Source organism: Dermochelys coriacea, chromosome 1, assembly GCF_009764565.3.
Source record: "Dermochelys coriacea isolate rDerCor1 chromosome 1, rDerCor1.pri.v4, whole genome shotgun sequence".
Classification (NCBI taxonomy): Eukaryota; Metazoa; Chordata; order Testudines; family Dermochelyidae; genus Dermochelys; species Dermochelys coriacea.
The window spans coordinates 205318258-205390346 of NC_050068.2; the positions used below are offsets into that span (position 1 = coordinate 205318258).

Genomic DNA, 72089 nt, shown 5'->3' on the forward strand with positions numbered 1-72089 from the left:
AACAGAAATGTAGCTATCTGTCAGCATTGAATGTCTTTTCAGAGCTAACCCAGGTTGAGTCTGGGGATATCTGCTTTTGTTTCTTAGCTCCAGCCCTTCCATGAGTCCAAACAGCAAAGAGCTCAGATGAAAAATTTTCATCTGTCTTTATTTCCCTTTTCCAGCATTCAAACAGATGGGAGGAGGCCTTTTGCATGTTTTACTCCCTGGGTGAATGGGCAATCAACACAGCTTTTTTCTTACAACTGCCCACTTAATTTTGATAGCCCCCCTGGATGGGTGGGGAGAGCAAGTTCAGAGCAGGCATTTTTACAATTATAAAACAAACATATTTTACCTTGTAGCATGGAATACAGATGCTACACGCAAGATTAATGCACTCAGCAACTTACAAGCATTTTATAGTTTAAACACTAAACACATCCTTATAAGTCTAACACCTATCTTAAACAATATTAACATATAGGCAAGCTGGTCTTGTTTCCAGCAATGAATTTCCTACAGATTTGGCAAGAGCTGGCACCAGGTTTACCAGCATCAGAGTGACATCAGTGGATCCTGAAATCACTTTCTGGGCTCAGAAAAAGTAATCACAAGGGGACAACTTGATGTTTTGACCCGAGAGATGGGAACCCATGTGTGGTAACAGAAGGTAGCTAGCTAGCACAGCACCATGGTAGACTGGAAAGATGGCAGTCCTCATCCCCTGTGGCCAGACCACCATGACTGCAGGGGGACCCAGGCATGCTGGCACAGCCTCATCTACCTTTCACTAGCCTTTTTTCCCCTTCTGTTCCATTGCATGTGAAGAAACCTCATTTTTCCTGTTCTGCATTAGCAAGTGTATTGTTCAGGGAGGACTGTGGCAGAAAATGAAGTGTGTGTACTTAGCTGCAGTTTAAATTTATTACTGTGACCAGACAGTGCTCAGATCTCCGCTGAATCAGGATCCTTCTGGTTTTATGTGGTGAAGGCAAGAAAGCCAAGTTCCCTACTGCCAATCTACTCAAGGGGTGAGTTAATCAGCACACACTGCTATCAGATCTCTGTAAAAAAAGGAATGCCTTGAAGGGAAATAGAAGAGTAATAAATGTAATATCAAAGGTAATCTAACCAACCACCACATCCTTGGTGTACCTACTACATGGACGAAGGGAAGGATGTGTGGTATGTGTTTTACCCAGGCTGCAATTAGTCAAATTGCCTCCCAGGTTCTTGTCAGGAGGCACCCCAGTGCAGTCACTCACATTCCATTGATCCTTTGCCAATTCTTAGGGGGCTCCCACCTGAAGGGGAGCCAGCCATCATATTAGAAAGGTCTCTGGGCCCCTCCATCACCCACAAGCATCCCTTCCCCCTTCTGGGGGTTGAGGTGAGAGGGGATCTTGACCCCCAGCCAGCACCACCATCAAGCGCAGTGGTGGACCAGTCCCCCTGGGTGGTTCCCCGGGGCCCAAGTTCTCATGTGTCCCCAGTGGGTTAGACATTATGCCTGCAGTTCGTAAGGAGATGCCCTCAGGATGCCCACTCTGTTATCTTTTTGGATCTGGAGCATAAATCAGCGAGTTCCTGCCCTAGGCACCTGCCACAGGAAGGCGCCAGCATCAGCTTGGCTGCCTCCACCCCACCCCACCCTACATGGGCTACCTAGAAGTTCGGCCAACCCACTCCCAAGATCATCCAGGAACAAATCAGTACCTATATCAGAGTGGTGCCTCCACCCGCTCTCTATAAAACTCAGCTGCACTGTGGGTTATGCAGCCATGTCTGATAACTCCCATTTAGCCTTCAAAATCAGTTTGAGGCTGGAGCACATTCTAAAGTCATCCTCCTCTAGATGAATAACAATGATGCCCAGTGTGATCTCTTGGGGCACCAGCCCATGCAAGAGGGGAATGAGATGGTCCCAGCATATGCCCTGTCTGCCCTGCCAAGACAAAGTCATGTCCCTCTCAAGGCCCAGCTACAAGCCGCTCACCAAATCACATGGTCTCTTGTAAGCCCAGTGCACAATGCAAGTCCATATCCTCAGCCCTGGACATGCTGCAACACATTCTGTGTGATCAGCAAGGGGAAGGAAACAGACATGGTTAGAACTTGTGGTGCTTACAGCCCATCCCTTGCACTGGCTTCCCCTCAGGCAGCTGCATATAGGACTTATAAGCCCTGGATCACCAACGTCCTATAGCCGAGATCTCTGATGCACTCACAACCAACTGGGCATCCATTGTTGCAGCCCCTATATGGAATGAGTGGGAGCCATACTTTCCTGGTGGCAAGTCCAAGAATGACAACCCACAAACTGATCTCATTTACAAATGGTGTGAGTCCAGAGTCATTCAAGCAAATTCAATGGAGTTCACTATGGATTTACACTGGTATAACTGAAAGAGCAGAAATTGCACTAAGTCAATAAAGAAATAGTTAAAATCAGAGCTGAGCCAAGAATTGTAATTCAGAGTCTACTTAACCTGCAGTTTGGGTCTGGGGCTGAAGAGTGTGGGTATGTAGATGTGACAGCACCCAACTCTCATCCTCTCTTTCCATAGGATTTTAGTGCAAAACAGTGTGGCAGAATTCAGCTGAATTAATAAGATATCTGCCAACTTGAATAGCGAAAGCTCCATGAGAACCATTTCAGAACCACAGGCTGAAAATCAATGAGAAGTGACTCTCATTGAATTCCAGTTTCATCCTGACTGGAAAATAGGTTCCTTCAGGTTATCAGTCTAACCCAGAATCAACTCGATAGTGACTGGATTCCAATCCAGGGATTCAAACTTGGAATTCAAAGAGATTTGGATTGGAGGTCTTTGTCCAGGGGACATGGCTGGTGAAATGAGGCATGGCCATGACACCTCTACACTTCAGCTTTTCCTAGCTACCAGAATGACCCTTGTGGCCATGCAGAGCCCATCATAAATTAGAGTGACCTTTGGACTACTCTAAGGGCTAAACTAGAAAATTAGATTTATCCAGCTACATCAGTTAGGGGTGTGAAAAATCAACACCCATGAGTGATGTAGTTAAGCCAACCTAAATTCCCGTGTACACAGCTCTAGTTTGATGGAAGAATTCTTCTGTCAATCTAGCTACCGCCTCTTTGGGAGGTGGATTATCTACACCAATGGGATAACCCCTCCCATTGGCATAGGTAGTGTCGACACTGAAGCACTACTGCTACACTGTAACATTTCAAGTGTAGACAAGCCCTCACTTTCAGTGGGAGTCAGCTCCCCAGAGGCCCCAGAATCTGGTGGTCACAAAGGTGGCATACAGCCATGTGCAGCTTGGGCACCGCTCAGAATTCGTGTCCTTGTTACGAGCCTCAACCAAAATCCCTGGGTCTAATTTGCCACCAACACAAGCAAATTCCAGGGACATCAAAAGGGGCAATTTGCATGTTGCAGGGAGACAATCAGTCATCTGGATCTGAAAATCCCCAGACTTGGGGGAAGTTTATATCTGAATCCCAGCTTCCTGGGTCACTGTAATCAGCCTGACCTAAAACCCTGCTTCTGAACAACCCCAAACTTTGGATAAGCTCCAATCTGAACTTGATGTCTCAGGCTCATGCACCTCCTATAACCACAGGTTTCAGAGTAGCAGCGTGTTAGTCTGTATCCGCAAAAAGAAAAGGAGGACTTGTGGCACCTTAGAGACTAACACATTTATTTGAGCATAAGCTTTCGTGAACTACAGCTCACTTCATTAGTGAGCTGTAGCTCACGAAAGCTTATGCTCAAATAAATGTGTTAGTCTCTAAGGTGCCACAAGTCCTCCTTTTCTTATAATCACAGACAGACCCACAGAAAGAGCTGTATGAAACATTAATAAAGTGTAGTATTAGAGACCTTGAAAGCCTCAGATCAGATTCTCTGAAACATTTGTGAACATGGACTGGGTTGCAAGCAATATTGCCAAGATTACTCTAGAGGCAGCAACCAGGAAGGGAGAAGCCTTGTAATACATTGCCTTCAGAGATGGAATTCCTTCTCTGTCCCTCACAGAAAGATGAGCTAGAGATTGCACAGCATTGAAAGTGATTTTGATGTCAATGCCTTTACCTGCATAACTAGAGGAGCCATAGCATGTAAAGTTGGAAGGTGAGCAGAAACTGATCTGGCCCGCACCTGGCCCACCTGCTTCTCCTGTTGCAGATCCTGCCATGAGGATGTCAGTGCAGCAGTATCAGAGATTATTGCAGAATTATTGACTCTTTTATGTGTTATTAATTAAAAACAAAAGCAAAAACACGAACGGTTGTATCCCTGTTTCAGGTGCCCAGAATTTGAGTGCTCAAGTTAGCTCTCAGAGTAGCAGCTGTGTTAGTGTGTAGCCACAAAAAGAAAAGGAGTACTTGTGGCACCTTAGAGACTAACACATTTATTTGAGCATAAGCTTTTGTGAGCTACAGCTCAAATAAATTTGTTAGTCTCTAACGTGCCACAAGTACTCCTTTTCTTTTTCCAAGTTAGCTCTGTAACAGAAAGGGAGAATGGGGTTGGGGTAATGAAATGGAGAGTAAGAGATCTGAATCTCAGGGATATCAGCTTCAGCTATGAAATTCAGTATCCAGGAAAGTGCAACAGCTGGACTGTTAATAGATATATGGGATGGAGCTATTCTTGGCAGATCCACAGGGCTTGGCTTGGTTCTCCACTGCACCCCCAGCTCTGCATTATGTGGCTAGATTTCTGTTCCATTCTCAGCAAAGGGAGGAAGGAGTTAATAAAATTCCTGCGGGAGGAAAATTACCTGCCACAGCCTGAAGGCATAATACCAGGTGTCAGCCCTGAAGGGAGGGGCTGACAAATGAATCTCAGTAAGAAACAGGCCAATAAAAGGAAAGGTTTGAAATGAGTAGAGCAAATTGATCTGAATCTTATGTCTTAGAGGATCCAATCTACAGAGTTCCCTACTAAACAGCCAAGAGGGTGAGAGATTCTATATCATATCCCCTCTCTAGAGAGGAGTCTCTGTGGGGGTAGAATGTGCTATGATGTATTTTGTGCTCAGCACTTATGCACAACAACAATGAGGTGAGAAACAAACAGATACAAGGAAACTCCCAGCTGCACTAACTAACCTGCATTATGCAGGGGCTGTTAAGGGAATTATTCCTGCAGTGGACAAGGGAAGGTCTGAGCTGTTTTCCACTGCTATCCCCACTCAATGTAGGATTTTTTTATTGCACTCTTAATGTTGACTCCAAAGTCTACTAGGATATAGTATTTTATAGTAACTGTATAATTGACATTGTTTGTTAGTTGTACAACCTAGATGTTTCACCAGCATACAAAGGTGATACCTGAGGAACATAAAACTGATGACATTATAAAACTTCTGGGATGCTATTCAAAAGGCATATAGTTTGAGGCAAATGCTTTACCCACCTTCTTTAAATGCTAAGTCTGAATATCTCCTTTGGCAAAGGGGGAGAGTTAGCACAGACAGGGGACCTTTCCTCTTCCAGCTGATGCTGACTAGATAACTGAGTAGGAGCAGAGAGAAAAGATTCTGTGGTGAAAGCTTGAGGCAGGTAGGGAGTCTGTATGCCTGGTTCTGTTGTGGATTTGCTCTGTGACAGTGGGAAACTTGCTCCATGTCTTCCAGATCTGTGAAATAGAGATAATCTTCCCAAGGCTAATGAGGTACTTGTATTGTGAAAGCCCCTGGAGGTCTTTTTAGAGAAAGGTGAGGTTGTAACTGATGGCATTTCTCTGGTTGAAATACAACAGCCCCTTCATCTGTCTGGGAGCTGAGCTGTGCCCACCAACTCACAGACACTGGGTGGGAGAGAGGATGAAGGAGCAAAGGGGGCTGCAGCTATTTAATGAACCCCCCTCCTGCTCTGGGTCAACACTGCATTGGCCATACAGAGGGGACCCTGGGATGGATGCTGTTAGTCGCTATTCAGCCTGCTTTTGAGTTGCCTGTACTCAATGCTGACCACCCTAGTAAAATCACTGGATCACTGCTGCTGTCTCTGACCAGGCTCGTGGCTATATAGAGAATGAGATGTTAGGATGCAAACTTCAAAACCGCAGCTCTGAGTGTGAGAAGGGGAGATAATCGGGCCCTTTCTTTGGGGCACATATCAAAGCTATTACAGGTAAAACCAACTGTGTCCAACAGTCTAATAAACCCCCAAGCAGTGCCATCTACAGATGGTGTAACTGGTATGTAGTGCCCCTTATGTCACAATAAGCAGCCACTTGTGGCATATACTTTAAAACACAGAAAACTGAAGTACTCTCTCACAATTTTACTGTAGAATGTTATGGGTTAAACTCTATCCTATAAAACCAGGGTAACCCCATTGACACTTTCAGAGGGGTTACTCTGCATTTTCATCAAGGTAACAAAGAATAGACTGTATCCCTAAAAGTTGGATTTTAAGTATAGAAAATACACTTGTCATATTTTCAGAGTCTCTTTTATACAATAATTAGGTAAATCAAACCTTTCTTTTAAGAGTCTGCAGCCATGTCACCTTAGCTGTCATCTGAACTCCACTTGCACTTAGAATTGAATATGAGCATCTTTTCACTCCCCTTTCTTACCTGTCACCGGTTGTTGAGTGCTATTCATCACCTGCTGTGTTCTAGACCAGAAATGGGTGTATTTTCAGTGGAGAGTGAAGTAATGACTGTACACTTAAAGTTCTTTGGGTTGAAAGATGGTGTATAAATATAAAATTATTATCCTTGTACCTAAACCTCATCCTAAAACCCCTTCATAAATTAGGATTCACATTTTTGAGAACAAGTCTACTACTAGTAGAGAAATTGATGTTAAGATTGATTTGGCCCATTCTGAGATGTGAGCGTTGTGAAAACATAAAATATCTTCTAGGCTATAGTTTCTCTGTTGGATAACTTTTGCTGATGAAGTGTGTTTATTATGCAGTGTTTGTTAATGGCATAATTCACAGCTCAAAACTATGATGACAGGAATATATTCATAATGTGAAATCAAATTCCTCCTACCCATAGCTGTCTCACTTTATTCCCATATATTTCTAGCACTTTTTATGGGAAGTGTAATTGTTAATAAGGCTTATTTTTTGTACATTCCATTTTGGGGAATGGAGGATTCTATGCTATTTGTTTTAATAGCATTTTGTCATGTTTTCTATTTGTTATATAGCTAAAAATAGCACTGTACAAAAACAGAACATATGCATGCACTGAAATAGGTTTTTTCATCATCACCATTATTTCCATTACAGAAGCATCTGAAGGCCTCAGTCCAGATTGGGTACCAATTGTGCAAGTCTCTGTACAAACACATAGACTATGCCTCAATCTAGGGCATCCCTGCCCCCCCGCCCCAAAATATGGTTTTTACATTGACATAGCTAACTCAATGGAAAATTCCAGTGGAGACAAGGTACTATAGTAAAAAGAAAAGGAGTACTTGTGGCACCTTAGAGACTAACAAATTTATTAGAGCATAAGCTTTCGTGAGCTACAGCTCACTTCATCGGATGCATTTGTCCACCAAATGCATCCGATGAAGTGAGCTGTAGCTCACGAAAGCTTATGCTCTAATAAATTTGTTAGTCTCTAAGGTGCCACAAGTACTCCTTTTCTTTTTGCGAATACAGACTAACACGGCTGCTACTCTGAAAGGTACTATAGTGTTTTCTTCAATGTAGCTATTTGAGATCAACCCCAGGTAGAATGTATAGGGTTGACCTTGACTAGCTGTGACAAAGTTTAAAAAATGACCATGCCTTGTCTCCACATAAATCCTCACTGTATCCAAGTTAACTCTGCATCTAGGATTGAGCATCCAGGTTAGCCTAGCTTGCATGCAAGCAGCCACAGTGCAAAGCCCAACCTGAGTTACTAGGTTTTCACTGATGCTGCGTTTACCCATGTGTGTCATTAGGACTTCTGGGGGAAATCTGTGCTGCAGTGAACTGCCGTGCTCTGTGAATTGTGGGAGAACTTGTCCGCCCTTCTGGATGCACAGGGGGAAATGGTGGAAAGGTACTGGAGTACTATCTGCACCTGTGTGATTTAGCCTGCATTTCCCCTACAAAGTGAGTGGGTTACCAGCCTGCGTGAAAGTGGATTTCAGCCTATTGGCCCAGGCGAGCCAGCTAGCCCCAACTGAAAGTGCTGCTAAACTTCATCTGTGTGTGTATGGGAGTGGGGCTAAGAGCAACACCTGAGTTATAGCCTTGTCTCTGCTGTGAAGACACATCCTAGGATTTTTATATCAGGAAAGCTATCTGGAGTTAGGCCTGGCCTACACTAGAAAATTAGGTCGGTCTAACTGCATCAGTCAAGGATGTGATGATCCACACCCCTAAGCAGCATTGTTAAACTGGCCTAAATCCCTGCTTAGACAGCACTAGATCAACAGAAGAATTCTTCCATTCACCTAGCTACAGCCTCTTGGCAAGGTAATTACCCGTCGGTGTAGGAAGTGTTTACACTCAAGTGCTATGGTGGCGCAGCTGTGCCTCTGTAGCATTTTAAGTCTAGATAAGCACTTAACTATCGTGATGCAAAACCCCAACTACTTCATGCAGTGAAACCATAATTTCCATAGACTAGTCAGACCAGGTGTAGGAGGGGAAAATGGAGAATGAGAAGTTAAATGATTTGCTCAAGGTCATGCAGTAGGTCAGTGGCAGAACAGGGAATAGAACCTAGTTTTTTGCCTTTCCTATCCACAGATCTCAAGACACTTTACAAACAGCAGTTTAGAGCTGCATCCCTCCTGTAAAGAAAGGAAAGAGCATTAATCCCCAAGGCACAGAGTGGTGAAGTGACTTGTCCAGTCACACAGTAAGTTACTGTTAGAGAGGAATAAGGGTCTTGAAAGTTAGATTGCCCGTCCTGGGATTTAGGAGATCCATATGCACTTCCCTGCTCTGCCAAAGACTTCTTTGTGATCTTAGGCAAATCATTTAGTGTCTCAGTTCCCCATCTATAAAAAGGGGATGTTATGAGGATAAATGCATTAAAATTGTGAGGTGCTCAGATATTAAGGCAATGGGGACCCTATAAGTACCATAGAAACTTACTGGCAGGTCTTGGGAGCCAAAAACAAGAGTTCTGCTTCCCAGGTTCCTTCTATATCCACTAAACTACACTGCCTACTTCTCATTCATACAACTTTTTCATTCACTTAAGTGATTTCCTCTCTTGTTTTAGTTTCCAGCTTACAAGGTGTTGCTTTATGGGCAATTAAAATAGAGCAATTAGTGTCAGATTTATATCTGTAGCACTTGCACCAAAACAACGCCAGTTTTGTGGCACTTTGCAATAATCCACTTCCCTCAATGTGAAAATCTGCATGGGAACTGGATTATCCCAAAGTGAAATAGCACAACTGTGTCCTTATCACTTTTGCTATGCAGTACTTTCAACACTCACTTGATAAAGCTTGGATGCCGAGAATGGAAAAACCTTCCACAAGCCTATTTTGTAAAGCACCCAGAAAATTCGATGCCACCACAAGTAAGACACAAACAGCCTCAGTCCAAACTAAGCTCGGGCACCAGAGCTCAGACACTAACACTACAAACTGGTAATGTATCCTGGTACAGTAGATAGGGCACAGGCCTGGGCACTGAGAGTTTTGAGTTCTGATCCTTAAAGAATCTTCTTTCTTTCTATATGGTCTACTAATGTCAGCACTTACTGTGCAAAAGTGCTCATGTGATTAGGCAGGGCTATAGCATAGTCCCTGCCTCTTTGAGTGACGTGCCTAGCTGATGAGTCCCTGATTCAGCAAAGTGCTTAAGTGCTTTGCTGAATCAGGGCCAGAATGCACATCTTGTGCAGGACTCGGCTGTCTAGCAAATAGCTTCAAATATTTTATTGATGTCTCTAAATCTAAATGATTAAAAAGATGGTCATCCAAGGCTCTAGGTGCCCAAACACATCATTAATACAATGAAACTCTTACAGCATTGATCACTTCAGCAGGAACTCAGCCAGTCAGCCACCTACATAGACTCCTTTCTACCCTTGCATTGTTCTGGAAAGCATACTCGGCCTTTTCCAAACACCCTATCAAAGTGATGACACTGGCACTGAGCTAGGACGGCTACCCAATTCAGTCTATTTCAGACCAAGAAGGGGAAGTCTGTTCCAGAGTCCTAGGGAGTCCTCGGAGAACACTCTGTTTGCAGCCCCCTTTTATAATAAAGGGATCCAGTTTGAACCCCCTTGCTGACTGGAGCTGTAGGAGTATGATGTGGAGAGAGAGAGAGGCAATCCCCTTGTAGGCCAGTTCAGCCCATTTAGGACTTATAGGTCATAAGCAACACTTTAAGCTTCACCCACAGCCCAACAGGCAGCCAGTGCAGGCTGTTAGTATGTGCTCCCAGCAAGATGCCCTACTCAATAAGTGTGGTGCACCAGCTTCAGCTTCTGAAAGGATTTAAGGTGTATTGTATACAGCACAATAATCACTTCTCTATCTTACTGGTTTTCTTTTTAAAAAGTGTAGGTGATGCTATTTAAATAAAAGGACATTCCGAGAACATCAAGTTTGCAAAATGAAAAATTCAAAAATCTGTGAATGCCAAAGCTATGATTGCTCATGGAACTATAATTCTGCTTCTTTGAGCAGATGCATTGCAATGCAAGACCAAATTATCTGCTAGTGTACATGGGTGGCTCCACTGGAGTCACTAAACTAGTACTCATTTACACCAGCAGCAAATTTAGCCCACAGTCTTTATTTACAGGCTAACATGCTCTTGTTCTTACCGAAACCCAGCCTTATGTAGCACAGCGGCTGTCTGGTGCTTAGTGAATGAGACCGATTTTCCAGCTCTGTGCTTGTCTTTGGTCAAATTCTATTTATACTTACCATTATGTAAATCTGTAATAAAACTAAATGCACATAGGTGTAACTGAACACCATTTGTAACCTCAGACTGAATACAGTGAATGAGGCAGGGGTTCATTTACTGAACAAGGATAAAATATAAATATTGCACATTTCCTAGCCTCATTCACTGGGCACCATTCAGACTGAAAGAAGCAGGTGTTCTATGCCAATATTTGTTTGAGATCATGGAAATAAGACTATATCATAATGCATACCCACAAAGGGAAGAGTTAAGGTTGCACTTTGCCACTTTCTGACTTCTTCACTTTGCAAGTTTAATGTTCTTTTAATGTAGTTTTTATAAGGAATACTCTTATAAATGTAAGTGCATAAGGTTTCATGAGCAACAGCTCACTTCATCGGATGCATTTGAAGTGAGCTGTAGCTCATGAAAGCTTATGCTCTAATAAATTTGTTAGTCTCTAAGGTGCCACAAGTACTCCTTTTCTTTTTGTGAATACAGACTAACACGGCTGCTACTCTGAAACCTGTCTTATAAATGTAAGATTATTTTAGTAAAATGTTGATACCAAGCTGTTCTACAAACTATACATTACTGGTAGCTAGGAAAAAAAAACATTTAATGGAGAAAGGCAAAAATTTCAACCAGCTCTAATATAACGAACCACTCTCCCAATCAAAATGCGTCACCATAGTCATGTTAAGAACATGTAGAAGACATATATTTTTGGCTGAGGATGATGGGGTCAGCCCCTACACTTACAAAGGGTGCCTTGGCAGTTAATGTACACAGAGGACCATGGGCTTAGGGTCTGGTTCAAAAGAAGCATGTACGCAGTATAAACTACATGGAATTCAATTTATCTGCCTTGGAATGTTGACGGGCTCAGACAACCCTGGAGCAATTTGAAGCTGTGGTTCCAGGGAGTCTAGGGATTTCAAAGCTGCTTATCTTTCAGATAACTAATTGGCAAAGAGAGAGGCATCAGAGTTTGTCTGCAGCTAGAGAATGGGATCCTATAGTACAGGTTTTCCAAATGTCACAAAATAACTGTGGAGAGTGTATCTAGTGGTTAGATCAGGGACTGAGAGTCAGGACTCCTGGGTTCCAGTCTTGGCTCTGATTTGCTGTGCATCCCTTAAGTCATTCAGGCCACTCTTTTAAAATTTGTATTGGAAGTGCCTCAGTTTTTGAGAGCTCAGTTTGAGACACTTTGAACTTGATATTTAGAAGTGCAGGGCAATTGCCGCTCCCATGTCCTTCAGTTGGAGGTGCAGTTTGCTTAAGCCCCAAGACTGAGACACCCCAAAACCACTGACCATTTTTTGAAGTGTTTGCCTGTCACCTTGTGTGCCTCAGATGCCCCTACTTGAAAGTAAAAATACTTACAAGCACAGCAGGAGGGAGGAGCAGTGAGGAGGGAGTGGCACAAGGCTTCATTGTTAATGTTTTGAAGGGGATTTGAAGGCCTTAGATGAAAGGCGCTAGAAAAATGCAAAGTATTATCAACAATGCAAAATGTTTAGATTCCTCGGGGGGGGGGGGACATATGAAGAAAATTAGCAAAGAATGGCATCGGAGGAAGTGAGCTGAAGCTCACAAGCTTATGCTCAAATAAATTTGTTAGTCTCTAAGGTGCCACAAGTACTCCTTTTCTTTTTTGCGAATACAGACTAACATGGCTGCTACTCTAAAACCTTCTTTTTAGTGTTTGTTTTGTTTTTTTGGTATCTTTGATGCTTGTGTGTTAAATGGCCTGGGTTAGTTTTCTGTTAATGGAATCAGGACATATCTTCTAAAATGATCTCATTAAAACTAAAAGACAAGCCAGTAGGGGGTGCGAGAGCTGTAATCACAGCCCGGGAGGTCGATGGAAATGAGGTTACACACAATCACCTTGTGTTCTGTGTCCTCGGTAAGTGAATTACCCTTTAAAAAAACACAAATCCCTTTTGCTTGCCTTTTTAACCTCATTCATAGAGAGAGCTACTGGTCAAACATCTCATTTTATCTTCGCCGCTGCTCCTGCCTGGTTTGTGGGCTATAAGTAATTCCATTCTTTGAAGATTTCACCTTCAGAGATAAGGGTGATGGGGAGAAAAGAGAAACAGCTTCTTAATGGGAGCTGCAGGTGCGTGGCTGTTCTGATGTGAAGGTCATTCTACTGTCTAAAGGCCAAAGATTACCGTATGTATGTGCAACAACTCCCACTGAAGTCAAAAGGAGCTGTGTTTATGTACTAGAGGGCCCCTATTGCAACATCACACACACTGATTGTAGGTGTATTGGCACCACAATAAAAAAAGGCTCAGGCAGATAATGGGACACTTGTATACTCCTTTAACTCTTTCTCACACACATAACTCCCAGCTTCTGAGTTCAGGCTCTGTCAGATGAGTAAAAAGCTTGGCTTCCCTGTTATGCCAATATATAGTACATTGTAAAAGCAGGTATACGTATGTGTGGAAGGCTTAGGCAGCATGTCTAGCAGTAAAAGCAGGAGACTGGAAGTTGGGTGTCCTGGATTCTTATCCTGACTTTGCTATAGACATGCTGCATGGCCTTGGGCTAGTCTGTCCTCTCTGCCCCTTGATTTAATAAAATTCACCTTTGTTAAGCACTATGATAAAAAGTGATGTGTAGCTATTAAATGTTATGCACCTGTTAATAACCAAGTCCTTGCATTTATATAATATGCTGAATCTCAAAGTGATTTACCTTAAACTCCATCTGAGGTTCACTTCATCTGCCATTGAAATGTATCCACTTACAGGGTGGAACTTGGCAGCTGAAATGTGGTTATGACATTGGAGTCCCTGAGAAGTTGCCAGATAGAAAGAACTTTCAGCCCAATAAACCTGGGCTAAATGTAATCCACTAATCTAGAGGTGAAAGTCTGTGTGCCATTACTGATCCTCTGAGCCACCCAATTCCCCTACCAAATGTGCTTTTTTTTTTAAACTTGTTTCAGCATCTAGCTGTACCACAGACTTACTGATTCCGTTATACTGCTATATCACTTTCCACACAAAGCAGAGGGTATTTTTTCTATTTTTGCCCTTAGCAACTAAACACTTGTACACAGAAGTAACTCCATTGATTGCTCTGGGGTAACTCCTAATCTACACCAGCAGAAGTAGAATTAGTCTGTTTTCACTCAAGACACTTTGGTGGTGAATTTGCAGTGGTGTACCATGCAATTTAGTTGCATATCACATTTGCAATCACAACATGAGGCATATGCCCCAATGGATTAAGGGCATGGCTACTCTGGAAACTTCAAAGCACTGTTGTGGGAGCGCTCCCACGGCAGCGCTTTGAAGTGCGAGTGTGGTCACATGCAAGTGCTGGGAGAGAGCTCTCCTAGTGCTCCTGATAATCCACCTCCACAAGGGGATTAGCTCCGCTGGGAGCACAGCTCCCAGAGCTCGGAGCCTGTCCACACTAGTGCTTTAAAGCCTTCAAACATGCTGTGCTCAGGCGGGTGATTTTTTTCACACCCTGAGCCAGCAAGTTAGAGTGCTATAAAATGTAAGTGTTGACAAGCCCTAAATGTATAAAGTGGCAGAACTACTGCATTGCACAGGGCTGAATGGCTCTGGAGTTTGGAAAAAGGGTCTGGTGTTTTTCACCTCCAAGTTGTAACTGAAAGTTGATATTTTTGACAGCTCTTTAGTGATAAGTGGGGGGGGGGGGAAGTGTGTAGTTTCAGACCAATTCCTAGGAGGCAAGTCTCCACAACAGGCAAGAACTATCCCCTTCGCAGGCAGTTTAGCAGAGAGGTCAAGGCTGAGTCAAACTCATGAAGACTGTTTTCCCTAGATGAGACGCTTCTGTCCAGGTCAGGGGTAAAGTATCTGGGCAGCACAACCTGGGAAACATGCTGCCCAGGCAGTATCTGTTTTCTGGATTGATAGAGGGACTGCAGTCTCAAGGACTGTTGATCCAGACCCTTTTATCAGTACTTATAAAGAAAAGAATGGACACTGAATTCTGAGGGCCCCCTTTGCATGTAAAGCTAAAGTAAATGCTGTAACACACCCTTGCCCTGAAAACAATTCAGCTTATCATTCTATAAATCTAATCTTAACAGTGTGCTGCATTGAGAGCCTTTGCTATGAAAGGCACTATGGCACAGTGCTCTGTGTGTACTGTGCAGTACATACAGGAATCACTTACTGCAACACAGCCTCCCCTGCAGTAGAACATGTTAGCTGGTTTGGCAACACTACACAACAGTTTTGGACAGTAAGAGAGGGAAAAAATCTGTATCCAATTGAATTTTGGTAGGTAGAATGCAATGATGGTGACTGGAATTTGAGGGTTAACACACCAACTGAAAAGTGTCATAGAAGCATCTTTGAAAGTCGGCACCTCCAGCAGCACAGTGATGCCAAGCAACAGGTTCAGGCACTGGTTCACTCTTGAATCAAGGACCTTGTCTAGACCAGTGGCTCTCAACCTTTCCAAACTACTGTACCCCCTTCAGGAGTCTGATTTGTCTTGCGTACCCACAAGTGACACTTTTTAAAATTTTAGACTGATTGTGTAAGCAAGTAATTTTTTAAGTGAAGTGTAAGAGTACACTATTACTGAAAAATTGCTCACTTTCTCATTTTTACCATATAATTACAAAAATAAATCCACTGATTTAAATACTGTACTTACATTTCAGTGTACAGTATATAAAGTCATATAAACATGTCATTGTATGAAACTTTAGTTTTTACTGACTTCACTAGTGCTTTTTAAGTAGCTTGTTGTAAAACTGGGCAAATATCTAGATGAGGTGACGTACCTCCTGGAAAACCTCTGCGTACCTGAGGGGGACGTGTACTCTGGTTGAGAAACACTGGTCTAGACTAGGATTTAAGATATGTTAGCATGTGTTTACTAGATTTTTTTAATATATATACATTATAATATATGTAGGTTAGCTTAGGCAAGGCACACAGACTTTAACGCATGCTAAACTGGTTGAGCTGACACCTAGAGGGGAAGATGGGCTTTAACGGGACCAGCGTAGAACATGTTCAGGTATGCACTGCCGTGTCTGCACTAAACTTTTTTAATACTTGTTAGTTGGCATGTATTAGTGAACATCACCCCCTTTTTTTTAAATCCTAGTCTGGGACAGAGTGCTGCTTATTAAATCATCAACATCTGGGTTTGCCTTAAAGCTCTCCTATCCTAGTTCAGCAGAACCTTTTTCATTCAGATTGAATTGGAACCATGGAATGTATTCTGATTGATAAAATGTTGAATTGTGCTTTTCCTTGTCAAGGCACCTCACAAATTGGGGAGGGGGGAGTCTATCATGCAAGTGATGCAAAGCGAGTAACATAATTGAAATGGAGAGGGGCTGATAAGAGCAGTTTCACTGTACTAGTTTGGCATGACCCAACTTATACAGTTGTTTGGAGTTTTGTAGCTGTGTTGATCCAAGGATATTAGAAAGACAAGGTGGGTAAGGTAATAGCTTTAGTTGGCCCAACTTCTGATGGTTAGAAAGGATAAGTTTGCAAACTTTGCAGAGAGTTGTAGAAGAGCTCCGTCACTTCCAACAGAAGTTGATCCAAGAAAACATCGCTTCACCCACCTTCTCTCTCGGTTATATAGCGAGAGATCAGAATGACAGCTGCAGGTCAGTTTCTTAACAGGGGTCTCAAATGGATTTAGGAAGGATAAGAGTGTGACGCAAGAACACTTGCGTTTAAGGTATAGGACTGGGAGTCAGGAGAGCTGGCCTCCATTCCCAGCTCCACCCCATTTTCTGCATGATGTTGGGCAAGCCACTGCCCTTCTCTGGGCTGGCTTCCCCATTTGTAAAATGAGATCATACTTGCCTAGCACATGGGGAGAAGGGGTGGGGGTGTTGTGTGGAGCTAAAATAATGTCTGTAAATTGCTTTGAGATCTCTGGCAGTATGGTGACTAAAATACAATTTTTTTTCTCTCCTGCTGGTAATAGCTCATCTTACCTGATCACTCTCGTTACGGTGTGTATGGTAACACCCATTGTTTCTTGTTCTCTGTGAATATAAAATCTCCCCCCTGTATTTTCCATTGCATGCATCCGATGAAGTGAGCTGTAGCTCACAAAAGCTTATGCTCAAATAAATTCGTTAGCCTCTAAGGTGCCACAAGTACTCCTTTTCTTTTTACAAAGTGTTGTGAACATCATAAATGATGCTTATTTAACAATAGAATTGGTTCCCTCCCCCCTGGATGAAGTATCTAAAAAGAAATGTTTATCTAATCAATTATTCCATTAAAACCTGGGTTAGCATGGTAACACTCTGTTAAAGAGAGACCCAATGATTATATTACTGTGTAATGTTTCCCTAAACAAAAGCTCACTGCTGTAGTGACTATTGTATTGTCTCTGATATTCATATAGCTACGGTTTGTAAACCTGTTAAAACTTCCTAAATAAGACATAGTTTTAAAAAAAAAAAACAAAAAAACTGGGTTAGCATAGCTATTAATTGTATCTCCCACAACACAGAAACGTTCTTTAAAATTGAAAAATAAATCAGACATACCCATCTGAACAGTAATAATAAAATTAGGAACTCGTATAGTGCTTTCCATCTTCAAAGCACTTTACAAACATGAACTAATTAATCTAGGCCCTATACATAAACAAAGGTGTGTAACCAAATAATCTGGAGCAATACAAAGATTTTAGCTTTGTTTCTGTTAGGCGGTCCGAGGACATGTTTGCACTTAAGGGCACTGCAGCTGTGCCGCTGTAGCACCTATAGTGCAGGCCCTTCCTACATGAGTGGAAGGGGTTTTTCCATCAAAGTAGATAATCCACCTTCCTAAGCAATAGTAGTGAAATCGATGGAAGCATTCTTTCATTGACCCAGCTGCATCTGCACCCGGGGCTTAGGTTGGTTTAACAATGGTACTCGGGGTGTGAATTTTTCCCCTCACCTTAGCAATGTAGCTAGGTGGATCTAAATTTTAACTGTAGACCAGGCCTGCAACAAGAGACATTTCTTTGACTACAATGATTTGGCAAAAATCAGTTTTGAAAACAGCCTTGTCCAGGCAGATCCCCCTCATAGAAAACATTGACATTTTGAATCATTCCTTTTAGAAACTCTTTTTTTTTTTTTTTGCCTCAGACATGACAGGCATTCTCTTATACCTCATCTACACTAGTATTGTTCAGGAAATCTCCCACCATGGCAGCTATGCTGGAAGTTTTAGTGTAGATTGGCTTCTTTGATTTTTTTTTAATTTTAATCATTATAAAATGAACACACCCATCTTAACAGTAGTAATATTAAGAACTCGTATAGTGCTTTCCATCTTCTAACCCTGCTCTGAGGTCAGGATCAGGCCCAAAATTTTCATTTCTTTAAATTTCACATGCTGCTAATTCCCCTATCTAAAGCCAGAGTGCTCTGTCTAAAACATCACCGTTTGATGCTGTGGAAATGACTTTAATAAAAATAAGTGATGCTTCCTACATATACTGCATCTTTCATTCAAGGCTTGCGAAATGGCTTACAATTATTTGAATACGATTGATCCCCGTTTTAGAGGGAATATGAGCTGGAGGCAGCTTAAGTGATTCACCACAAAGACTATACTGAGTCAGGGCAGAGCAGAGAATGGAACCCAGGAGGTCTATTGCCTTCTCTGATGCTCTAGCAACTAGATCAGTGGTTTTCAAACTTTTTTACTGGTGACCCCTTTCATGCAGCAAGCCTCTGAGTGCGACCCCCCCCTTTAAATATATTTAACACCATTATAAATGCTGGGGGCAAAGCAGGGTTTGGGATGGAGGCTGACACCTCATGACCCCTATGTAATAACCTCACAACCCCCTGAGGGGTCTTGACCCCCAGTTTGAGAACCCCTGAACTAGATGCACTAATCAGGAGGATACTGACCATATGGGGCACTAAACCAGGGCTAACTTAAAGAGGATCTGAAACAAGAAACTGCCCAGGACAGTGAAGTGACAAAATCTTACATGCTCCCATCTTCCCCTTTTTAATAATCTCTAGTCTATTCTGGTTTGGGGAATTTAAAGTTTCCTCATTAAAGGACTAGATAGCCATCCTCAATAAAATGAAGGTTCATCCACTTTGACAGCTACACCAAATCCAGGAGGCACTCTAGCTCTTCCACTCCATTGAAAACAAGGCTTCATTCTCTCTTTGGCTAGCACCATTTCCTGCAATTGAGCTATTTAAGGATCCACATTTCTGTAATACTACCAAGCTTACTACTTGAAGAAGAAAAGCTACCTCTGTACAGGCAGGTCTCCCTTAAATATCAAGATACCATTCATTATGGCTCAGCTCTGAAATGCGACTAGAGAGACAGAATAGTGGGGTCTTCCTGTGTGTCCCAAACTCTCGCTGCCAGGGCTGAATGGGGTCTACTGGGCTAATGAATTTGATTGGCTAAAATAGGATTTATAAGCAAAGGGAGAAAACCTGCTGACTAAGGAGAATTTTTACATAGTCACTTCTCGTAGGTTTTTAAGGCCACAAGGAACCCCTGTGATCTGACTTCCTGCCTAGCACAGGCCATGGAATCTTCCACAGTAATGTTTGTGTCAAGTTCAGTGTTGCCAACTCCTGTGATTTTTTTTTTTGGGGGGGGGGGGTCATGAGTCTGTTTTCCTTAAAGCTCCAGCTCCTGGAGCCAAGTGGATATATGATTATTTGAGCCTTCATTCTTAAAGACAAAGTAAGTTTCTAGCTCCCTGGCTGCAGAGACAGCTTAAAAATGTGAACTTAGTGCACCCTAAGGCAGAGGTTCTCACAACAAATTTTTAGGTAGCCTTAGAGTACAACCAACAAATCTTGCTGATGGCCACTCTCTGTTATTCCTAAAATACTTTAGGGAAAACACATATGCACATCTACATGTCCAAATCATTGCAATTTATTTATTTAGGACTTTTTTTTTTTTTTTTTGCAGACTCAATATTAAAAATGTATATTTGCCTCTATTCTTTACTGGACCTACACAGAATAGAAACACAAATAAGGTGCTGTGCATGTTGTCTTGTTGCTGCTTTTGCATTTTTTTGGTTGCTTTTTTAAAGACTTGCTAGAGAGTAAGTCTCGTGTGTGTTGTTAGCACTTTTCACAAATCACTTTTCACAGCAGACTTGCTCCTGAGTGGGTATGGAGGCAAAGGGGCCAGTGACAATGGGGCACTAGAGGGAGGCAATGGGGGCCAGGGTGATATGGGGGGTGAGGTTGGGGCCAAATCCCATCACCACACAGTCAGGGAACAGAGCCTGGAGCCTTCCATCTAAGGGCTGAAGCCTGACCCCACTGCCCCCCAGGAAGGTGAGGAACTCACTGGCTGCCTGCTCCTCCAGCTTTTGCCTCCAGAGAGGGACATGGCCCAACCAATACTGACAGCTTTGGAGGAGGGGCCGATGCTTTGCACACCCCACCCATCACTGCCGCGGTGGCCGCACGAAAAAGCCCCTGGTATCCGTGGTGGCCGCACTTAAGAAACACTGCGCTAAAGGCTCAGAAAGCAAATAAAAAGAACACCAAATCTATTCTTACATAAACTCATGATTGGCTTTAAAATCTCATGATTTTTGGTGAGCCTGACTCAGGATTTTTGAACAGTTGTGGTTGGCAATACTGCACTAGTCACAACCTTCTGGTCATAACTATGCTTGAAAGCACTGAAGTTGGCATGCTAAAGTCTAGTGCAATCTCTCAGCTGATAGCTTCTGAATAGCAATTTTTTGCCACCAAAAAACGTGTGTGTATGTATATGTGTATGTATATATATGTGTGTGTATGTATATGTATTTACTGGCCTTGAGAACAGGCTTTATCAAGGCTTTAATCCTGGGATAACAGGGCTACTGGAATTTCATGTACCATGTCATCCAACCTGGCTCAGGGTGGGTCTAATCAACATGGTGCCTAAAATGGTGTCAGCAGCCATTGGCCCATCTCTTAGAGTCCAGTATTGCAAACACCAGTGGAGCTGAAGTAACGCTAGTGCTGACAAGACTTGGTTGTAGAATGGTACTAGTTACAATCTTTTTAAAGGTTTCAGAGTAGCAGCCGTGTTAGTCTGTATTCGCAAAAAGAAAAGGAGTACTTGTGGCACCTTAGAGACTAATGCATTTGTTTGAGCATAAGCTTTCGTGAGCTACAGCTCATTTCATTGGATGCATGCATGGAAAATACAGTGGGGAGATTTTATATACACAGAGAACATGAAACAATGGGTGTTACCATACACACTATAATGAGAGTGATCAGGTAAGGTGTGCTATTACCAGCAGGAGGGGTGGGGGGGAAAACCTTTTGTAGTATAATCAAGGTAGGCCATTTCTAGCAGTTGACAAGAACATGTGAGGAACAGTGGAGGGGGTGGACAGAGGGGGGGAATAAACCTGGGGAAATAGTTTTACTTTGTGTAATGACACATCCACTCCCAGTCTTTATTCAAGCCTAATGTAATGGTGTCCAGTTTGCAAATTAATTCAAACTCAGCAGTCTCTCACTGGAATCTGTTTTTGAAGTTTTTTTGCTGAAGAATTGCAACTTTTAGATCTATAATCAAGTGACCAGAGAGATTGAAGCGTTCTCCAACTGGTTTTTGAATGTTGTAATTCTTGATGTCTGATTTGTGTCCATTTAGTCTTTTTTACGTAGAGACTGTCCAGTTTGGCAAATGTTCATGGCAGACAGGTATTGCTGGCACATGATGGCATATATCACATTGGTAGATGTGCAGGTGAACGAGCCTCTGATAGTGTAGCTGATGTGATTAGGCCCTATGATGGTGTCCCCTGAATAGATATGTGGACACAGTTGGCAACGGGCTTTGTTGCAAGGATAGGTTCCTGGGTTAGTGGTTTTTGTTGTGAGGTGTGTGGTTGCTGGTATTTGCTTCAGGTCGGGGGGCTGTCTCCCAAGATCTGTGAGAGAGACAGGTCATCCTTCAGGATAGGTTGTAGATCCTTGATATGTTGGAGAGGTTTTAGTTGGGGTGTGAAGGTGATGGCTAGTGGTGTTCTGTTATTTTCTGGGGGTTTTTTCCCTCTCCTGCTGGTAATAGCTCACCTTACCTGATCACTCTTGTTATAATGTATATGGTAACACCCATTGTTTCATGTTCTCCATGTATATAAAATCTCCCCACTGTATTTTCTACTGCATGCATCCAATGAAATGAGCTGTAGCTCACAAAAGCTTATGCTCAAATTTGTTAGTCTGTATCCACAAAAAGAAAAGGAGTACTAACACAGCTGCTACTCTGAACTCCTAAATGTGAGGAGCTGATACCTATATCTGCCAAGGTATGGTTTGACTCAATATTTATGCAATGTAGCTGATATGATACAGGTGGGTCCCATTGTGCACTTGAAGACTGTTGCCACAGACCAGTTTGAATGAATGCAAATAATGATTGCTAGTGATAAATTGTGCAAATCTGGCAAAGCTTCAGATCCTGAAGTCTTGAAACAGTGAGCAGGGGTAAGGTGGAAAAGATACGCTTCTATTTACAAATGGTTACAGCTCCTGGAAATTGATTATAGGACTGGCATATGGTCTGTCACTCTCTCAGGAGAATAATTCTTTAGGGGTTTGTTTGTTTGTTTTTTTTGAGTCCATAGTCAGCTTGGACACTTAGGAGATCAAGCCCCCCAAAAGCTTGAAAAGATGCAACATAGATAAAATAGCAACGAGAAGATTTTGTGTGCTAGTGAGGAGGTCTTGACATACACCAACTGCATGCACGCATTCTGTGCCTGTCCATGCACATCCATGGCAGCCGTCCATGCAAGGCTTGATTCTCCAATCCATGGCACCTGCTGTTTTTTGTAAAAATGCTACCCCATCACAAGTTATTCACTTATGCCATTCATTAAGAGTTTTACGCTCACTTTGGCCAAGTATAAATGATGGCACAAGGTGCAAGACTGTTGGTATAGACTGACCTCCTCAAACCTCTTCCTTGCATGAAATCTTCTTACTGTGGTATCTATTTTGAAAGTGTGTGGGTGGAGGGGTGTGTGATACCAGACCCTTCTTCCTAACACTATATTCACGGGCAAGGAGCACTGGCTGTTTGTGTCACTTCTTCCTAATACACTCTCTCCCCCCCCCCCCCACAGTATGTGAGGAAGAAGTCCTAGCAGGAAGTGTTCCCTGAGACACGTTTACGTAAGTGGCTGTTAGGTGTAGACCCTGAACCCCAGTGGATAGCCGAGGACCACGTTTGCAGAGGGCCGCGGCTCTAAACGTTGTGTAGTTCTTGCCTCTTCCTCGGAAGCACCCTGGTTTTGCCCGCTCCCCAAGCCAACAGCCTCCAGGCCTGGGACGGCGGGGGCAGGCGGAGTCCCGAGGCTGCGGCGACGCCCCCGCAGATGCCGGCTGGGTTTCCCGCCCCAGCTGGAGCCCCCGCGCGCGCGCGCGCAAGGGGCTGCCCGGGGGCGCGCGCGGGGCGGGGGCGGAGCCGGGGCCGGGGCCGGGGCCGGCGCTCACACAGCAGGCCGGCCCCTGGCGCGCGCGCTCCCGCCCTCGCGAGCGAAGCCGGCGGGGGCGGGGCTTCGCTCCCTTCTTTAGGCGGCGGGAAGCGGCGCCCGTAGTCGCAGCTCGGCGGGGGCGGCAGCGGCAGCGGCAGCGGCGGGCTCGGAGTCGCTCAGGCGGGCGGGGAAGCCCCGGAGTCGCCGCCGCAGCAGCAGCAGCAGGAGTCCCGGCAGCGGCGCAGGACACGTAGCAGCCCCGCACGCCCCGGCCCCGAGCGAGACCGCGAGCCCCGCCACCGTCACCGTCACCGCCACCATGGGCAAGGGGGTGAGTGCGGGAAGCCCGGCGGGGCGGGCCCTGGGGCGCGCTGGCCGTGCCCGGCTCCAGGCAGGCGTGGCCCGGGGGCCCTTCCCGGCCGATGGGGGAGGGGGGCGCCTCGTGGCTTTGCCTAGGCCCAGCGGCGGGACTTGCTCCCTGCCCGGCCGGTGCCCGGGCAGGAGGGAGGCTCCCCCCCCGGCTGCGCAAACGGGCACCACAGCTGCTGTTCGGCCCGGTGCCGGCCGGCGGGGGCCCGGGCCACGCGCCGAGGCAAAGTGACCGTTGTGCGGCCGGCACGAGCCGGGGGGGGGGACCGAGGCGTCGGAAGGAGCCGGTGGGCTCGTCGCGGGTGCCGGGGAGGCCGCGGGACCTAGGCCGGCCATGAACAGCCGGCGTTTGAGGGGCGGTGACGCCGGGCTCTAACTTTACGCGATGAATAAGCCACTAGGGGGTGATGTGTGTCTCTGACACACACACACACACACACACACACACACACACACACACACACACACACACACACACACACACACACACACACACACACACACACACACACACACACACACACACACACACGGAGAGCTGGTTTTTAAAGGAGCGGTACAACTCTACAGTTTGTTTCCTTGAAAGGCTTCCGATGGCTTTTAGGCATACAGGGGGAGGTTTAGGTTTTTTGAAACTGGTCTTAGTTTAAATCGTAACACTTAAAAGAATGAAATTTGCTCTAACATGAGTAAAAGCTGCATAGGGGGGAAAAATGGGGGGGGGGGAGGAGAGAAGGAAAGACCTTCATCTAATGTTTAAGCAAAAAGAAAAGGAGGACTTGTGGCACCTTAGAGACTAAAATTTATTAGAGCATAAGCTTTCGTGAGCTACAGCTCACTTCATCGGATGCAACCGATGAAGTGAGCTGTAGCTCAGGAAAGCTTATGCTCAAATAAATGTTAGTCTCTAAGGTGCCACAAGTCCTCCTTTTCTTTTTGCGAATACAAACTAACACAGCTGCTACTCTGAAACCTAATGTTTAAGCTATCCTAGAAACCTGGTGAGCAGATCGGTCCTGTGAAAATGGAGAGTGCCTCATCTGACCAGGTTCTGTGTAACGTTTCTGATGATGATTTTTTTTTTTCCTTCTTTTCCTCTCCATTGGGTCTGTGGCTAACAAATTGGCCAAGTTTTTCAGGTTATTATAAAGGGCCTTTGCCTGTGGATGGTGTGGGTGAATGAATGCGTGTTCCAGGTTGAAGGTTGTACTAGCGGTCCCCAGGTCAGCATGGAAAAGAAATCTTTCTTGTATGGTGACCTTATCAGATGCCTTTCTGGAGCTAAACTTGAAAGTATGGTCATTTAAATATCTTCTGGCTATTATAAAAAGTACTTTACACTCCTTAAAGTACAAGGCCCAGAGGGGAAAGTTTGCATGGTAATAGGTACTGCTTGTTTAGCAACAGTAACCAGAGGCAGTGATAAAAAGGGGAGGGAAGGAAGGTGCTCAGGATTGAGAAATTCATTGCATCACACCAAACCTGTTAACTGCTGTCATGGTATAATATAACATAATGCTTTGTGTAGTTTTGCCCTCTTGGGTAAGGGACTGGATCAGCATTTTTGATTCCTTTCAGATTGCCAGGTTGTAACTGGCAATGAAAAGAGTTTCTTATGGCTGATTATTCATAATAATAAAAATCCCTTAATAATAATTTTAAAAAGTAAGGTTGAGTGAAGCCAAGAAAGCAAAAACCAAGACTTTTGGAACAGACAGAAGAACTTTGTATCTTAAAGGAAAGGAAAAAACCCTCCCTAGTTGATCATTTAGATTCAGTTTTAAAAATAAAAAGCAGTGTCTGTTTTTAATGGTGTACAGGTAACTATGAGGAGGGAAACTTTTTTTCTATTAAGGTTCTTAAAACATTTCCTGAAAGGTTCTAAAATGACTCTGCTTATTTAGTAATAATATTTAGCAGTTACAGTGGTCTGTTTCCAAAGTGCTGTACAAATATTGACTGACCTGACATTGGATTGATCAATGCCATTTAGCAGTCACAATGTTGACATAAATACATGAATGGTAGGAGAGCCATGAGAACACAAGACTGTGCAGACACTAATTTTAAAAAAAAATTCAGCAAAGTCTTTCTGTTTAGTAGCCCAGAAAAAACATTGGAGAGTATAATGTATCTCATTCTGTTAGGTTGTTTAATTATTTAGTTATCCAAAAGGGTAATTGGCACTACAAACTTCATGGCCCCTGTAACTAGGTACAGTTAATCTACTGTATTATGTAAATTGATTTTGTAAAGCTCCTGACTCAAACACATCGTCAGAACATCCTGTAGAAACTGTTCACTGCAGTTATAGCCCAAAGGCCAGGGTTGGGGTGGGGGTGGATTAAGGTGTTCTGAGTGGTGGGGGTTGTGTTTTTATTGACATGGAGACTGTTGGATATTTTAATGTCTTGTATTCTGTATAAGCACTTAAAAATGTCAAGTGACACAGGTTATACATATTAAGACTGTTTGACCTAGTATAGAAACTTAAAACAAAGGAGCAGGAGGGGTACTAATGGAAAATCTGTGACAGAGTAGTTAGTTTGTGTGTGTGTATTAGTCAGAATGTGTGTACTATCTTGTGACTTTGCAACACTGTTCTATTGAATGTGTCAAATCAGAGCCTGTTAAAGAAAGGGATGTGAAATGGAACTGAGTGAGGAAAGACTGTATGTGGTTTAACCACAAATATTGTTCACCCATCTTTGCTTGGTTATCCAAACAAGAGAAGGTTTTTTGTGTTTTTTGTTTTTTTTCTTTTAACCAAGTGTCAGTTCATGGGAAGGAAGAACTGTGCTCCTTATAACTGCTATATATGGGGAAGGGAGGAGGTATGAGAAGAAGCTGATGGAAACAGCCATTCTACTTGCTTGGTATTGAGGGAGGAGGGATCTGATGACTGGCTGCTTCACTGGGTTTTCAGCCAAATAGTACAGCTGTCAGGAGCTCAGTTCTTGTCCCCTCAAGACGCACAGGATTGTGAGGAACAGAGGTAGCCAAGAGACGTCTCATTCTCTATATTATCCCTAACTGCTTTTTATACCATCTTGCCTGAAAATTGCCTAAGGAGGAGCAGCAGCTTACTCTGTTACTTCTCCCCTCTGCTTCCTTTTTTTAAATTGGTTGTAGGATACACTCACTGAAGCGTACAGTTTCACCTCTGGAAGTGAGACTCAAAATTGAAGCCTGCTCAGCCCTGGCTAAGCTTCTTTTCTTGGGATGAACAGACCAGCTGAGAAAATGGATCTTTCAAAAGCAATTACTAATTTGTGGGTGCCCAAATTGACCCCTTAAAAAGGCTCTGTACTTCCAGAAAATCAGGCCCCTGTAAAGTGTTGAGTTGGGCACCTAAAATCACTTTGCACTTTTGAAAAAGTTGGCCAACATGATGATCTCCCTTTTGCTGTATCTGTTTGTTTGACTACATGGCAAGTAGTGTGCTCTATATTGTCTTTGAGTATTGGAGTGTATTTGTGCTGTCCTACAGCAAGAGCAAATCGTGTTTCACATTAGGATAGCCCCACAAATCAGGAAGGACTACTCAGTCATGAGTTTTCTGGGTTTCAGAAGCCAGTTCTGCACAATGCATCCGATGAAGTGAGCTGTAGCTCACGAAAGCTTATGCTCTAATAAATTTGTTAGTCTCTAAGGTGCCACAAGTACTCCTTTTCTTTTTGCGAATACAGACTAACACGGCTGCTACTCTGAAACCTGAGTTCTGCATATGGTTCTGATGAAAATAGTTCCATGGAACACAGAGGGTTATCTAGCATTTGCTGTCTTTTTATTCCATGAATGGCCCAGCTTTTGAACATAGTTAGTTTTAAGTGTGGCTTCCACATACTTCTTTCCATAAAGAGGGAGGGAGAAGTTGAGTATAGAACTAAAAAGAGCAAGTCTGCTCATTGTGTCTAACTGGGGTGTAATGAGGTCTCCCTAGCCATTCAGTAAAACTTCTGTGGCAGTGTGCTAGTCATTCATAGCAGTATAAGCTTTCGTGAGCTACAGCTCACTTCATCGGATGCATTGCATTGCGTGAGCTGTAAAGCTTATGCTCTAATAAATTTGTTAGCCTCTAAGGTGCCACAAGTCCTCCTTTTCTTTTTGCGAATACAGACTAACACGGCTGCTACTCTGAAACCATTCATAGCAGTGGCTCTCAACCTTTCCAGACTACTCTCTTCCTTTCAGGAGCCTGATTTGTCTTGAGTACCACCAAGTTTCACCTCACTTAAACTATTTGCTTACCAAATCAGACATAAAAATGTTACAGCACACTATTATGAAAAATGTGCTTACTTTCTCATTTTTACTATATAATTATAAAATCAATTGGAATATACATTTTGTACTTACGTTTCAGTCTATAGTATAGAGAACAGTATAAACAAGTCGTATGGAATTTTAGTTTGTACTGACTTCACTAGTGCTTTTTATGTATCCTGTTTGTTTGTAAAACTAGACAAATATCTAGATGAGTTGATGTACCCCCTGGAAGACCTTTGAGTACTCCCAGGGGTACAGTACCCCGATTCAGAATAACCATGTTGTACTGTAAAATCGGAAGCAAGAAGCTGAACATTCAAACTTGGCTTTTTTTGAGGGGGGCAGAAGGGGAAAGGCTAGCTATAGCATTTCCTAAATTTGGTGAGGGGCAGTTTTGCTGTCTATCACTGGGAAAGTGGTCCTTGCCCATGACCGGAGAATATAATTACTGGAAACTGTCTTTGAGGCAGCAGGACAGTAACTCCATTCTGCCTTGTGCCATACTGTTCATAATGTAAATATCAAGAGGAGGTCTCCAGCTATTTTTTTTTAAACTCCAGTCAGCATAGATTGAGACCTTATAGAATGGTCTCTTCTGCTGCCTTTCTCCCCTGCCAAGAATCATTGCTTCTGTTGTTTACAGTGTCTACCATAACCTGCTCTGTTAGGCTTCCTGCTCTCCTTTATTTGGGACCCAACATAGTCACGGATCTGGGCTGTGTAAAGCCTATAAAGCTCTGGATAAGAAGCTCTGACTGGACCAGTGGAAAATGGGGACATTTCCCAACCTCTTGCAGGGATAGTTTCCTTTTGTAGCTCCTTGTGGATCACTGTCATTTGGCAAAATCAGGGGTAGTCAATTAATTTTTGTCAAGGTCCAAATTTCTTGGTCAAGGTCCAGACTCCAGAAAAACATTTTTCACACCGCAGTAACAAAAAATAAATAAAATTTCACAGTCTAGTCAAAAGCAACTGGCAGTCTGCATTTGGCCTGCTGTCTGCCTATTGGCTACCCCTGGGCTAAATGAAACACCTGAAGTGTGGGTGCTTTGCAACCATAAGGGCTTGGAACTTTTCACTTTTGAAAAATGAAAACCTAAGTACCTGCAATTCTCACTGAATTTTGTAGGTGCTCAAGTACATCTGAAAATTAGGCCAACTTCAGTGCAGTCTTAATTTATGTAGAAACTGCTTATTTAGGCCTCCCCACTCTGGCTAGGGGTAAATCCATTTTCAATCCCTAACCAGATTATCACACTCAAATATAACTGCGTTTAAGACCACTTGCAGAAACTGTGCCTAGCTGCTGTAGCTTTAGGCTCAGGGTGAGAGCAGAATGGGATTTAGGGATTAATAACAAGAATTTTTCTTAAACTGGGGACGCATCACTTAGAAGTAACAGGAGGAGAAGGACCTTGGAGTATTTGTTGATCACAGTATGACTATGAGCTGCCAATGTTGTATGGCTGTGAAAAAAGCTAATGTGGTCTTGGGATGCATCAGGTGAGGTATTTCCAGTAGAGATAAGTAGTTGTTAGTACCATTATACAAGGCACTTGAGACCTCATCTGGAATATTGTGTGCAGTTCTGGTCTCCCATGTTTAAGAAGGATGAATTCAAACTGGAACAGGTACAGAGAAAGGCTACTAGGATGATCCGAGGAATGGAAAACCTGCCTTATGAAAGGGGACTCAAAGAGCTTGGCTTGTTTAGCCTAACCAAAAGAAGGCTATGGGGAGATATGATCCCTCTCTATAAATATATCAGAGGGATAAATACCATGGAGGGAGAAGAATTATTTAAGCTCAGTACCAGTGTGGACACAAGAACAAATGGATATAAACTGGCCATCAGGAAGTTTGGACTTGAAATTGAAGTTTTCTTGAAGGTTTCTAACCATCAGAGGAGTGAAGTTCTGGAACAGCCTTCCAAGGGAAGCAGTGGGGGCAAAAGACATATCTGGCTTCAAGATTAAGCTTGATAAGTTTATGGAAGGGAGCATATGATGGGATAGCCTAATTTTGGTAATTAATTGATCTTCAACTATTAGTAGTAGATATGCCCAATGACCTGTGATGGGATGTTAGATGGGGTGGGATCTGAGTTACTACAGAGAATTCTTTCCTGGGAGTCTGGCTGGTGAGTCTTGCCCACATGCTCAGGGTTCAGCTAATCACCATATTTGGGGTTGGGAAGGAATTTTCCTCCAGGGCAGATTAGCAGAAGTCCTAGGGGGTTTTCACCTTCCTCTGCACGGGTCACTTGCTGGAGGATTCTGTGCACCTCGAAGTCCTCAAATCACGATTTGAGGACTTCAGTAGCTCAGACATAGGTCAGAGTTTATTACAGGAGTGGGTGGGTGAGATTTTGTGGCCTGCGTTGTGCAGATCAGACTAGACTATCATAGTGGTCCCTTCTGACCTTAAAGTCCATGAATGGTGTCCATGTTTAGATTGGAAAATCTCAATACTTAAACAAAACAAACATTCAATAAATGAGTAGAAATGGGAATTGTGAGTCAGAGCAGTACGAGATCTGAATTATGCTTTCATCTTAAACTGCTAGATTGAATTGGCTTTTTGATGTGTAGGCCTTGCAAGGACCACTCAGTATATTTTACTCATTCAAACAGGATTCTGGGCAGCATGGTTGGGTCAGAGTGCCCTCAGCATGTGGCTTGGATTGGGGTGGAGGTGGGGGGTGGAATACAGGGCTGAAACGAGCAAGTTAACCTCCAGCTACTTTCTGAATAGGCAGAATTACAAAAGTATTAGGGAAAGTAATGTGAAGCAGACAGATTTTACGCAGTATTATGCACCCCGCCCTGTATGTACATTTGGAAATCACAATTGCTTTTTAAGCTTCAGGAAGATAATGACATTTACATTGTGTACAGCAGAGGGTAAACGCCTAGTATCAATTCATTATTTAAAGTCAAATTTGTGTTAGACTGGAGGATGTGGAAAGAGTACAGAAAAAGTTGCCATAATTTCAATCAAGTTGCCTTGTAGCAGATTCTTGTGATCTTGGAATGTCAGTACTTACAGGTTCAGTGCTGTTCTAAGCATGTAACACTGCTTCCACCTTTTTTTTTTTTTTAAATGTGGTTTTAGTATGGTGAAGACAATGTCAAGAATGTTGACAATCTTTAGCTGTACTTCATTCTTTACAGATAAAAGAGGAGGATAAAAGGACAAGTTCCACTCTATTGGTTAAAAATAACCTGCAGTGTTCTTTTGACTGTTGCACAGCTCTCCTGTGGCTGCATGCAGAAATTAATAATAAATTGTCACCTCTAGTAAAGAAGGGAATATGGTTCTTTACGGAATCTTTTCCATCAGCGTCTGCAATGAAAATAGACTGCTTGGTTTCACTTGTTTAGTTTATGGTCAGTTTTACATTCAGATGTACAGTGTAATGTAATGGTTTTCCACCTTTTTTCATTTGACTTCTTTAAAAAAAAAAAATAATAATTTCAGATGGAGTTGCAGATCCCTTTGGAAATTTTAGACATAGTCTGCAGACCCCCAGGGTCTGTGGGCCATAGTTTGAAACCACTGGTTTAATTAAATACTTCTTTTATCCTAAGTTTTGTGAAAGATCATTCCTAATACTTGAATTTTAGACCCTGTTAACAGGTTCTTGGCATGTATTACTCTGACTTGCCAGTAATCCAATTTCTGATCAGAGGTGCATGCACAACATAATGAGTAGGTTATTGTATTAGTTTTATTATCATCCATTTCTCATATTAGCCATTATAGCTTAAGGTTTTATCGGAGCCTGTCATTTTAACTGTGGTGGAAAAAGTGCCAAGGGAAAATGTTAGTAATTGTTAAATGTTACGCAAAATGGAAGGGGGAAGAGCTGTGTCACTAGAGGTTTGTGCAAGTATGGAAATCTACCTTGCGATGGGTGGAGCAGAGGGAGATTATATTTGCATTTCATGGTCCCACTGCAATAGGCAGGGACACTAAGTGCCTAGGGCTGCTAGTGCCTCATAGGAAAATTCCAATTGGTTTTCGATTTTAGAGATGTTTCTGCTTCTTAATTGTCCTGTACTTCTCCTCTTCCCGTGTCTCTTGATTGGTTTTCATACAAACGTCTGTGGCAATCTCTATTGCTTTGGTGCTTGTCTGCTGCTGCTTATTACCCTCTACAACCTGAATTAAGCATCAAAGATCACAATTTCATGAAAATACCCTATGTAATTAAGGGGAATAAGTCTATTTTCAGGCATCTCTTATGTAAGCATAGTCAGTTTGTTCCATGAGGCATACACAGCTCTAAGTGGGTGGATTTTTTGTTTTTGTGATAACACACATCCTGCTTATATGCCAAAATATTTATAGGGGGATCTGCTCTATAAAATAAAACCAGTCTTCAAAAATAATTTGTACTGTTTGTTTGGGAGACTGTCAGAGCAAGTATGGAAGTATCTTGAAATGAACTCTGTCAAGTTTTTGGGATGCATGAAATGTCAAATCTGTTTTCAAATTGATTAAACTATTGACGCTCTTCTCTTCCTGCTCCATTGCCACACTCACCCCCTCAGATTAACATGAGAAAACAAAGAGTTAATACACATCTGAAGGAATTTTGTATGTAGTCTAGAGTTGGTTTCTTGTGATGTGGATCACTTCTGGTTGGACTGAGGTTCAGACCTCAAAACTGATCTGTGAATAGTGTGCAGCTTGCTATTTGTCTAGTAACTTCAGCCAGCATTTGTGCAATCCCTGGCAGTAATCCGTGCAGCATAGGGCTGTTATTGAGCAGACTAGTCTTTTTACCAGCTTGCTTATAAGAAAGTAGCATAATTTAAATGTAAGTAGTTGTCCGACATAAAATTCTGTGCATGGGGAATATAGAAACCATACACACTACTGAAGTAGTTAAACATCAGCCATTTCTCAAAACCTTATTTTTCTCAGACTGGACATGACAAGTATGAGCCTACTGCTACATCAGAACATGGTGCTGGGAAGAAGAAGGGAAAGAAGGATATGGATGAACTGAAAAAGGAAGTCTCATTGGTAAGAAAGTGAGGAAGGGAAAGAATTGGTGGCTCTTCAACAACACGCGCTGCCTTGAAAACACTGTCTTCAGGTGCCTACCTTTTAAAAATCTGACATTGGTACAGAGACTAAAGGCATCTAGTAAGTTTTCAGTGCAGCCATAGTATAAATGTATACTCCCCAGAGTAAGCACAGCTCCAGCAGCGGAAGTGCAGTCTTCCCCACATTGTCCTGCCTGAGTGACTCTGGCCTGCTGTGGAGTAGCTGCCTTTTTAGCCAGTGAGTTCAATCTCTATGGCTAGACTTAAACGCTGACCCCTGCAGAGACAGTCAGCTGTAGTGTGCATTAGTGTTAATCAGTTTGTGTTGTGGACATCTGTCCACAGTGAGTGAATTGTGCATTACATTTCGCTGGTATCCAAATTTCACCGGGTTCTAGTTTAGATCGGGTTTCCTTGCTGTGATGTACAATGTGGAAGCAAAGGTGTATAAGCTCTTAACCAGTTTCAAGTTTGCTGTGCATATTAGGAAGGGGAGGTTGGCTTGCTTAGCAAGTCTTCTGTATGCCTCTTCCCTTCCGTTTAAAAATAAAGAAAAAAATCCACCAAAAAAACCTCTTGGGATGCAGACCACTTTCAGGGTAGTCTGTCATTAAAAATGGAACCACCTATTGGATGGAGCACAACATCTTTTAACAACACTCAACAATGCTACCTAGAATAAATCCACTCTGAATAGTGGTAAGCAGGGTAAGAGGAATGAAATGGTGAGGTTACAACTTTGGAACCATCTCTGCTTTAACTCTCTTCCTTGCCATGAAAACCTCCATCTTATGAAGCTATTATTGGCAAGGGAATGGAGAGTAGAAAGCCAGTAAGTAGCCTCTGCTCACTGTTATGCATGAACTGTTGTTACACATTCCCACTCCAATCTCGTCTCTCTTTCCTTCAGGATGATCATAAACTCAGCCTTGATGAACTTCATCGTAAATACGGAACAGACTTGAGTCGGGTAGGTAGGTTTTTTTGCGTGTCCCATCTGTCAACTTCTAAAAAGGAACAGGTTCACCGATATGATAAGCCTGCTGTGAAAGGAGATCTGGGTGCTGTCAAATTTGTTTACCACCACTCTCTTTTGGTTAGAGCTCACAAATATTTCTATCCTTCCTCCCTTTATATTGATTGGCTCAAATATTTTAGTGACTGTTCATTAACAAAGTTGGGATTTATTCATTGACTCTTAAGTATTCCAAGGTCAAATTGATTCTTAGGTTTTGCATTGAGTGTTCTTGCTTGTGTTCTCTTGCACATGTATTTGTCTAGTAATCCTCTGCTGTAAACCAGGACATGGCCACAAACGTAACACGGACCATCAGTAGTTAAAATGTTACTTTTATAACAAAGGGTGCTGGAATCTCAGACGAGAAGCAATCTCCCACTGAGTTATTTTACTTGATAACTAAAGGGATAGAGCATTTTGAAATATTGTTTAAAGAGGAACTTAATGTCCTGATTGTTTTGTACAACTATATTTCTACTCTCCTAATAAAGGGACTCTCAGCAAGAGAGAAACTGACTGTACAGGGCGCGCACAACCTGGAAATTTTTTCCCAGTTTTCAGGCAAAAAAAAAAATCTTGTAGGTAGATGGTATATCTAGTTGGTTTCAGGCAAAAAAAAAAAATCTTCAGACAAACTTTAAAAAAAAAAAATATCTACATCACTTATCTCCCACTTGACTTTTTTGAGGATTGTAGAAACATGTAAAATATGCTAGCTTGCTGAAATTAATATCACATACATGAATTGGTCAGCACTTTGAGCAGGGTACGATGCTGGTTTTACACCTTGGTTGGTGCTGTTTAGTTGACGGCTGTTTCCTACAAGGTTTGATGCAGCAAGACATCTTTTATTTTGGGTCTTTTATAGCGCAGTAGGGTGAGAAACTTAATTCTTCTCATACAAGTCAAGCTTTTTGAAAACTTGAGAGATTTTTTTGGGAAGACTAAAATCAAAATAGCCACATAAAAGACCATTTTGATTTTTGCTTGTGCCATAACTTCAGAGCCTCTGACAGTCTTTTGTGGACCGTTTTTCAGGGGGTTATAACTTCCACAATTATGGTCCCATCACACCTTTGACATTGAAGGCCCATCATCATTGTGAGCTCCTGTACCATTCTTTTCACCTGGCCAGCTTGTACTTTCATCTGAGAGCTGGAAATAGAAGTTACTTGTGAGGCTTTTTTTATTATGCGGATTTGTAGTACAAATACTTACCTGGAGACACTAAAAGGCTACACAAACTCCCATTGTCTTTGCTCTTTTATTGTAAGGAAAGTGTTCTCTCCTTTAGCTTGCAGGAGCAGAGGGGGAAGCAAAGCAGAGGCAGGCCTTTGTTTTCATTCTTGTGTAAGAACAGGAATGAACTCGGAATGGCTTGCTCAATCCACATTTGACCAGTGCCTCAAACTGAGGAAGAGCCTGGTGGTCTGACCTTACTGCAGCGCTATAACTAAACTACCTTCCCAACTTGCATTCTAGGGTTTGACAACTGCTCGTGCTGCTGAGATTTTGGCTCGGGATGGCCCAAACTCCCTCACACCTCCCCCTACCACTCCTGAATGGATAAAGTTCTGCCGGCAGCTGTTTGGAGGATTCTCCCTTCTCTTATGGATTGGTGCTGTTCTTTGTTTTCTGGCTTATGGCATCCAGGCTGCAATGGAGGAGGAGCCAAATAATGATAATGTGAGTACTTGTGTACTAGGCTTATTTGCATGGAGCTAGACCTGTTAATTGTCTTGCATCCAAACCTTCACTCTAGGAACTTTTCCTAAGGTTTTTAGTGAATGGTAGTATTTTCATAACTGTAGTCTCACTCTGGTTTAATTCCTGTGCTTCTACATGTATGGTTTTCAATCCATGCCTTCAGTAGCTGAATTCCAGCTCACATCAGATCTCATTAACGGAAGTTTTAGCTGTTTCCTGGAACATAAAATTGACTGTAGCTCTTGATTAACTTGTGCACATACACTATGCAAAAACTGCAAGTAGCTTTGCAATTTAGTGTAAGCATTAGAAATTGAAAAATAAACCCTTCAGTCAGAATCTGCTCTCAGTTCACTCTGTTCATTGCAGTTGTATCTGGGTGTTGTGTTGGCTGCTGTCGTTATCATAACTGGCTGCTTCTCATACTACCAAGAAGCAAAGAGTTCTAAGATCATGGAATCCTTCAAAAACATGGTGCCTCAGGTATGTAATGTCTGATCACCCTGCAGTTGAACAGGCTTTAGCTAGCTCAGGATTGTTAATCAGATTAGAATCTTTCTGTCACTGCAAAGGATGTGACTGGATTTAGGGAGTATTTTGCTAGTTTTTAAGCAGATTTGACTTCTTTAATGCCAGCCTGTCACTATGGCTCTCAATCTATTAAAAGTAGAAGTTTCATATTTCTCTTGGCATTAGCAAAGTTATTTGGCGCAAATAGCAAATGCTAGCTATACTCCCCACTGGATGAGTATCACCAGTTATTGGTGTCCAGTAAAGCACTTGACTGCAGCTTCTTAGTATATTGGACTTCTGTTGGTCTGATTTATAAAGCACTTAAAGAAATTTAGCTCTGATTTGGATTAAATAGCCCACGTCGCGCACAACCGCCATAGGGACTTATTACAATGGCATAAGGAGCTTTTAATGACAGGAAAACTAAACCCATTAGTTTTCTTCAACCACATTTCTATCTGTGATAAATAAGTTGACTTACCATCATGAGAGGAAAGACCCTCTGGCCCCTTTAAGCCTTTTCTGAATTATATTTAAAGTAGTCGCAAAAAGAAAAGGAGTACTTGTGGCACCTTAGAGACTAACAAATTTATTAGAGCATAAGCTTTCGTGAGCTACAGCTCACTTCATCGGATGCATCGGATGCTGTAGCTCACGAAAGCTTATGCTCTAATAAATTTGTTAGTCTCTAAGGTGCCACAAGTACTCCTTTTCTTTTTGCGAATACAGACTAACACGGCTGCTACTCTGAAACCTGTGATTTAAAGTAGTGTATTCCTTGACTTTTCTAGCAAGCCCTTGTGATCAGAAATGGTGAGAAGTTAAGCATAAATGCTGAAGGTGTTGTAGTTGGAGATCTAGTGGAGGTGAAAGGAGGAGACAGAATTCCAGCTGATCTTCGTATCATAAGTGCTCATGGCTGTAAGGTGGGTGCATTTTCTAATGTCCCTCTGAAAACCCCATTCCATACTAAGGGAGTCACTTTTCTAACTAGCTAAATTCAATGCTGAATTTATGGGATGTTAGGTTTTTTTGATGATGATGATGATGATATAGAAGTGCCCTAGAATTGCAATGTGTTCCCCTTAAATTCAGGGCTTTGGAACAGAGCCCGGAGCTGGAGCGCAGAGCAGCTCCGGAGCAGTGGAGCAGCAGGTTTTTGCCTGGAGCTGGAGTGGAGCCGGAGCACAGCTCCAAAGCCCTACTTAAATTTCTTCTCCTTCCTGGGTATTTGTCCGCTTGCGCAAGAAACAATGTGATATATCTTCTATGCAGGTGGATAACTCCTCACTCACTGGTGAGTCAGAGCCTCAGACCAGGTCTCCAGATTTCACGAACGAGAACCCACTGGAGACCAGGAACATTGCTTTCTTTTCCACCAACTGTGTGGAAGGTACATGGCTTTAATACTCCATAAAATGTGCATTAATGTAACACTGGGGGGTTAAACAATTAAATCAAGAAACTGCTATGGCAGTATAAATGTTTAATGTGTAACTTTATGTAGTTGGAAGCATATGGACTCCACTTCCAACTCACATGCAAACAACCAGAGTATCGGCTCTTGGGGAGAGAGGCTGTATCTGATAGGAAATTGACCGTGCGTAATTGGACAGTAAGCTTCTGCAGCAACGTTAGCTTTGAGTTTCCGGTTTCCTTCAAGATGTTGCTTTACTCTACTTCTATTAATTTAACTAATTCAAACCTTTTAGAAAGGACAAGGAACATGGGTTTGTATAGGTCCCCTGGCATCGTTCTCACCCAAGGCCCAATTGAGGTCAGACGGAAGTGTTCAAAAATAACGCAGCTGCTTTTGAGAATTTAGAATTCCAGTGCCCATCAAACAGAACTAGTATTCCACCTTCAGAATTCTTCAGGAGACTCAGTGGCTATTTTATGAATTAGCCCCTCCCTTTGTCATTTGTGACCCAACACTGTGTGACATGAGGTGTCCCAATGTAACCAGATAGAGTACAATGAGGATTTACAAATTAAAAAGTAGTATCTTTTTTGGTAAACGTGGGGCTCAGTTTTGCCCTCAGATATGCACATATATATTTTTATGGCAACACCCATAATATGCCTAGATCACATTGTCAGTCCAGTGTTGGAGAAGAAATGTTGTACTGCATAGCTGATTGACGCTTGTCATGTTGTACCAGAGGGATAGGTCCCAAAATAGGGACTGGCATTTGGAAGGGATTCCCTTCTCCTGCTGTCATAAGCAATCAAAAGTCTGTGCCTGCTTATGTCATTACGTCATCCCTTTGGCGGAAAACTATCTGCCCTCTTAAAAACCTTGTGGATGCACTGCCATGTGGCAGATCCTTATCCACTAATTGGAATCCAAGGGAGGAGGTGTGCAGGAACTCTGCATGGCAATGGTGGTATTATTTACACAAGAATTCCTGCTCTCCGGCTGGGTTAGAGATTCATCCTCACATATGCTTGATGTGGATGATGGTGTAAAGGCTATTGTGGTGTGAACAAACATGGTTGTTTTAAATGAATCTGTGGAGATCTGATTAAGCACCTCCAAACTCAAACCAGAGCGAAGTAGCTTTCTGTGTTTGGCATCAGTGAGTACTCTATTAAAGCCTGTTGTGTCTCACTTCCAGGCACTGCCCGTGGTGTTGTCATTAACATTGGTGATAATACTGTGATGGGCCGTATTGCCACTCTAGCATCTGGACTGGAAGGGGGGAAAACTCCCATTGCAACTGAGATTGAGCATTTTATTCACATCATCACTGGAGTGGCTGTGTTCCTGGGAGTCACCTTCTTCATCCTCTCATTGATCCTTGAGTACACCTGGCTGCAGGCTGTCATCTTCCTCATTGGAATCATTGTCGCCAACGTTCCCGAGGGTCTGCTTGCTACTGTCACGGTGAGCTGGTGGGGAATATCAATATAGTTTGAAATCAGTTGCACTTAATCTTAGATTGTACTTGAAGGCAAACTGTAGTATAGCAAGGGGTATTCTCATCGCTGAGCAGTCGTCTTGGTCTGTGTGGGTAGGGCCAACCTGTGATAGTGATTAATTTAGTCTGAGAAACAGTCACATGTTTCTGCCTAGTACCAACTCATCCAGACTACACTGGAACCCTTTTGCAAAATTAACTACAGTTTTGAAACTCTTCAGCTAGTGTAGATGGGCCCCAAATTACTAAATCATAAAATAAGTTTCATATTGCAAGACTGTTAACTCTTTAGTCAGGTTTCAGAGTAGCAGCCGTGTTAGTCTATATTCGCAAAGAGAAAAGGAGTACTTGTGGCCCCTTAGAGACTAACAAATTTATTTGAGCAATGAGCGGAATGCATCTGATGAAGTGAGCTGTAGCTCATAAAAGCTTATGCTCAAATAAATTTGTTAGTCTCTAAGGGGCCACAAGTACTCCTTTTCTCTTTTTAGTCAAAAAGTCAGGACTATAAATGCGGTTCCCTTTCTGATACAGTGAAAAGCAGGGGACTATCCAGTTTGGTGACATTTAACCTGTTTAGTTTTTTTTTTTTAAACAAAAAAACCCCACTATTTTGAAGTAAAGTAACAAAAGCATCTTCCATCTGCAGAGTCTCATGCCTTTGAGTTCCCAACTGAATGGCTGAGAGAGGCTATTCCCACTTACTTTAGATGGTAAAACAGGGCCATGTCTGGCTAAACTGTTTCAAAAACTTCTCATGTTCTTGAGTAGTTTCTGTACTCTTTATTGGCATTGCATTTTAAGGCCTTCTGACCCAAAATGTGATGTGATATATGAGATGCTTATGAAGGAGAAAATGCAGTCTGGGCTAAATTTTAAACAAGTCTGAGAATCAGTGCTTTCTGTTTTTGTGGGGGAGTGGTAACGGCAGCTTCTAAATGCAAAATTACTGCACTCTAGTGCCAGTTGTGGGCTATGTAGAACTAAATTAGTGTACAAGCACCTGTCTGATTCTTCCTCTCCTAGGTGTGTCTGACACTAACAGCCAAGCGTATGGCTCGTAAGAACTGTTTGGTGAAGAACTTGGAAGCTGTGGAAACCCTGGGCTCCACATCTACCATCTGCTCCGACAAAACTGGTACCCTGACTCAGAACCGCATGACAGTTGCCCACATGTGGTTTGACAATCAGATTCATGAGGCAGACACCACAGAGAACCAGAGCGGTAAGAAAAGCTCTCTCAATTAGAGTTTCTAATTAGCATGTTGTGTAGAGGTGTCTTGATTTATAGATAATGTAAAAAGACTTTGGTGTCTGGAGTGCAGAGTTGGGAGGATTTAGAACTTGTCTTCTACAGTTCCTGGTTAATCAATATAAACCTCATTATGGCCCCATGCTCTAACTTCCTTTCCTCTTTATCTTGAATGTACAACTCATTGGACTAATGACTCCTAGACAGTGAGCATTGGAAAGATCACTTTCCCTAGTTCCGATTCACATTTTGGATTTGATCTAGGACCTTGATGTTACCACTTGGCAAAATATCCAAGTCTTATCACCATTCAAAGTGCCTGTAAATCATGAGTTTCAGTGCTAGCTCTGCCACTCTAATTTTTTCTAAACTAGAAAATGTTGTTTTGGTTATCAGGTGCACTTGCACTGGTGAGGAAGACTTGATTTGATTTTTTTTTTTTTCCTGTAGGTGTGATCGTGCTTGTCTGATCCAGTTTTGAAAGTGGCTGTGTCTGGTCTACACTAGTACTTCAGCCATGTTTAATACAGTGCAAAGCATCAAGCTGTATAAATACAAAGCATTATTGGAAGCCGTATAAACATTTGGGCTGACAATAGTAGGAATAAACCAGTGTTTGTTCCATGAAAAAAAAAATCTTCAAGGCTTAATAGTTGTCCCTCCCAACTAGCAAATGACTTTTTAAAAAAGGCTTTTGCCTGGTTTACTCTTTCCAGGGAAACCATGTTCAATTCATGTCATTTGAAGCCCCTCGACAATAAACATGGGGTAAATGGAGTGGAGGAGTCCTTTAATTGTCATCCCTGTGATAAACTTTCACATTTAACCTTTCACATTGGTTTTGCAGACTTGTCATAGTGAGGCCAAGACTTCCCTAACAGTGAGTGGGAGAGCTGGAGTGGAACCCAGGAATTTTGATTCCTAGTGTCCCAGTCTATGAAAGGAAATCAGTTTGACCCTTGCCACTACTGAAAACATAACTACTAGTATATAGAATCTAGACTAAAAATGCCTGTTCTTAAAATGCTTAGCTACTCTTTTAATCCCCAGGCCTTTCCCTATTCACCACCTGCTCTCCAGAGTAACTTGTGACTAGATGAGCAGCTAAAATTTAGGGGAAAAGAAGCAGATGGAAAACTCCCAGTAGCAGAACTATGAGCTTTTTTTATAGTCTGAGGTAGAAAAGACCGAGACTTTACGCTAAGCTGAAAGAAGCCTTTTCCCTGATCTATTTGGCACCTTAACATTTCCCTTCTCCCCCTGCTTCCAGGTGCCTCCTTTGATAAGAGTTCTCTTACCTGGGGTGCTCTGTCCAGAGTTGCAGGTCTCTGCAACCGTGCTGTGTTCCAGGCTAACCAAGAAAATGTACCTATTCTCAAGGTGAGTTCAATGAAGGCACCCTAAACTATCTGACAACAATTTTTGCTCTGATTTGTTGGTGTTACAATCCAGTTGTCTAGACTGGTGAAGGCAGTGCAGTAACAATTTATGCCCAGTCTCTGTGACATGCCCACCAGTCCCAGGATTGCAGTGGACGTGTAGGCCGGGAAGGTCAGCTGGTGCTCCTGGCTTTTCCTGCAAACAGATCCATAGAGGAAAGCTGGGGAAGCAATCTCCCTTTCTGTGCTTCTGGCAGGGGAGGGGGGTAGTTGATGTATGGCTCCTGCAGCATGATCTCTGCCTTCTACTGACCCCAGAAATCTGCAGGTTAAGGGAGTAGAACACAACAGGAACTGAATGTTCCAGAGCAAGCTTGGTGCGTTTTCTCCCCTCTTTTGGTTATTCCCACATAGTATGTGGGGAGTGGGTTCCATGATAGTATACTTTTGCTTTAAAGAAACTGGCAGTGGTGGGCATAGGAGCAGAGTGAGCAGCTGTCATAGGATGTTTAATTAACTTCACAGTACACTTGTGCCTAATCTTGTCTGACCTTCTGACATAATTGTATGTCACTAAAGCAAATGCCACATGGCAATAATCATGGAGGGGAGATGCTAAGCTAAGATCCAGCCTAGTCTAATGTCTGCAAAAGTGAAGCACTGCTCTTGTGTCCAGTGTTTGACATGTTAATTATGTCGCTTAATGCATTACTGGAAGGTGCTTGTATACTATGCTTGATAGCAGCGTAGAAGAACCCATGTAGAACACACTATCTTGATTATTCATCAATACTGGTTCTGTGACGATATTAAAAACAGAGGATTTATAATCTTGTACCATAAAATCTTAAACCTATTGTAATCCTGCTTCTTGCATCTCTTCATTCATAACTTGAAGCTGTTAAAAATAACTTCTTATTACTGTAATGCGTGTCTGCCACAACTCTTCTTATAATGTCCTGTTGGTTACATAATTTTCGCCACGTTCTAGAAGTCTGTTTGACTTTGGCTTCAGCCTTGTTTGAAATGCTCGGTCTCTTTTGTGAAAGAGTGAAGTTTACAATGTGTGAAACTTTTTTCATTTTAACAGAGGGCAGTTGCAGGTGATGCATCGGAATCTGCACTTCTAAAATGTATCGAAGTGTGCTGTGGTTCTGTCAAAGACATGAGAGAAAGGAATGCCAAAGTAGTGGAAATACCATTCAACTCTACCAACAAATACCAGGTAAAAGGGAGTGAGAACCTCCTGAGGAAGAAGGGTTCCCAGTCCCCATATGTTAATTTATACAAAGTGCTTCAGGGACTAGATCAGCCCTGAATAACACGGCACTGTCTGCAGTGGGATTGCATTGGCTGCAAATAGGGGGTTTTTTTGTTTTGTTTTTCTTGTTACATATCTGAGTGTTGTGATGGGAGACTAGGAGAGATTGAGTCTGGGGAACTAGCTGCATTGCAAATGTTACCTTTTAAAATAAATGACACGCACGCTAGAGAGTTCTCGACACTCACATATAACCAAGGTTGTGGAAGAGAACTCGCCAGAATTCCTGTGTTTCCAGAGTACCTTAAAGGGATCTGCCGTAATTCTCCAATTCACTGCTGAATACTTGGAGTGAGTGTTAAGCACTTTCTGCCTATACAATTCTTCCAAATCACTGTGGAAATTAACCATTCCATGTGGCATTTTTAATGGGAGCAGTCCCATTAATCTCATGCTATACAAATATAAAGCAGTAAAAGCTCTTCTCTTACAACCTAGCTGTCTATCCATATGAATGCCAATCCATCAGAGTCTCGCTACCTGCTGGTGATGAAGGGAGCCCCAGAGAGAATCCTGGACCGCTGCAGCTCCATTTTGATCCATGGAAAAGAACAATCGCTGGATGAGGAGGCAAAAGATGCTTTTCAAAATGCCTACCTTGAATTGGGAGGCCTTGGGGAGAGAGTACTAGGTAAGGAAATGCAGTCATAGTGCACTGCTAGTCGTTTTGGCTCCACACAGCATGCCACAGAAGCAATGGGTTAAGTACAGGGGGTTGTGTTCTGTTCTGGCAATGCAACTGTCTCTAACTTACCGGGCACTTCAGCATTGATCTGGAAAGGCCCTCTCCCTCGGGAGAGATGTGCACTTGTTCTAATATTGGGTGCAGCCTACATGAACGTTTCGGGGTCCCATCACATACAGGGTAGCCAGACTGCTTGGATCAAAATGAATCAATGCATGCTGGAACCTATCATTTCCATGGGCTGCATTATATTAAAAATTGCTCCATTTAAAGTAAATTTTAAGTAGTTCTTGGTCACTTGGCATTGGCAACTAGCCACCAGTCTAGGGAAAAACTTTTAAGCTGTCGGGAGTTATGCTTACTTTGAATAACATTGACTGGGCTCCTGAGCAGAAGACCTGGCACTAACTTACAGAGCTCATCACTACTGTTCACAATAAGTGAATTCACAAGTAAACCTGCCTGCTTAGGGGCACAAACTAATCATCATTTTTGACTTTCTCTGCAGGCTTTTGCCACTTGGCTCTGCCAGATGATCAGTTCCCGGAAGGCTTCCAGTTTGACACCGATGACATCAACTTTCCTGTGGAAAAACTCTGCTTTGTCGGGTTGATTTCTATGATTGACCCTCCTCGTGCTGCTGTGCCAGATGCTGTTGGCAAATGCAGAAGTGCTGGAATCAAGGTATCTCTTTTTGAGTGTGTGCGATGACGTGAGCTAAAATACAAATGAACCGAGTGAGCCCAGTATTCAGACCTGGAAGAAACTAGGTTCTCCTTCAAGTGCTGATCCTTATGTGTGTTCGACATACGTGTACTGCATGTGCCTGAGACTGGAGATTTGTAGCTAGTAGTGAATACTTCCCTGGGCCCAGTTCACTCTGATGCTATTCTTAAAGGCTCAGAAGTTTGCCATTTAACTTAACGGAGTAATGTAGGGTCCACGGTAATCAAATAGCAGACTGAAAAAAAGTTTTTGATGGAGAGTCCAGATTCCTAATATCCAGGGGCTGAACTGGTCTGAGTCAGACAAAATTGGGCCTAATATTCTGTTGGTTACTTCCTGTCTCTTAACCCAGTGCTGGTCTAAAAGTATTGATGACAGTCCTGTAGATGGAAGTAGTCTTCCTGACCAGGAAATACAAGCTTCCCTGCACTGCTGTCTTTTCCCTTCCTCAGGGGAACCACCTGGGTTTGGGGAGCTCTATTTCTATATCCTGTTAATTTCTTCTTGGCCTCCTGAGATCCCCAGCAAAAGGGCCTGTTGTAACGTCATGGCTATTAAATATCTGGCTGAGCTCAGATTTGCTTCCCGGATGTCACCTTGCTGACTCTCTCGCAGTCCGAATTGACGTGGCGGGGTTCAACAAGAACAGAACAACTCTGGAAATAAGACTTAATCCTTACCACAATTTACTTGTGACAACAAAAGGAAGTGCTAACACTCCTTCAGTATGCACTCTGTCTCTGTTCTACAGAGCACTGCTCAACAGGACAGGTTAGGCTTTCACAATGTCTGATGTTTGCATTGCAGGTTATCATGGTTACGGGAGACCATCCAATCACAGCCAAAGCTATTGCCAAGGGTGTTGGCATCATCTCTGAGGGCAATGAAACAGTAGAGGATATTGCTGCTCGTCTGAATATCCCTGTCAGCCAGGTCAACCCCAGGTACTGAACAGAAAAAACATTGTAGATGGAAAGGAAAAGGCTGTCTTAGAATAAAGACTGCCTCTCATGTCTCCCCTGCACAATCCCCTCTTAGCTTTACTTTATCTGAGACTAGAAGTTAACATGTCTTAACGCTGCACATTATATTTCTTTGGCATTTGTCACACACCCAGTGAAATGTTCACTTGACTCCAAAATGTTCTAGTAACTACTAGATTTTTACATAAGGGCAAATAACTTTGAAGCAAAACTCAAAAAGCTTGTTTGGATCATGTTAGTGTGCATAAACCAAAAGCAGGACACACATTCCTGATTTCATAGCTGCCAGCACTGGTAACTGTGTCCTGAGTGGAGATTGTGGAATTATTAACTGGGAATTTAGCAGATGCACAACTGACCAAATTGCCATTGAAGATGTATCTAACGTTAAGATTAATAAATGTTTCAGTGGCTTGAGTACTTAAAGGTCCAGTTTTAGTCCAGTTTTCACCCAAAACTTATTTAAGCTTGTTTATAATTAGATTTTTATTGGTAAATATCAGAAAACATTGTTTTCACTGTACACACACGAACTGATGAAAAAAATCCATCAGTAATTGAAATTTTGAGATAAGCAAAGTAAGGAAAGCCCTGCTTGAGAATCAAGTTTGACTTAATGGTATTTACTTCATACATTTTTATATGTGATGTTTGTGTCTTACTATTATAGTTTTAACTTTTTTGAATCTCAGTACCTACTGTCATTAAATTATTGTCAGACCCTCCCCCATAACTTCCCACAACTGTGAAAATTTAAGTAGATAAATGTTTTAAGTGCATAAAAAAAATCAGTTCAGTTGAAATTATAAAAAAATAAATAAATAAATAAATAAAAATTGAATTTGGCCAAGCTTAGTTAAAGAAAAGCTTAACTACTAATAAAACTACATGTCAAAACTGACTAAAAGCCCCCTTTGAGGGCCAAGGATGCTGAAACATTGATTAAAAGTTTGTGGAAGAACTCAAATGAAAAGTGAAAATGGCTAGGCTGTTTTTAACTGTCTAATCTGAGTGGCCTGCAAAAATTCAAACAAGATAGTTATACTGAGTGTAAGGTTCCTTACTTGTAATGTAAGGAAACGTAACTGGAACTCTCTTAAAAGTTGACCTCCCATTCAACTCCAAAGAGAAATATTTTAAAATCAAACCAGGTGGTTAAGACTCTCAAAAGTCAAAACAAAACCCTGTTCCCTCAAGAGTTTTAGATCTGAATTTTTTGGGTAGGCAGAGGAACTGAGGAGTTCTGGGGATAGCATTCAAAACTGATCTTAAGGTTCATAGCGCCAAAGTAGGGTAGATAGGTTTCCAAAATGAGAGCAGTCCAATGGACAAATACTTGGGTTCCCTTCAGGACTTCTCTTTCCCTCACTGGTTAATACAGGGTGCCTTCACTACCTGAGAGCACAACATTTGAAATATTTATCAGGCTAATTCACCCTATTTACAAGCTGGCTGCTTATACGGTTAATGGGCTGCTTGCATCGTTTAGCCTGACCAAGCCTTTGTTTTGCTTGGAGGATCTATACAGAGTGCTTGTGAACTGTGAATAGACAGCCTGTGGAATAAATTGCTGAGGAAGATGAAATATTGTGGTTAGGTTTTTTGAGAGGGTAACTTCATAAAGCTCATTATGTGATTAAAGCAGGCTAAGGAGGATAACTGGACCACATGTTTGAGGGTAGGGTGACCAGATGTCCTCTCTCCTCTTCTCTTCCCCCCCCGGTCCCGATTTTTCACATTTACTGTCTGGTCACCCTATATGAGGGTCTTGGTGTGGTTGGCTGTGAGGTCAGAAAGGAATTTCCCCTTATGTACAATGTTGCATCATTAGCTACATGTATTATCCGTTTGGCCAGTAATGGGTTGGATGCTGGACTAGATAAGAGCTGGCTGTCTAATGTAGTTTGGCATGGATATACACCCTATGTGGGTAAGAAAATTCAAAATATTAGAGCATAACATGAGCTGTTAGAATATTTTGTAACTGTAGACTAAGTTCCCTGTAAGCTGCGCAGCCGCCGCCTTAATGCCACACAGGTGCTCAGGGAACACGCCTGGGGACCTGCCAGGGTAGAGGTGCCCCTAGCCTGGCTTCCAGCTCTGCCGTGGCACCCCTATCCCAGCCTGGACCTGCCAGGGGAGGGGTGCCTTTCCTATGGCCCCAGCCCCAGAGCTACTGTGGTGGGGAGAGGTGCCTCTTCCTTCCCCCCAGCCCAGGTGCTGCTGCTGCAGGGGAGAGTCCTGGGAGAGTCCTCTCTCTCTCTCTCTCTCTGCCATAGCCCCAGAGCACCCTCCTGCACCCCCAAACTCCTAAGCCCACCCCCACCATATTAATTGTATGTGCACTAATAGGAAGATGATGTGTGACACATCACCTCCATATTGGTGCACATAATAAAATTCATTCCGCACATCTGTGGGAAACATTAGAGGGAACACTGACTGTAGAACATAGGAACAGTCTTTCTTCCCTCTCCTTCGGTAAGAGTTGGTCACCCAAGATATGACAACCCAAACATTATAAAATTTGGAACCTCCTCCTCCTCCTCCTCTGAAGGCAGTACTTTTTAAGTATATTAAAAGCTGAGGCTTCCCTTTTGTAGTGTGCATAAGAGTTGTGGGTTAATGGAAGGTGGGTGTGTTTTTTGTTAAATCCCAGGGATGCCAAGGCCTGTGTTGTCCATGGCACAGATCTGAAGGACATGACCAGTGAACAACTAGATGACATTCTGACTCATCATACGGAAATTGTGTTTGCCAGGACATCTCCTCAGCAGAAGCTTATAATTGTGGAAGGTTGCCAGCGACAGGTAAGGAGAAAGTGCTAAGCTATTTGATCATCATCCATAAAAGTATTCGCTTTAAACTACCAGCTCAAGTATGCAGCATGTTCAACAGCAACAGCACGGCCTAGACATCTCACTACTCTGGGGTATATCTGCCTAGTTGTTCAGGGTTTTCTTTATAGTAACAGCAACAGCTGCAGAAGCACTTTGTGATACTAGTCTGAGCCATAGCTAGGTATTCCGTATAGATGTCATATATGAATATGGACACTATGAGGAAAGGTGTATGATACACATTTTCAAATCAGTGCCATGCACCACTGCAGGCCTCATAAGTGACCTGCAAGGGGAAAAGTTGTTGCTGAAGTTAGGTTTAAGGTCTGAACACTTTGGGAGAGAGGGGCTTAAACTTTCACCATTATTACCACCCCACCCTAAGACCAGAGGCATCCAATGTGTTCTCCAGAGAAAGCAGCATGTCCAGATATGAAGTTCCTGACTGCAGGCTTCAGAGAAGCGTACCAGGTCTCTGTACTTCAAAGAAGACACAGGGTCTCTTTTTCAAAAATCCTTCACTGATCACCTACAAGACCTTGATCGGGTCCCAAACATAGCACTAAAAGAGCAGTTTCTAGCTATGGGTCCTGTTCAGAAAAATTGCTATTCAGGATTGTGACAGACCCTTGTGGAAGGGTTAATGGTAATACTCTTGGAAGACTTGTACATTGCCTCGAGGGCGTCCAAGTTTGCACATTCCTATTGTGGGAACTGAACTCTTCTCTTTCCCTGTGCATAGGGAGCCATTGTAGCTGTTACTGGTGATGGTGTGAATGATTCCCCAGCTCTGAAGAAAGCGGACATTGGTGTTGCCATGGGTATTGCTGGCTCTGATGTCTCTAAACAGGCAGCTGACATGATTCTCCTGGATGACAACTTTGCCTCCATTGTAACTGGTGTAGAGGAAGGTGAATTTCCAAGCCCCTGTTGAACTTCAATTAGCACACTAAGTGTAGGCAATTCTAGTTTATCCCACAGGGTATCACCAAGTATCTCTGAAAGACGTCCCTTTACTGTGAAAGTGAATTATAAACCCAAGTTAAGTCTTACAAAACCTATCCAAGCAGGAAATTCTACCCCCAAAAAGGTCATTGGGATCTGTACTTACCCTAGGTTAAGGGTTCCCCTGGCTGCTAAATGAAGGGATTCCAAGGCTAGGGCTAGGCCTGAAGCCTGTTGTAAGGTAGGGCTCTCGGAGCTAGGATTAGAGTTACTCAGGGTATGCCTGCTCAGCAAAGAAACTGTAGCTGGCTTATGCCAGCTAGCTCGGGCTTGCAGGCCTCCAGATCTTTTTATCGCTGTGTAGACTTCTGTGCCTGGGCTGGAGTGAATTAACTCGTTATCTCCCTTCTGTTCTCTGATATCAGTGTTGGTAGCTATGGAAGTAAGGATCCTGAATTTTATCTGGCTGTTCACCTCCAGCAGAAGTGAAATGGAAGGCAGTCCAGCCATAGGGCTTCCCTCTCCCCATGCCTGCTGTTGAATCCCCAGCCACAGCTACTTGCGATGCCTGAAAGGTGTTGGGTTTTGAGAGGGCATTGGCAGTTGGAAGTGGGGGCTCACAGGAACGGTTGTCTGATCTCCCTCAGTGAACTTGAAAATGAGATGGTTTCCTTTCTCCATATTCAGTGGAACCTGCTGGTGGTGAACTGAGATAGTGATACTGTCTTCATGATGACTTGAATAGAATACCTGAACTTCCACTGCATTGCAGTTCTGCTTGTGAAGCTCTGCCTAGAGGAAAAACTAGTGTGTCTAGGCTTTCAAGCACCAGTGTGTTTTAGCTTTAGGAATAAAGCCTTCTGTAAGCCACCTGGCTGTCATGTGGTAGTAAAGAATCTGTATTTGTTCCTTCCTAGGCCGTCTGATCTTTGATAACCTGAAGAAGTCCATTGCTTACACCTTGACCAGTAACATCCCTGAGATCACACCTTTCTTAATCTTCATCATTGCTAACATCCCCCTGCCCCTGGGAACAGTCACGATTCTCTGCATTGACTTGGGCACTGACATGGTAAATACTTTAGAATACCGGGGTACATAGCCCTAAAGAACTTCACATTCAAGAGAATATTGGAACCAGCTTGTTTCTTAGCTCTGTAACATAGCTGGTCACTAGATACTCTTTCCATAGCCCAGTTTTCCTGTCTCCTGAGACTCAAAGCTTTATGGCTTACAGAGTGTTTTGATCCTCTCTAAGGACTACTAGAGGGGCAAGGTACTACATATAGGCCCTCAATCTAACTTAATTATTTGGCAACAGGCCTCTGTTTCTTGGTCACTATAATGCAGAGGTGGGCAAACTACGGCCCATGGGACCATCCTGCTCTGCCCCTGAGCTCCTGGCTGGGGAGGCTAGTCCCCAGCCACTCCCCTGCTGTCCCCACTCCCCCACAGCATCACATCATTGCCACGCCACCGGCATTCAGGTCCACCGCTCCTGCCGGGGAGCACGGCGGCATGGCTGCGAGCTCCTGCCACTCTGAGCAGCATAGTAAGGGAGCAGGGGGGTTGGATAAGGGGCAGGGAGTTCTGGGGGGCATTCAGGACAGGGAGCAGGCTGCGGTTGGATGGGGCAGAGATTTGGGATGGGGGTCAGTCAGGGGACAGAGAGCAGGGGGTTTGGATTAAGGAGTGGGAGTCCCAGGGGGCCTGTCGGGGGCAGGAGGATGGATAGGAGTCAGGGGACAGGGAGCCAGGGGTACAGTTAGGGGCAGGGGGGTCCCAGGAGGGGGTGGTCAGGGGACAAGGAGCAGGGGGGTGGATGGGTTGGGAGGTCTGAGGGGGGCAGTCAGGGGTGGGAAGTGGTAGGGGGCGGGGGCCAGGCTGTTTGCGGAGGTACAGCCTTCCCTACCTGGCCCTCCATACAATTTCGCTACCCTGATGTGGCCCTTGGGCCAAAAGTTTGCTCACCCCTGCTATAATGGGACAGAGGGGAAGCCATCCACTTCTTTTTGAAAATAGAAAAGCTTGTTGTTTTTAAAGCTCCCTAGTATGCCAACTCTTGTCCTCCACCCCAAAGGTTCCTGCTATCTCCTTGGCATATGAGCAAGCTGAGAGTGATATCATGAAGAGACAGCCCAGAAACCCCAAAACGGACAAGCTAGTGAACGAGAGACTGATCAGTATGGCCTATGGGCAGATTGGTAAGATGCTGTTTCGTTTCATCCATTGGGACTGTGCTCGGGACTGATGGGGCTGGCTTGGCCTCAAGGGGGATTGTGCAATCAGTCTAGGGCTGTAGCTGCTACCATGTTTTTGTAGTGTATAGGCTTTTGGCCATGTAGGCCATATTGTATTTGGGAAGTCGGAAATTCAAGCTTTTAAGAGACCTTCAGGCAATTGCACATGGTGGCTTGTGCAGCTTGCTTCATCCACTGAATCACTTTCACGGTAATTTTATTTAATTACACAGCACTGCTAAGTAGCTGGCGGCCAACTAGTTCTCCTTGGGTTCAGACTTGTTTGGAGGAACATAGAACCCATTGTTAGTTTAATTAGAAGTAAAAGATTCTCTCCAGTATACCCCTGTACACATATCATTAGAGGCTGAATGAAAGGAAGTACAAAGATGTGCTACAGTTCACAGGGTGATTAATTGCAGCAGACCTTGAAGCTTCATAAATGTAGTTGTTTGTAGGGGAACATGGGATGAGGCTTAAAATGGGTGTTTTTATCATGTGTCCCTGATCCAGAGTTTCGGGCCTTTACTGTAAAGTATGGAACATGGGTAACTGTACAAAATTGGGGACGTTTTCCTTGGGGAGGGGGAAGGAACAGATGTTGGATGGTGGTCAAAGGAACAAAATCTTATAGCTGCAGAAATGCAAATCGCCTCTAGTGAGGGTGTCAGGTAAATGAGAAAAGAGGAAATTAATGTCCATGTAAGAGACAACTCATGTCTAGCAGATCACTTCTCGTGACCATGTTTCACAGATTGCATAGCTTTATCTGTCACTTTCTAATCCAATCAGGTATGATCCAGGCCCTTGGAGGCTTCTTCACATACTTTGTAATCCTAGCAGAAAATGGGTTCTTGCCCTCCTCCTTGTTAGGGATCAGAGTGAAATGGGATGATCGGTGGGTGAATGATGTGGAGGACAGCTATGGGCAGCAGTGGGTAAGTTTGAGCACAGCAAGGGGGCTGCAAGCCAAATTACTAATGTTCATATCCTGCATTGGGACACACGTAGATCTGCACATGGAATGAATAAGGTGAATGTATAAGAACTAACGCTCTTCCTTCTCATTTCCAGACCTACGAACAGAGGAAAATTGTGGAGTTCACTTGCCACACAGCCTTCTTTGTCAGCATTGTAGTGGTGCAGTGGGCAGACTTGGTCATCTGTAAGACCAGAAGGAATTCAGTCTTCCAGCAGGGGATGAAGTAAGTGGTGTGGGATGGAAAGATTTTAAGGAGGAGTCCATATGCTACTATAGCAGAGCGGCCCAACATTATATGGAAGTCTATCTCAGCAAGTGCCAAACAATTAAATGAGGTGCATTAATAGTGACGTCGTGCTGATTAGGTGCGTTAATGGGTCAAGTAGAGAGGTTTATGGCTTCTGAGCAATCCACAGTTCTCTGTGATCAGACAGGATGTGATTAGGTGGACAACTGATTTTCTCTGATCCTTGGCTGTAAGAACATCAGAAGATAACCCAGTCTCAAATATTGACTGTGTTGTGAAGGCCATGCAAAGAGAAGGGTGAAATAAAGAGGGTATAATTCCATAACTCTTTTGTACAAAGAATATCCTAGCAAATCAGATTCCTCAGTGAAAATCTGCATGTTTGGTGAGAAGGATGGCACTACCTTTTCTGTCTTTCCTAGGAACAAGATCTTAATATTTGGTCTCTTTGAGGAGACTGCCCTGGCTGCCTTCCTCTCTTATTGTCCTGGCATGGATATCGCCTTAAGGATGTATCCACTGAAGTAAGTCATGTCTTGATATTTCAGCTCACAGTTACTCCCCAACAGTTGCAACAGAACAAACTTATTGCTAAGATGTGATTGCATGAAGACTCCCAAGAGTTTGAGTAGCTTATAAAATGTAGCTTTGGCACTCTCTCCACTGGGTCGAGATTGGAGAATGACCTCTTAAGTCACCCACCAGAAATCTCTCTGCTTAGCTTGCATTGCCAACCAGAAAATCAATCAATCTCTCTTTCCCCGCCCTCTTGGCAGGTGACCATGATGAAGCAATCTCTTTAAAGCACAGGGCTTGTCTAAACACAAGTTGTACCACTTCACCTATGCCAGTGTAGTTAAGCAGTACAACTCCCTAGGGTGCCTGCAGTTACACTAGTAGAGTTTATTCATGTGCAGAAAGGGGAATAGCTCCTCTATCCAAAATAGTTAGTGCTTTGAGATCCTCAGATGAAAGGTACTATGGGTGACTTGTCAGTCTGTAGAATTCCCTTCCCCAGTTGCTGAAGTACAGCCCTCTGCTGCAGTGGGTTGTGGCATCAAGGCAGGAAGTGGAAAATATATCCTGTATCTGACTGAAACCAGAATGGGGAATTTAGCAGCAGAATGAAGTTGAATTTCTCCAAAACTAAACAACCACTTACAATTACCCCATGTAGTCTCACTGAGAAAATAACTGGGACTTTTAAATCTACAAAAGCTGGCATTCCCAGCAGTAGTGTCACCCAGTGTGATGCTGAGGCACCGGTGTCACGTCTGCAGCTCCTAGATGTGATTGGCTTGTGCAGTTATCACTTGGATTCAGAAGGCTATAGGTTCAAAGCTTACCTGTGCTTGGAAGGAAATCTTCCTAGATCAGTGTGGTGGGGTGGGAGGAGCTAGTACTAAATGGGACAAAGGTGCAGTGGCATACCTTTCGTTGGAATCTTTATCTGGGATCAGATTAGTTTTCTGTGGGAAAACTCGTTGGTGATTCTTGATTCAGCAGAGCCCCTTGCAGAAGCTGCTGTATTGGCAGGTCTGGACTTGCCTCCATTCAGTGATCTACACAATTCGTCGCATAAATGCAAAGATCTGCTGCCAATTGCCAGTTAATGAATCTTTCTGCAATATACTGTCTGTATTCTTACTCATGTCTCCTTTCCCGGAAACAGACCAACCTGGTGGTTCTGTGCCTTCCCATACTCTCTCCTTATCTTCATGTATGATGAAGTCAGAAAACTAATCATCAGACGCAGCCCTGGAGGTAAGAAGATATGGTTCCAGTGAACTGAGCACTGTTGCATATGTAATACAAGTCCCAGCCCTGTTGAGCAGTGTGGTGTTAGTCTCTGGGCATCAGGGCACAACATTGCAATGCTGGAGAGGGAATCCACAATTGCCATTTCACATATATCCCATTGCATATTGGGGTTGAAATTTCAGAGTTACACTGTCATTTCATTTCTTTAAAATGAGATTACAGTAATTGTAAAATGTGATCAGACTCAAATTAGGGACAATACCAATTGAATAGTGATGCTTAGTCTTGAAGCCCAGTTCTTCCTGTGTGTGAATGTGCCATAGGAATTGGCCAAATTCATCTGAATTTGTCCCTTATCACTGTTGTGGTGTCATCACTAACTAACAAATAAGGTTCTGATTCAGTATTTTGTTCCCCCTCTTGCCACTGCCTCCTCCCCCCCACCCCCAAAATCCTGTTCTAGCTGAACAGCATGAAGGACAGTGAACTGCAAAGGGGGTAAGAACTACCCTGAAGACTTGCTGCTGTGGCCTTAATCTCTCTCATATCTGAGTTCTTAATATGTTCAGATTATGAAATGCTGCCAGGGAAAGGAAAGAGATGGGGGAGGAAATATTTACACACTACTAGAAAATAATGGTTCGTGTTTGTCTAGCTCAGGGAAGTCGGAGCAGTTTGAAAATTGCAAGTCATCACATATTTTGAAAGACTTTCCATTACAGCAAGGTCAATCTTGTATTGACGTTCATTTGTGCTACTGCATCTAAGAGTTCAGAAGTTTAATGGACAAGCTAAGCTGCTTCATGAGATTGACTTAGTTCTTTCTTTCTCTCTCTCTCTCTCTCTCTCTCTCTTTGTAGGTTGGGTGGAAAAGGAAACATACTACTAAAATTCAACTGCAAAACCACATTCCATGCACAGCACAGCCCTCCATCTCCCCTGTGTATGTGTACTTTCAGCATTTGAATGCAGAGTTATGCCCTGAAAGGAACGAAATGAAGAACAAAGTGAACCCGAAGAAACGTGGACTGGCGGAGGGAGTTTTTGACATATCAGTCTACGGCAATGAAAGATGGGAGTAGTTTTTATGTGCCTTTTTTTTTTTAAAGGAGAGAAATGTTAAGATTTTATATTTGGATTTTTACAAATAAAGATGGATTATAACAGGATACTTCTTGTGTGTATTATACATATGCTGTCTCAAATAGTGCTTGTATCACAGCAATGTATAGATAAGAGTGTTCAAAACCCATGGAGCTGCAGACGTTTGCTCCTGGTACGTTCTGCTCCACCATGATCCAAGCAACTCAGCTTCTCTACTGGAGCAATTCTACGCTGGCACCTGTTGCCACCATATTTTAAATTCTGCTCTGTAACAGTTAGGTTTGTAATTCAGATTCCTGACAGGAAGCTATGTGGTTCATAAAACTCTTTGGGGATCACCCAAGTCAAAAAGCCACCTTGCATCTTCCTCCTTTTCCCCCTCTCCCAATATAATTGGAGCAGCTTTCATGGCTGCTTTTTTTTTTTTTTTTTTTTTTTTTAAGACTATGAATGAAGCCTCTTGTCATGCTCTCCTCCCTGATCAAGCTTAGTGACAGAAGAGACATCACCCTGCCAAGCCACCACATCTTGTCATGGAAGGACTGCAGAGATTTTCTGCATTTTTATACAATTCTAAAACCCTCTTTTACTGCAGCGGGAACATTGGCATCTTGTTTTGATTCACCAGCTCATGCTAGCTGACCTTGGTAGTGAATTCATCCCTAGGACTCTTCCTGTAATGATGTGCTAATGCACAAACCTTGGCACTTAAGAGTGGAAGCTATGGATTTATGGCACGTGAAGGAGGTGCATTAAGAGAAACTGGGAAACCTGCAGTTAATGCACATAGAGCTGCAATGCAGGTTCATCACAATGGAATCTAGTTCCTTCAGCTTGACAAGCACCAAGCAATTTGTATGAAACGGTGATGGAGATAAAGCTGCATGTGCAATGTCTGTATGGGGCAGCTTTCTTCTCCCTCCCCCAACCCCAAAACAAAATCCCTAAGGGAATTCTCCCTCTTGATTTCTTCCTTCATGGTTTGTTTCCGCTAATGGCCCAATGTACTCCCCGCTCTCCTCGCTAGAATTCAAACAGCCTTTCCCAGTCACTGCAAGCTGCTGCTTCCAGAGTCAATCAGCCTCTTGAGATCTTCCCTATAAGTCCAGAAAAATGTTTCATGGGGCGGGGAGGGTCCGCTGAAGTTCACTGCTCATGCCTGAGGAGTTAAACAGTGCACTGTACAGTGCACTAAGAACTGGAAAGAAAACTGCCCATGGGGGAAGGGAGGAGGGATCTGGGTTCTAAGCGTGACTTGCTGTGTAACCATTTCACTGCTACTGCCCATTTTCAAAAAGGGACAAATCTCTTTAAATGAAAGGTGGTAGAGAATTGCATAGTATGTTAGCAAGGTAACTTCCTGGAGCCTTATCTCTCTGCATCTGATGAAATGAGAGAGAGACCCAGCCACATCAGCTTTAAATGACCTAAACAACGGGGCTTTCACCTGCCTTTGTGGAGGGAAGGAGCTACCTCAGGATCTTGGATCCCAGAATTTTTCCTGATCAGCTTTTTAATGGCCCCTGTACTGAAATTTCCTGGTATCTTATAAACAATGCTGAGCTGCTAGCTACACCCCAGATAGCTGGGAGCTCAAGATTAGTGTCAGAATTTTCTGTTTAAATATGGAAGTTCAATCTGAAGTAGAAATAACCAATATTTAATGTACTTAATTCAATTGGAATGAACTGGTAAAGGTAGCTATGGCTTGGTGTGTATGGGAGGGGTGGGTTGTTTGGTTGGGTGGAATGGGGCTGGGAGTTGTACAGGGCAGGGGTTAGTGAAAGAATGGGGGGGGGGGTGAAGGGGAAGCTAAGCAAAGTAGGAAACAAGCCCCACAGAGAAGAGTAGGATCAATGACTTCTCGGGATGGCTTTGCAAATGCCTCAGAATTCCAGTCTGAACAATGATTAAACTTTTAATGCTAATCCTAAAATGGAGTGAAGGCCGAGTGCACATGGCACTGAAACTTAAGACTGGTGCAGTTTTGAAATGAAACTCCTACAAACCTTCCCCTCTCCCCCGCACCCCCAATGTTGGAAAGACTGAAGATTGAAAATGTGGAACTGCACTGTTAAAACTTAGCTTTAACTCTAATCTCATCTCTGGGAACAACCAGAAGCTTAGAATCAAAGGGGTAGCCGTGTTAGTCTGGAGCTTAGAAAATACAAGCAAGTTCATTTTGGGAGGGGACACTGATATGGTGAAGAGCGCATCCCAGTAAACTCACTTCTTAGTAACTTAGAAATACCATGGTATGCACTCATTATTCCACTTGCATTTACATTGCTAACTCCCATGATGCCTGCATGGCCTATGTGCTTAGCCACTTGTGAATCCAAAATATCTACAGTGGAGACGATGGGTAGATGCATTGTTCTGAACGGATATGTATGCGTCTCCAAACATGGATGGTGCAGAGCTGTGCCCAGAATGCTGTATTACAGGACTCACAAGATGAGAGTATAGGGCAATGTGATGGCAAAAAAAAAAAATGTATACTCATTGGGAATGTCTGTGTAAAATCTGGTGTGCTATGCTAACACTGGACAGCACCTGCAATCTGTGTAAATCTTGTGTGTGTTTAGATTAGGATATCCAGTGTGTAGATTCTTCAAACTCGGACAGAAATAACAATGTGTGTAAGCAAAATCTTTACTTCAATAATACTGTCTTACAAAGGTGATGAGTGATGGCACATGAGAAGTTTGGCAGTGGTGGTAAGTCAGAGGTCAGGTTATTTTAGATATGTCTTTGCTTTCCAGTGTCTAGATTTTAATTAAAACTTAATCTTTGGATTTCCCAGCTGGCTGAAACTTGAGTTTTCTGAACACATTGTTCTCTTTACTTTGTTTCTGTGTCTGCTCCATTGTCATTCAGGCTTTGAAGCCCACTGTGTAGGGCCCAATCACCCAGCTCCAGCAAGCTCCCCAGCTAGGATGGAGCCACATCTTTCTCCATCTAAACACAGGCTAACAGGCAAAGAATCTCTGATTTGACTGTGGATTAAGCCATTTAGAGCTTTGTGTTTAGTAACCCCATTTCTTGACTTTAATCTGGAAGTTAATTGGCAGCCAGCGCATGGTGCCAAGGATTGTTGTACTAGCACCTGTGTGGTCACAGTCTCACTAGCCAACTACTTGAAGCTTGACTCCCGGCAGAGCACATTGCAACCTTGTCTACACAAGGTTGCAAAAGTGTGAGGGAGTGATGAGCGCTGCATCAGTGAGGAAAGGATACAATCTGTCAGAGTTCAGGGCAACTGCTCCTGTATTTCCCCTCAGTGGTTCAGCAAAGGCATCCATCCTCAGCTTCCAGCTCTCCACCTATTGCCTTTCTCAGTGGAGGCGCACATCTTTCCCTTCTCACTAGGGTATTTCTGGTCTGCCTGGTTCCCTGCCTTCCTGGAATATTTCCAGCAGCCATTCTGCCTAAACAGCCCTGCTGGCTTTCTCTTCAGAGACTGATACCAGTGATTTACACACAGCACTTCCTATGTCAGTCGTCTCTAGTCTTAAGGTGGTAAGCATTATGGAGAGAAATGTATTAAAACAATGAGACCCTGCATGAGTGCTAATAAGCTTACCAGAGATCATACTACCCTAGGGGTTTGAGTGATCACAAGTCCATCACAGCTTCTGCCCAGAACAAGCACCCAGTCTTATGAGACCTCGGTAGACAAAGTCCTTCCAATAATCCCCCCAGGATTAGGGGCCCTCTGTGAACCAGGGTGTCTTGTCTGTTTGCTGGATCAGTAAAAAGGCCCCAGTCACCTAAACTCGGACATTTTATGATTCAAAATTCTTTTCTATGGCTGTTGGTCTCTGGAGAATCCCAGCTGGAAAGCTAGGCGTATACTAGTTCAGAGGGCTTCAAAGGCTGATAATGGAGGAAGGTCATTAACATTCCCCTCCGCCTGCTGGAGAAGGTGCATAGATTGCCTCAACACCACATACACAATGGCATTTTTAATAATGTACCTGAAGAGTATTAACTCTAATTCAAAAAGGCTTCAGTTAATTCCATAAACTTTCTTAATTCCACAGGGTTTGTTCAAGGATATTGTCACTCTACAGGGGCAGCCAGGGGCCATGGCCCCATCACTTTTAAAAGTGGGAGGGCTATGCTGTCACACTTTTTACCTGCTGTCAGGGTTCCCTCCCCACTCTGAACTCTAGGGTACAGATGTGGGGACCTGCATGAAAGACCCCCTAAGCTTATCTCTACCAGCTTAGGTTAACTTCCCAAGGCACAAATTCTTCCTTGTCCTTGGAACAGTATCTCTGCCACCACCATGTGAGTTAGACAAAGATTTAGGAAAAGGACCACTTGGCGTTCCTGTTTCCCTAAAAATATCCCCCCAGCCCCTTCACCCCCTTTCCTGGGGAGGCTTGAGAGTAAACAAGGTGAGCAAAGACCAGACCCTTGGGTTTTTAGGACACTAAAAACCCCACTCAGGTTCTTAAAAGCAGAACTTTATTATAAAGAAAAAGTAAAAGAAGCACCTCAGGATGGAAAGTAATTTTACAGGGTAATCAGATTCAAAACACAGAGGATTCCCCTCTAGGCAAAACTTTAGTTACAAAAAAAACAGGAATAAACCTCTCTCTTAGCCTAGGGAAAATTCACAAGCTAAAACAAAAGCTAATCTAATGCATTTCCTTCCTATTACTTAAAATTTGTAATCTTAGATGCTTTGTTCAGGTATGGCTTTAGGAGATGTATTTTCCCTGCCCTGGTTCCTTGCTGACCGGGAGAGAACACAGACACAAAATAAAAACCTTCCCCCACGGATTTGAAAGTATTTTCTCCCCTTATTGGTCCTTTTGGTCAGGTGCCAACCAGGTTATCTGAGCTTCTTGACCCTTTACAGGTAAAGGAGGGATTTTATGCTACCCTTAGCTGTATGTTTATGACACCTGCCTTAAGGATGAGTGATGTGGCGGGGTAGGGGGCAGAGAGGAGAAAGTGGGGGTGGGGCCTCGGGAAGAGGTGAAGTGGGGGTGGGGCCTTGTGGGGATGGAGCAGAGCCACAGTTCAGGTGCTGGTGGCTCCCCCACGTGTAGGGAGCTTCCAGGGGGTCTATCAAACTCAGGAGTTTTTCTCTGAGAAGCCACACAAAGGAGAGCCCAGTAAAATCCACTCTGATTGAAAGCCACTTTGACAAAGAGCAGTCAGTATATGCTCTCATTCTGAGGAATGGTTATATGCTCTGCCAGTTCCTCTTAGCATCTGGCCACACTGCAACTGGCGGTGTGCTCATGTAGATATACCTGCACTAGCTTTAAGCTAGCTAGTGCACTAACATCAGTGAAGAATATGCGATAGTGCAGGCTGTGCAAGCCTAACACTGCCCTGTGGGTACATACCCACACTGCCAGCTTGCACTGCTGTTTTTGCTGCTCTTTGAAGCCATGCTACATCGGTTAAAGCTAGCATGTGCAGGTATAACCAAGCTGCAATCACCCCTCCCCCTGCAGTGCACTCATAGTGATAGGCCCTTCCATTCATCATCACTTTAATCTTTCTTACCCCCATTGAGCCTCCCTGGGTTTCATCCGGGTCCCTATTCCTGGCAGATATTGGGCCTCAAAGGAAACATCATCCTCTTGATCCTGTGATAACACAGTGTAGTGCTGAATCAGTCGCTAGTCCAGAACGTGTCTCAATCTTTCCCAGCAGCTTCACATAAATATTGACTAGGACAAGGCCTGATCCTGAGCCGTGTAGATCCTGAGCCTGATCCTGAGCCGGTCTCTCCACACCAGAGACCGTGGGGAGGAGACAGTTGCCCAACACCACTCTGAAATGTCTCCAAAAGCCAAACAGGGCCCCACTTTAAAGTGAGTCTCCCAACTTCTGACAGTCACTTCACGCTCAACAATATGGAAGGGCACTGAAAGATCTAGTCACACAAGCAAAGAGAGCTTGCTGAGCTTTGTCTAATGGCCCGAGGGAACAACTGACCACCAAGACAGGGATAAACAATGGCACTAGCAGCTGCCCAAATCCAAAGCTACCTGATGCTAAAGCATCTCGAGTTAGGAATCAAAAACAGCTGCTTCAACTTCCTTACATATAGTCCCCATTGTCTCTTCCCTGCCCACTACCCCACAGAGATGCCTTTCCAGCTCTGTGGTCAGAGCTGGTGGGTATTTTCTGACTCAATGATTTTGAAAAATGCCAAGTCATCAACTTGTTAGGGAACGCGTCAGTTTTGACAAAACTTTCTCAGGTCCAGGATGGAATTTCTAGTCACACCCAGAAAGAGAGAGAGCCCAGAGTAAAGGCTGCATCTCCCACCTCCCAAGCGAGTGCCCTAACCACCAGAACTGAGGGCTGAGAAATTTGGCCCATGTGACCATTAAATGTACATTGCTGATTATGTGGCCTTCAGGCTTTTCAGCTTGGCCATGCCGCATCCTGCATAAAGAGCAAATGTAAAGGTTGCCGCTGCAGGGTGCTTGACTCAGTTGGCCTTGTGTTTGGCAACTGCCCCGTTCCACAGACTCATTTTTGGGCTTGGTTTCTTGGATGCCCTTTTGCATTTTGCAAAAGATTATTTCAATGACAAAGGGTGCCTAAGGGGTGTTTGTGTGTGAGTGTGCTGCTTCCTTTGTACAGACGAACCTCATGAATTCTTTGTCCTAATCAATGAATAGACCCATTGTAATCTTCAAATCTTTAAAAACAAGAAACTTTATTGGCAATATCCATCTCATAGGAAGTACGGGACTGAATAGTGTCCTGTGAGAAAAGCAGCCGTAGCGTTGGGCTTCACTGGCACGTGGTTTCATGGGAATGGCAGCAAGGCTGTATCTGTAGCAATTAATCAGGCAAGATCTTGAGCATCTGGCTGCCAATCATACCAGAGTTGCTAAACCACAAGGTTTGTTTCTCAAGCACTCCCACCACTCCCCCTGATAATGCTGCAGACAAGTAGCTCAAAAAGACCAATGTGTATTTGTTCAGTCTCCTTTTATCCAATTTATCCTCACTCAGAAAGGTTTTTTTGTTTCAAAGCTGAGGGACTGGAAATGTGCCAAGATATACCAGGAACTTACTGTTCCCGAAAGGGGGAGTTAGTTTAAAACAAGTGAGAGCTTTATTAGAAAATATTTTGAAATGCTTTATTACCGAGCCCTCTTTGTCATTACAAAAAATGTTAGACCCAGTTAAAACAATCCTAATCCTTGTCTCTACTGGGTGAAAAGGTGGTGCACCAAATCTTTGCCTGCACAGCCTTGAGTTTGGAATGCCTGTACAACTCCTTGGGGGCCACACAGAATAGCCTTCCCAGGCATTTCGCAGAGACCGGTTTCCCCTATTGGTTGCAACCCCTGGGAAGAGGGTCTTTAGTTCAGGTCTAGCTGGACCAGTGGAGTTGATAACAGCTTCTCTTCAGTGAGGCGGGGAAGGCACAAGGGTTGATGCCATACTGGTTCCACCAGTCTTCCTAACCCCACACCCTGCTAGCTTCTTCTTTGAGTGATGGTCCCTATTGTATTCTACTGAGGGGTGTACGCATGCTCCATGTGCCAGGAGCTGGAGAATTTGAAAGTAGTAGTGTCCGTTGGTCCTCAAGAGACCTAACAGTGGCATAGCTACACATACTGCATTCCTCCTCTGTACTGAATGGGGACCTAGCCTTGGAATAGCAAGAGGGGGAGCAGGGCAGGGATGAGGTGTATTAGCAGAGCTGGGGCAGGACTGGAGTAGCAGGGATGTTGCAAGTCAGGATTTAAGAGATTTGATAGAATTGTATATATGGGAAGCTTGGCCAGTGCCTACTTGCCCTGTGCCTGGCTCGAACCAGTGCTTTTAATCCTTCACTTTCATGAGCCCCATATTCACACAAATTAAAGACAAGAAAGAAAGTAATCAGGCTCAGAGATCTGTTGTCAATGCCAATCAAGGGATAAAACATTTTTCAATACTATCTACAACTGCTTTTCTTCTGCTCTACATTATTCCCTTGATTGGCTCTGTTGCCTAAAAAACCCCCAAACAAACAAAAAAGCCCCTCCACTCTGCTAGGCTTCTAAAACAGCTGATTAGCTAAATCAGGAAGAGGATTACTATCAATCAGGTGGAAATGTGTAAACAAACATACATTCAGCAAAATGAGGTGATTAGCTGAGTGACAGATTTGATGCAACCTGCTTGGTTTGCACCCTGGGAAGTTTGAGGCACAGTAATACAGCCTAGTGCAGATGCTAAGGCCCATCCACACTAAAAACACAACTGTATTTTGTAACCAGGTTGTGACACACTCGCCAGAAAACACACTGTAGTTTGGTTCCCCCCACCCTGCCAGTGCAACCAGGTATCAACCAAGTCTGAGCATCCTTCCCTATCACACTGCATAAGCACGTATCAGCGCATTCTGGGCTTTCTGGGCAGCACCTCGGCAGGAGATAGAGTGGCCCAAAGTGGCACAAGCAGCCCATGGACAATGTACTCTGGACTTGTTCTACTGCACAGAGACCTGGAGAAGGACTGGCCAAACTGTAGCAGGCACAATGTGCCAGTAACCCGCACTCATTCAATGTGGCACTCTGTCCCCCTCTAGAAGTGGCTGGCCACATATAGTGGTTAATGAGCCTGTTGCAGCCTTGGTTAACTGAGAGGGTGCTTCTAGATCTAGAGGTCCTCGGTTCAATCCCTGTTGCCTGTAAGCCCTCCCAGGGTGTTACACAGTCTAGGCCACTTGGCAGGGGTGAAACACTGATAATTGCCATGGCTACTAATGAATACTAATGAATAAATCACTTTATGTGGGGACACAAACCAGCATTTCCAGCACAGCTTTTCTGGTCTGTATGATGGGCCAAACCAAAACCCTAGAGCCAAACACACTCCGGCTTTGGAGGGCTGCAAAACCAATGCCAAACAATATACTAAATGCGCCTCACAAATCTGCAGAATAAAAATAGCAACTAGGGATTATTTATTCTTTCTCTCTAGCCTCCTAGGAAGGCTGGCCCTAGGCTGTGACCTCCAATTACTTCCAGACTCTCCACACTAGTTTAAATTCATCATCTCTCTGTCTGCCCATCCCCCGCAATCCTTGGCTCCCACTCCCTTTTATGAGGGTTAGTCAATTTAAGAACATGTTTCCTTACCTGAGTGGTGGGGGGAAGCCTGTGCTCTGTATCAGAGATCAACCCCTTACTCCAAAAGCTAGCAAGAACTTGGGGGGGGTCCCCCATATATTCCCTCCCCATCTCTATTTTTTTTCTCACAGTAGCGTGCTCTGTTTCTCACTCTCTCCTGCTCTCCACCCCACCAATTTCTCAAACCCAATTGCATAAGAGTTTGGGTGAGCTTTTGAACCTGTGACCCTCAAAAAGGTTGGAAGTGAGGTAAAAATAAGTTTGCCCATCCCTAGTAATAATAATATTCATAGCATCTCTCATTTCCATGCTTCTCTCACTTTAAAAAAACATATATTTCCAGCGTCACGTACACACACAGCCACTTCTGGCGGGTCCGCAACAATCAGGCAAGGAACCAGTACACAAGTTGGAGGAGAGATTTGTCCAGGACACAGACAAACCCTTAATTTTGCATCTGGACAGGACCCTAGATTGTTACATTGCCTCCCAGAGACCTATATATCTTGTGCACTGTGAGGCAACGTATTTCAAACCTGATCCATTGAGCCGGTTTAAAAAAAAATCTGAAAAACACCAGGGGTACTCTTGAAAATGTCAACAGCAAGAGATGGAAAATGTCATTACTTGTATGGAACAGGAAAGTTCCTAGACTCAGCAAGCCAAGGAGAGCTGTGTTATTAAGGGGGGACTGGAGGGAAGTGAAGTGAATAAAATACACTTTTCTCATCTAAAAAATATTCTTTACCTTGTATCAGAAATATGGACCAGTCCCAAAGCAAATTGAAGTCAATGGAAAAACTTGTATGGACTCCAATGGACTTTGGATCTGGCCTTATACGAATTAGTTCCAATACACTGTGCAAAGTTTTGTTTTCTATTTAGGGCTATTTAATCTAGCCAACAGATCATCATGTATTATGAGAGTCATGTCAACTTTCATAACTAAATGGGGCCAGGCTTAGAAAGGAGACAGCCAGAGAGAAAGCTTTCAGAAATGTTACTGATTCAGGGGGGTGCTCTTTTCTTCAGGTGAGTACAGAACCGGTGCCCCAGCCTGGTACTACAGGATCTCAAAATGTATTTTTATTTTCCAAATATTCCTTCATCTGGCTTTTCTGTCTGAATTACTTGTCCAAATAGCTTGTCCTTAATTTTGTTTCTTAAAGACAGGGTTTTAACAATTGAAGTTAGTATTTCAGATAGTTTTCAGTCATCATTAATTTTTTCCTACTTTGCACTTATTTAAGGACCTACTTGATTCTAGTCTTTCTTTCTTTCTTTCTTTCTTTCTTTCTTTCCATCCTGTTCACTGCAGTTCAAGAGGCCCTGGTCCTCAAAAGTATGAAGGCACATAGCACCCATTGAAATCAGTCCGAGCTAGGTGGCTGAACCCTTCAAGATCTGAGGCAGAGTACATATGTTTGTGTGTTCTCACTGGGTTGCCTCCTCTCTTTTCCAGCACAGGTTTTATTTTGTTTCGCCCTCAGAGAAATTCAGGAAAACAAGTTTTCCCTTGGAGGTGAAGAGAATGGAAGCAAGCATTGGGCTTGAAACGTTTGCAACGAGACATTCCACCCCCCTGGAGAAATCAGTTTAAAATGAGGGGATACATTTGCCGAAACAAGAGAGATAGCTGGAAGGCTAAGTAAGTCTAGCTAGCCAGGGCAGAATCAGGTGACCTGCGGCTGCTATTGCAGTCCAGTAGAACAAGATGGAATTAGCATGATCTTCTGGAAATGTGGAGTGATGATATGAAGCAAGACTGTTTTGTCTGTTTCAGAGTAGCAACCGTGTTAGTCTGTATTCGCAAAAAGAACGAGGAGGACTTGTGGCACCTTAGAGACTAACAAATTTATTTGAGCATAAGCTTTCGTGAGCTACAGCTCCCTTCATCGGAGCTGTAGCTCATGAAAGCTTATGCTCAAATAAATTTGTTAGTCTCTAAGGTGCCACAAGTCCTCTTTTTCTTTTTGTTTTGTCTGTATCTGCTTGTTGACATCAGGATGAGCTCCGGATTTTAGGAGGTGATTCAAATAACACTTAAGGGGCTTGAGGACCTAGGGTACTGGGGATGGGATTCACAGCCTGTCCCATCCAGTTCAAACCAGGCCCAGGCACATAGGGACTGAATTGTAATAATTTGCCTGACCTACCACCTTCCCTCCAAGGATTTCAAAGCATTTTACAAACAGTTAACAAAACATTTCTCCACCCTTGGGTCTGCTAACGCTGCTACTGCCTACAGCTAACTCCCACTGACATCATACTGAGCCCACTCCGTGATGTAGACTTGTATCATTATTCTCATCTCATCAGTAAGGAAACTGAGGAAGGGCGCTCAAATCCCTGAGTCACTGGCAGCTCAGGGAAGATGGCTGAAATTCCCCAACTCCTAGGCCTTTGCCTTAGCCATACATTCATCCTTCCCAGCCTAAGTTCCTCATCCCTTGCTGGGAACTGCCTTGCAATGGCTGACGTGGAATGAGCTGTTAGCCCTTCTCAGTCCATTTTCCTGACAGACACAGGTGCCCACATCACAAAAGTCCAAGTATAACTACACACTGGGAATTTTATTGGGAGGGACAAACCTGTCAGAGCGGCGGGGGGGGGGGGGGCAGATTAGATGCAGTTTGAACAGGCTATTTCCAGCTCTGATTTCTGTTGTGCTTCTTGGGCTTCTTGTAATCAGCCTCAATGGAGAGGCCAAGGAGCCTGGAACTTGTTATATTCATGGCGTACATACAGAGAAATTACATTCATAAATACTTTCAGTGGAAGGGTGCAAGGTAACACTATTTTATGTTTTAGAAGTCAGAACGCTAACACACCAGAAAACAGAAAGAGACAAAGCAGGCTGCCCCCGAAGGCAAAATTCAGCCCACCTTGCTTTAAGCTGGCTCTGTCCAGGCTGATCCTGATTGCACTCTTTGCTACAGAGCTTCCTAGCAGGACCAGGACCAGGAAACTCTTAAAGTGATAACTTGTAATCCCAGCACAGTCCTCCATACACCACAGAATTCCCCTCTCACTCCTGGAGCTGGTCTTAGTACTTGGCTACAGATATACCTGGATACGTTAGTTATTTACATGGACCCTATCATCATCGTACTAGGAGCACCTCCCAGTCATTAATGTATTGACCCTCACAACATCCCTGTTGCAGTGCTATTACCCCCACGTGCCAGATGTGGAATCATGGTACAGAGAAACTGAGAGACTTCCATTAGGACTTAGATGCCTAAATACCTTTTTGGATCTGGGCCCAAGGGACTTGCCCAAGTTTTGTTGCAGAGCACGGAACTAAAGCCAGGCCTCCTATGCCCCAGGGTAATGCCCTAGCCACTGGTCCATCCTTCCTCTATACTTACAGATCTAATCTGTATGGGAGCATCCCATCCTCAGAAGGCTCTCAAATATATTCCCAGAAGGGGTTAGGTGTAACACAGAGCAAGCCCAAATCACTGCCCCACTCCTCCCATCAGCAATGGGATCTGAGCAGGAAACCAGAAGACACAGGTCCTGGCGAGAACACAGCCTGTTTGAGAGTGAATGGCAGATCTAAGGGGCCCAAACAATTGGCAGGCACACCCGCCCCAAACACATCCTGTGGACCCTCCCACTTTGCATTGCCTGTAGATCCCAAGCCAAGTTCTTAGCTGCAGGGAGCTGAACAATTAATCCCTCCATGCCCACCCCCACTTCCCTGGGGGAGGCACTTGGGGGTTGCATTAAGCAGATTAAAAACTCTTCCTCCTAATGTTTTGCGCCCATTTAGCACTGATGGTTTTTGTGAGAGCGAGGCAATTGGCAGGGGAAAGCAGCACCTTCCAAAGTGCTCGGGAGAAGGGGAGATTGTTGACACCAAGCTTAGGCCTGGGCTAGACCCAGAATGTAAGTCGACCTAGCCACATTGATCAGGGCTGTGAAACTGAGGGGGACCTAACTTCCCCTGTAGATTCAACTTGGTTGATGGAAGCATTCTTCCATCAACCCAACTACTCCTCTCAAGGGGGTGGATTTACTATAGCTTCGGAAAAACCCCTTCCCTCGCTGTAGCAAGTGTCTATGCTACAGTGGCATAGCTGAAGTGTTGCAGCCATGCCACTGTAGGGCTCGCAGTGTAGGCGTGCCCCTAGCTTCCCATATACAGTGACAGTGTGAAGAGGGAGTGAGTATGAGGAGTGCATGGCCTGACTGGTCCCTTAGCACTGGGCCTGATCAGCAAGGACTGGATCTGCACTTGAATGTTCCTAAATCTACACTGCTCTTCCGGGCAGGGCACCGGAACGGGGGCTGGGAGCAGGGGGCCATGGCCACATCACTTTATACTGGCCATAAGGGAGAGCAATGGGGGGGAGGGGGCGGTGAGGAGGGGGTTGGGGGGCAAGGTCTTGGTGGGAAGGGGCAGCACAGGGGCAGGGCCTCAAGAGAAGGGGCAGTTTGAGGGCAGGGGCTCAGGGAGACAGGGCAGCGTGGGGGCGGGAACTCAGGGGGCTGCACAAGGCCTCGGGGGTGCAGTGGTGCAGGAGCAGGGCCACGGTTCATGCGCCGGTGGTCCCCCCACTTTAAGGAACTTCTGTCACTCCTGCTTCTGAGCCCAGCTCTATAATTCATTCCTACTTGTTCAACACAGTCAGACCCTTATACCATATAAACACAGTAGTGTCCGCAAACACAACTCATATGCATTGTCTGTGTCCTGATGGGGTTAAGTCCCCTGGGCTTCCCCCTACCATCTACCAGGGGGGAGGGATAGCTCAGTGGTTTGAGCATTGGCTGGCTAAACCCAGGGATGTGAGTTCAATCCTTGAGGGGGCCATTTAGGGATCTGGGCCAAAAATTGGGGATTGGTCCTGCTTTGAGCAAGGGGGTGGACTAGATGACCTCCTGAGGTCCCTTCCAACCCTGATATTCTATAATCTATGAATCTAGTCTCACAACCTTGTAGGTCAGGATTGTTAGACAATCTCAGAGTCAGGGCTCTTTGCTTCCACTAGTTAAAGAGATGCTCCCTTGAGCACTGAAAAGCACTCACTGTCTAAATGAGACAAAGCCCCAACATGATAGCTGGGAAGAGGCTGGGCTCCTGAGGATAAGGGGGAGACAGGACAGGAGTGCTTGAAGGAAGAGAGAGGGGGCTCTTGGTCCCTTGCCCCTTTCACAGCATGTGCGGGCAGAGCGCGCACAACAAAGGTGCTTGTTGTGGTCCCTACTACAACAGGCTCTAATTTAATTCAGGGGGGTGCAGCCTGCATTAAAGTGTCATGTGAGCCAAGCCATTTGGCTGCCTTGCGATCCAGTCACTCTGCCTATAAACCTAGCAGTGCTACACTGCAGCGATCTACCCAGGCTCAATGGTTCCCATGAAGCTTTTGTGCTCACCATGTATTACTGAATCCTTCCCAAGTGTCCACAGGCCCCTTGGACACTGGCTAGCCTGCAGCAGTTAAAGCAGAGCCCACCTACACAAGCGGCCAGATGAAGAAGGAAACTGACAAGGATCGCAGTGGAAAGAGTTTGAGCCAGGACTAGTCACTTGCCTGAAGGCTTTACACTTTCACGTGCAAAGCGCTGCTGAGGGCCAAACAGCGGAGATGGCTGGATTAGATCAGATTACTGTCATTTGTACATGGATCCTCTATTTCTACCTGCCACACTCACTCACCCCTGGTACTACCTGTGGAAAGAGCCACAACATGATTTTCCTCTGGGACACAGGCACAACTAGCTGTAGAACGCACCCCCTAATCCCTGACAACTTTTAGCTAGCCAGTTCTGGCCACCTCCAGCAGCTGCAGGGTTCCTGCATTTTTCATTCTTGGCTCCTCCCCCATAACTCTTTGCGAAAATTGGTATCACTTCTGCTACGGACTCCCACTGGCTTCCGGGCCCTCTGCTGTGACTCACCCCATGTTCCCCGCCTGGCACATGGGGTGTGGTTTTGCTTTTTTAGCAATTCTCCCTGGAACATGTTTGCTGTCCTGTACCTTGACTGATGTGACCTGCTGTGAACTTCACACTGCACTTGAAGAGGCGTAAGTGGAGTTTGTGTCCCTCTAACCTTTCTCCTCCACACACACTGGAGCTCATTCTAAACCCTGCCCCCACGAAACTTTCTCAAGCCTTCTTGCAACCTACCCCAATGCTCCACAAAGAACCCCAGTCTGACCCCTTCTCCCTGGGTTGAATCCTTCCCTCTCCTTGCCCACCTTGTACCTGCTTTAGCCAAGCACAAGTTTTTGGGTTCCATACAGGAGTAACTGGGTGAAATGTAAGGGCCTGTGACATACAGGAGGTCAGACTAGATGACCCAATGGTCCCTGCTGGCCTAAAACTCTATAAAGCTACGAATAAGCCACCAGACTGCCTATTGGTGAACATCTACACTGCAGTTGGAGGTGTGATTGCAGCATGGGTTGGCATAGCTTTAATCTAACTAGCATGGCTAAAAATAGCAGTGAAGACATGGCAGCATGGGTTTCAGCACAGGCTGGGAAGACGAGTACATACCCAGAGGAACTGGGCAGACTTGTACAGCCCAAATCTCTGCAGCTTCATTTAGCTACTTTTAGTCACGCTAGCTAGATTAAAGCTAGCGCAGGTCTGGCTCCCCATGCTACAACCACACCTCCAATTGCAGTGTAGATGCACTCTTCCTTGACACCCACGGATGTGCGCTCCTGGTTTCCATGCGCCAATGGCAGGAAATAGAAACGTTAAGGCTGAACATATGATCTTAATGCTCCCTGTAGGCGTGCATACCTTGTGACAGTCTTTCTGTATGAACAACGAGGCGTCGTGGCACCTTAGAGACTAACAAATTTATTTGGCATAAACTGGAGCACATGACTTATGAGGAGAGGCTGAGGGAACTGGGATTATTTAGTCTGCAGAAGAGAAGAATGAGGGGGGATTTGATAGCTGCTTTCAGCTACCTGAAAGGAGGTTCCAAAGAGGATGGATCTAGACTGTTCTCAGTGGTAGCAGATGACAGAACAAGGAGAAATGGTCTCAAGTTGCAATAGGGGAGGTCTAGGTTGGATATTAGGAAAAACTTTTTCACTAAGAGGGTGATGAAACACTGGAATGCGTCACCTAGGGAGCTGGTGGAATCTCCATCCTTGAGGTTTCTAAGGTCAGGCTTGACAAAGCCTTGGCTGGGATGATTTAGTTGGGGATTGGTCCTGCTTTGAGCAGGGGGTTGGACTAGATGACCTCCTGAGGTCCCTTCTAACCCTGATATTCTAGGATATTCTATAAGCTTTTGTGGGCTATAACCCACTTCATCAGAAGAAAGGAGTGAAAAATACAGTAGGTAGGTAAGCTTATGCCCAAAT

General features: G+C 43.9%; 1 protein-coding gene across 2 annotated transcripts; it reads left to right on the forward strand.

The window, feature by feature from the left end:
• Nucleotides 1–4870: 4870 nt before the first annotated feature.
• On the forward strand, nucleotides 4871–55698 carry ATP1A1 (ATPase Na+/K+ transporting subunit alpha 1). 2 transcript variants are annotated; one of them, XM_038393272.1, is made up of 23 exons: nucleotides 4871–5042; nucleotides 32885–32986; nucleotides 33920–33979; nucleotides 35510–35713; nucleotides 36104–36217; nucleotides 37039–37173; nucleotides 37523–37640; nucleotides 38866–39134; nucleotides 40195–40393; nucleotides 41691–41800; nucleotides 42890–43024; nucleotides 43559–43751; nucleotides 44314–44489; nucleotides 45339–45475; nucleotides 48174–48324; nucleotides 49097–49265; nucleotides 50217–50371; nucleotides 51380–51503; nucleotides 52332–52477; nucleotides 52614–52744; nucleotides 53191–53292; nucleotides 54441–54532; nucleotides 55390–55698. In XM_038393272.1, the coding sequence occupies exons 1-23, from the start codon at nucleotides 5025–5027 to the stop codon at nucleotides 55416–55418; spliced, it is 3069 nt and encodes a 1022-aa protein (XP_038249200.1). In that variant the 5' UTR covers nucleotides 4871–5024; the 3' UTR covers nucleotides 55419–55698. The 2 variants fall into 2 exon arrangements, with proteins under 2 accessions (XP_038249200.1, XP_038249208.1); XM_038393280.2 differs by lacking the exon at nucleotides 4871–5042 and adding an exon at nucleotides 23297–23645.
• Nucleotides 55699–72089: the final 16391 nt, after the last annotated feature.

Excerpts from the sequence above, each read along its gene's own strand:
- ATP1A1 (XM_038393272.1), top strand. Across the intron at positions 40,394-41,690 it reads CACCACAGAGAACCAGAGCG|GTGCCTCCTTTGATAAGAGT; the intron begins GTAAGAAAAGCT and ends CCCTGCTTCCAG. Across the intron at positions 43,025-43,558 it reads ACTCTACCAACAAATACCAG|CTGTCTATCCATATGAATGC; the intron begins GTAAAAGGGAGT and ends CTTACAACCTAG.